The 71,512-nt window shown below is 42.7% G+C and overlaps 1 protein-coding gene across 2 annotated transcripts; it reads left to right on the top strand.

Moving 5' to 3' along the window:
- Positions 1–14,342: 14,342 nt before the first annotated feature.
- VGLL3 (vestigial like family member 3) lies at positions 14,343–40,703 on the top strand. 2 transcript variants are annotated; one of them, XM_050978406.1, is made up of 4 exons: positions 14,343–14,435; positions 23,474–23,729; positions 29,197–29,724; positions 36,098–40,703. In XM_050978406.1, exons 1-4 carry the CDS (start codon positions 14,343–14,345, stop codon positions 36,139–36,141), a joined length of 921 nt encoding a protein of 306 aa, XP_050834363.1. In that variant the 3' UTR covers positions 36,142–40,703. The 2 variants fall into 2 exon arrangements, with proteins under 2 accessions (XP_050834363.1, XP_050834369.1); XM_050978412.1 differs by lacking the exon at positions 14,343–14,435 and adding an exon at positions 14,583–14,658.
- The last annotated feature ends 30,809 nt before the right edge of the window (positions 40,704–71,512 follow it).

The raw sequence follows: 71,512 nt of genomic DNA on the forward strand, positions 1-71,512 counted from the left end.
TCCTAAAGGTATTGAGGACTGACTTGGCTCTCACTTTAAATAATGTAAATTTTGTCTTTTTGTAATAATTTTCTGATAAGCTACAGCCTCATTCAGTTAGTGTGGTAAGCAGTCCTACTTTGTGAACTCTGTATTATTTGAATGTTCAACTTTCATCTAAATTATGCCAAATACATGAAAATAGCATCCTCTCCTTATCAGCATGTAGGGGTTGTTTTTTTTCATAATTTGTGTGAAATAAAAATAGAAGGTAAAAGAAGTGACAGAATTAATGTAGTACATAACTCTGGAAGCCTCACTATCTGGCAGAACATTTCCTAATGAAATCATCATTCAAAGGAAACCTTGCTCCTAGTTACAGAATGAATATGAAAATTATAGATGAATATGCTTAAGATAAAAGTAGATAAATAGACAGAAGGCATGACTGAATAAAATTCAGCTAACTTGGGTAGTTTGCATTTCATTTTGTACTTATAAATCCATGTTATTGATGCCTAGCAGAGACTTGGTGTTTTCTCTGGGCTTTCCGTCACTAAGTCATCACTGTGGATTTCTCTGCTGCACCCCTGATTGATATCATATCACTGACTGTCCTGTGGCAACTACTCCCCAGCAATTTGGCATGCCCTTATCATTCACTTTTAATCAGATAAGATATTTTCCTCAGCACCTACTTTTATCCTCAGTAGGCTTTCTTAATCTTCCATGAATGTTACTGGCAACTGATTAAGGCCCAGTGTGGTTATAGAGGTGTCCCCTTAAAAAAATAAATTATTGCAATGTACAATAAAACTTACTCATAGTTTCAATATTTAAGAGACTTTTTTATGATCACATTGGATGGGATTCATCAGGAATTCAGATCTATTTCAACCAAAGTGACTTTATTTACCTATGTCAAAGAAGGCACAGACTCATTTTTGAATTCTGCCTCCTCCTGCAATTCAGGCTGTCTTATCAATATTGAAATCAGACAATTTTCAGGTGTTTCCTGTAGTTGTTCAGAGAGGAATACTTTAGTAGTTCCGCTTTCTGTGTTCCTTGTAGTTTCTGTGCTCCCAGAAAAATGCAGTTTTGCCTTGGGAGACTGAGGAGTCAGGATCAATTACTCCACAGCTCTGCTGAATTCTAGGGTTTAAGGTCACCATCTGAATTTCTCCTCCCATGATGAGCAGCTTCCTCTGACCAAGCATGGAAAGGCATATTCAGTATGACTCTAGACCAGAACGAGGAGTGGTATTTCTATTTCCCTTGAGGAACAGTGGTCATATAACCCACTTAAAATAGCCCAGGTTTTGGGTTTTCATTCTAGAAACAAAATTATTAATGGCTAGCCTGAGTTATGAAAGATTTACTTCGAAGAACAATACAAAACTGCTGATGGAATTATAAGGAAAATATTGAGGTAAGGCTATAGGATGAAAAAGGAAATAAAAAAGCAATTTAATTTCATGGGTTTTGGAAGTCTTGCCCTTTATCTATTTAAGATGTAATTTTATTAAAATTTTGAAGTCTGGATGTTAATTCATTTTTTAATGCATGTTTGTCTTTCAGAGTATTATTGATTTGAGCAGCAGGTTGCATGACTGTGGTCTAGAAACAGGAATTGGTGTGCATAGTATTTATGTTTCCTCTTCAAGAAACAAAAATGGCCCTTTTATTAAAGCTCCTTGTTTGCTTTTTTTGAAAACCATGCTAAATGCAGGTTGGTTCACTAATGAATTGTTCCATGATCCTCAGGATTATGAAGTTTGTCCCACAAAAACCAGCAAGTGTCCCTACAGGCATGATGTTCTTTTTCCAGCCTGCTGGCTGAGCCAGAGTTGGGCTGAGCAGCTGCTTACCACCTTGCTAGAAAAAAAGACTTCTCTACATTCCCATATATTTACCAAAGAGCCTGAGTGTCTAATGCTAAATATGAACCTCAAACTTTAAGAAAAGAAAATTTGCTTCTAACAGTTTTATTCTTGTTTTAAATCACACAATATTTGCTGGATTTGCACATCTATTCTTTGAGTCACATGATTTATTTTTTTTTTACATTCCTTACTTTTCATTTAAAATGCAAATGAAATATTGTTCTCACAGTTATTGAGGAAGCATCAGAGCAGTGTTTTCCAAATTATCCAACCCAAATAAAGCTCAAAACAGAATGAACCCAAAGGCTCAGAAGCCCTCAGAATTCTAACAAAAATTCAGATAGGCTCAATCTTAAAAATAATAGTTTAAAGTTCTCCATTTGTTTTAGAAGACATCACACCAGAAAAGATTCCTGAGAGACTGAAATGAATCTTTTTACTTTTTACTCAATAAGATTTGCTACCTAGGAGATGCACAACTGGCATATGTAATTGCACAGTGTACCTGAGCTGTATTTAAAAATAGGAGCCCTGTGGAACAGAGAGGTGAAAGCTTGAATTAGCATGATTAACAGACAGCTCTATATCAATTTTATTTATGATGAATAATTCAGGGTATCCCAGGCCCCTCATCAGATTGGCTACCATAATCCATGGAATTAAGCATGGGTCAGAGAACCAGCAAAAAATTATAATACCCTCTTGAAAATGTCACATTGTTTTGAGACCATCTAATCAAAACCATCCAAAAGTGCAGAACTAATCCAAAGTGTTGGACTGCCAGAAATGGGAATCCTGCTGCATTTCACATCCTCCCCTCATGTCAGCATGGAAAGGTTGTACTGTTGATGCCTATATGCTGCAGTCCTCTGTTCTCCCTGGAGCCTCTTCACTGGTGCTGTCTGACTGAACTGATCCATGTTTCTGAATCCCAGCCAGCACAGTGCTCACTCAGTTCAGCTGTTTAACACGAGGGCAGTAACCACAGTGTAACTGGAGTGTGGTGGTGAGTCCTGCTTTGATGGCCTCTGAGCACTGTGTCCTGCTGGGTGTGTTTTCTCCTTCAAGTACCCACATGAGGCTAATTACTTACCCAGTGAGCTGTGCTGTCCCTGGTGCTCTGCAGAATGAGTAGAGCAGCATCCCCAACCATTCACTTCTCTTAAAAATTGATGGACAAGACATTTTCCTCTTGGGATGTTTCATACTCTTGCTAGAGCAAGGAACTTCCTCTGAAATGGGAATCTCTACCCAGAAGTTCATGGTTTCCAACTTGGCAATTCTCTATGAAAAATGCTCACTGCTCTCAACAAATTTTAATTCTAACAATGTTTAAAGAGTGCTTTAAACAGAGAAAGTCAGTAAAACTCTACTCAAGCTGTCATTTGGACATTTCAAAAGCCAAATAAATAGTGAGACAATTGGTAAGTGATGTGTTGGTGTGTGTTGGTGCTTAGCTATGTGCAATGGATTAACTTCTTGATTTAGCTAATTTAAAATTCATTATGTGCACTCAGCTTTCTTAATTTTTTGAGATGAAGCCATGAATGAATGCAACAAATTAATTCCCTTTAGCACATTAAAAATATAAATTACTCCAGTTAGTACTAATATTCAGAGAACTCCATTTCTATTCCTTGTATACAGAAATATAAAAAAGACAATAATGTCTGAGAAATTTTCAGCTGTGCATCGTGATGTTTTTATTCCCTTTAAAGAGGTAAAGGTGGGGAGGGAAAGAGTTGGTTGAATTGCTAATATAGCTATACTTGTCTCTGTGACTGTTTTTGAGAAAATAATTTCTCATACCTGAGGGAATCGTTATTGACATTTGCAAGGACTCTGGTGCAGCCTTTCACCTTTTTATCTGCAGAAAGTTTTGTCTTCTGTAGAGAATTTATGTCCCCTTCACTCTGAAGCTATGGGAGCTCTCCCCTCACTCTGAGGAGGCAGAAACCTCATGCCAGACAGGCTTTGCTTCCAAGCAGTTTTCAGTATGGAGCATTAGCACTTCCATTATCATGGAGTCATCTCCAGGCACTGGCCATGACAACAGGTGGGACATAGAACAAAATGACTCCTGGACCCTAAGAATGATTTTTTCTTCTATTTTTTAGCTCTATAGTTGCTATTCACAACAAGGGGAGTATCTTAGCCAAGGTTAAATATTCTGAGAACAGAGAAATTACTTTTATAAATACTGCAACAAGCCTAAGGGACAATTTTTTTCCTTACACAATATTAATTTTAAAAGTAATCAAATCTCCTAGGAGTGCAATGCCCCATGAAGTGATTTCAAGTGTGTCAGAAGATGAACAGAAAAGTTAGCATTACCATTTCATCTTTGCCATTGTTTCTGTTATGCCCAAACTTCACAGCATACAATAATGCATGTAAGAGATCTGGCTGGCTGACGTCTGTCCATCCTGAGGCACAATGAAAGGAATCAAGAATAGAGCAGCTGCTTGAGTTCTGAACCATCTTGTTTTTATAGGCTCTTACATAAGCCTTTTTTCCTTCTGACTCTGTATTTACCAAGTCAAGGGTCTCTCTCATTGTTCCATTAGCGCAGTACCTGAATTTACAGCAAAGCAAGAAAATATGGCAATAAATCTTATTAGCTGTTGTTGAACATGGAACACAGTCCCAATGGCTCTACTGAGTGAGCTGCATCCCTCTTGAGCAGATACCAAAAAGGACAAGATTATGTGCAACAAAAGAGAACAACAAACTTTTTTTTCAAAATGGTGATTTCTAAATTGTATGGCACGAATACCATTCTTTGGGAAAGCGAGGTTTTTCAAATGATCTGTGTATAGAACCACTGATAGGATATGTGAGAAGAGGGGACAAAGTGCTCCTGCTCTTATTCTTCTCTCTCTCTCTCCGTGTTCCTGGCAGGAGTCTGAGTGGGCCAAGGCTACAGGGGCTGCCCCACTGTTTTCAGACCCCACAGCTGATGAACTTCAAATGGTAGTCTGACTTCAGTGCAACTCATTTAAAGACTCAATATTCTCACAGTTCAGTCTGAAGAGAGAAGCTGCAGTGTTTTAAAAGCATGTTTCTTGCCTTGCTGTAGGTGAGGTACCTGGCTCATTTGTTCCTCATAAGTTGCAGCTCTGAATATTTCTGAGAACACTGAGATTGCCTCTCTGCTGCTTTGCTTTCCTTCATGTACCTGCTGGATCTGTGAAATGTCTTTGAGCCTGTCTACTGGCCACATTTTAACTTATAGTTAGGTTAACATTATTTATTACCCATTCAAGAGACAAGGTGGGCTTTCTGGTGCTTTCTGTCCACCAGGTGGATGTTCATTGGGACTGAAACCTCTTGGGCTTGTTCTGGCTCTCAAGAGGTTCAGCACTGGGCTGGCACAAGCTTCCTCAGCACTGTCAGGAATGAAATGTTTTTTTGGCATGTGCAGGAGCTGAATGCTGGGCACCTGGAGAACTTTAAAATTGAAATAGACACCTATTTAGGTTTAAGAGCCATCTGAGCTGGGCAGCAGCTGAGCAGAAGTTTTTAGTATCACTGTTTGTAATTGCAGCTGACTTCTGCCTGCCTTGGATACCTCAATACCTTTTTGGGATCTGGCCCTAAATGCATTAAATAATAAAGGACAGGCAATTAAGAAGTCTTGCTTAACTGGCTCAGCCTCTTGAAGAGAGCTACAAATCAGCCTTGTTTCCTCCTCCTGAGAATCATTAGATCATTTGTTACAAGGGCACAGGGAGCCTCTGCAGTGTTTCATGGCAGCAAGTGCACAGGGCTGCTCTGTGGAGTGCTCTGTGCTGTTGTTTACAAACCAAGTGTGCCACACTGAGCATCCCAGCTGGATGTTTAGTTTGAAAAGCGATATGTCAGTTGCTATTTAATTAGGACCCTGCAGCCCACCTTTCTCAGATGCAGCAGCTTATTAAAGCATTCCCTGATTGGGAATATGCAGATGCCATTGATGGAAGAAATAGCTGCCTTTAGTTAGAGTGAAAGGACTTTGCCACCTCTAGCCAGGACTTACAGCAGCACACTTGGACCCCAGGGTTTAGGTGTAACGACAGAGGAGACAAACAGGCTGCTATTCTCCTTCCAAGGAAAATGATGTTGGAAGGGGTGTTGCTGTGCTCCCTGTCCTGGGAGAGGAAATTCTCCTCCACTGCTTCCTGTGTAACCTTCTCACATGGCTCTTCTCTGCAAGAATTTCAAGAACAGGTGAGCAACTTCTCTTTACTGCTTGCTTGTTTGGGCTGGGATGGAGGGCAATAGGAAGCAAAAAAAGTTGGTGCTTGGTATCTCTGGGAGAGGTCTGCAAAGAATAAGCTGCTTCCAGTAAAATAGCATGGCAATGTTCAAGGCCAGGCTGGATGGGGCCTTGAACAGCCTGGTCTAGAGGGAGTGTCCCTCCCATGACTGAGGGGTGGGAATAGAAGATCTTCAAGGTCCCCTCCAACCCAAGCCATGCTATGATTCACCAGTGGTGCAGCCTTCTCTCATTTGGAAGGCAATTAGTTCTTCTTTAAACTAAGGGAACTGAGGCTGCAAAGAGAGTCCCCAGTAAGCTCTACCAAAATTGAAAAGATGCCTCTAAAATAAACTATAGCGTGCCATTCAAATGCCTGGGTTTATTCTTAGTGCTGTTAACCACTTCCTATTTCTCTGTTGCTGCAAGCTTAAAAAACAAACCCAAACCCTCAAACTCACCAAAAACTGATGGTATTCATGTGAACTCTGGTACTGATTCATATTTTATTTATGCTGAGCTACAAGGGCTATTCCAGACTTCTAAGCCTGTTTGGTTTTTTTTTGGTTTAAACGTACCTTTCCAGAGGTGATAATTCTGTGTCTCACTTTGAAATATGAAAGATGAGTTAAGAAGAAAGTGTTTAGTATGTTTTTTTTTTCTTCTACTAAAGTTTACACTAACAAAGTAAAACACTGAGTAGTGTTGCATTGGTCCCATCTCCTCCAGAACACCGTTGTCTGTACTTTTAAGATGGGCACAGCATTTCCTCTAGATGTTAATGTGTGTGTGTATAGAGGCAAGGGTTGTTTAACTGCTGAGAAAATTCCAGTATGGTAAAAGAAGATGGAGTTCAATCTTCAGCTCTCTTATCCCTGACTTTGGGAATATTATGTCTGTTTTATAGTGTGCTCTGGCTTTTGTGCAAGCAAAATTCTCCTGTATTTCCCACCTCTTCTGGCTTTCTGGGAAGTGACAAATCATCATTGTGAGCAATACCTTCCTTCTAAGTTCATTTTTCCAGTTTCAGGATGCTGGTTTTGCTCACTTAAAGACCTCCTTTTTTTCTTGTTAAGACAATCACATCCTAAGCACAGAGGTACCCATAGAGTAGGAAATAATCATGACAATGAATCTTGATCCCTACAAGAAGCTAAACAAGTTGCATGACTGAAGCCCATGCCTGAATGACAAAAAATTCTGGCCATGATTTGAGCTAATTAAGCCCATGGCTTCTGTATCTCCAGCTCTAAGAGAAAAAGTGGTGACAACTCACCATGGTCATTGTGAGAATTAGTGCAATCATGTATAAATATTTTACACATTTTAATATGCCACTTCCTATTTCACCTAGGAATGAATTACTTGCTTTCCCACTGTGATGGGAAAGGAACAATGTCACAGGGAAAAGAGAAGAGCTGGCTAAGTGTTACTGATGGCTGTATTTTATTTACCAAGAGATGGGTAATACTCTAGAAGTATTTTTCTAGCCTTTTCCCTCACCAAACACATAAGTTCTTTTGATGAGCAAAGCAAAGCTAATGAAAAGCCTGCGATAACAAAATCACAAGAGCAATATGAAAAGAAACTGGGAAATGCAGACAGTCTCAATTATTATAATAATCTGGAATATAAAGGAAATTATATTATTACTCTAATACACACTCTTGGCAAAAGGAGCAAAAAACCCACACCCCAAAACCCACCAAGCAATTGTTAAATTTTTAAAGGCATTTATGAAACTGCAGAAAAACAACTTTTCACTTCCATTTAACATATATTTATTTAAAGCTGGGAAATGGTATGTGGTATTAAAAACATGGCAGTGTTCCTTGTAGTAAATGCTTTCTGTCCAGTAAGCCAAAGAAAGGGTTCACCCTGCCCTGTTTCTGCAAACCAGAGTGTTCATCAAACATTCCTATAGTCACTACTCACACCCAATAAACCATAAGGAGTGTTATTAGCTGAAATATTATTGAAACCACTTATGTCAAGCAAAGGGGGAAGGAGGAAGTAAAGTGAATGCAGCTCCACTGGACACAGTGCTGCAAATCCCTTGTTTCATGAGAAGTTACTTGGGAAGGATGGACTTTCAGTGTTTGGTGACAAACTTTTGGAGTGTGATATTGGTCTACGAGTAAAGCAGGAATGCAAAATCACTCCTCCTGAAGATTGCCATGTTGGAATGCAAGACAGGGGCAGGGATGTTAGCTGTGCCAGCAGGGATGGTTGTAGGACACTTAAGCATTGTTTGAACAGAGGGGAGCAAGACTTTAAGACTGTGAGTTTTTTTTTTTTTCAAACTAAGAATTAGTCCAAGATCAAAGGGATCATTATTTCACTACATTAGTCTTGGTTTGTACTGGTGTCTCTGTCCTGCTAACCATTTAGACACATATGCATAAAACTGGCAGACATTCTGTATCATATTCTGGCTAATTCATCCAAAAGGTGTCCATGCACATCAATCCCCAGTTACAGGGGCTGTGCCAAACCCTGGAGGATTTGCTGGGATATTCTGTGAGTGGCTACACTGACAACAGGACTGATGCCACAGCCAGGCATCAGTCAGTGCTCATGGACTGGTGACCAGGACTCCAGAGCAGGAAAACCAGTTCTTCCAGTCTTTTCAGCAGCCAGGAGCTGCTGGGCTTCATCCTCAATCACTCCACATTCACCTTTGCTGCAGCCTGAGAGCTTCATCAGGAAAGCAGGGATAGAGTCTATGCTCAATCTGTGGCCAGGTAGGGAGCAAAGAAACCCTTGGGGTGACTGTGTACAGCACTGAAGCTGCCCTGCACTGGGTCAGAGGCTGCTACTGCTCCAGCTAGAACTTTAGGGATCACCCCAATGTGATTTTTTTTTCTTTTCCTATGGGGAGAAGGATGGAGGAGGAGAGCAGCATCATGCAGCATATGAGGGTTTCAATCAGTTTTCTGCTTCTCCTTTAGTTACTTTCCAGCTGCTTTGCACTTCCCTCTCAGATGCAATAGGGCCCCAGATTTCAGCTGCTGAGATGGAAATATGCTTAATAATAGATTATGAAAAAGACATGGTGAAAAATTCCAGTTTAGATGGAGGATTTTAGTGCCAGATTGTGCCCTGGGATTCCAATGCATATCTTCCATTAAAGCCATTAAAAATGTTTGCATTTTAAGGAAGAATTTGGACTTTTGACACAATTCCCTCTTTTTCTTTGGGAGCCAAACATTTTCTGTGGTAACAGAACATATTATAACAAGAATAAATATAATACATCTAGGCATTAAAATGAATAACAGTCCTTGATCTATTTGCTGAAGATTACAGGCATGAAATGTGAAAGCTGTTAGTGGTTTGAAGAAAGATATTTGCTATAATTGGCACTGCAGCTTTGGTTTGGTTACAAAATATGAAGGAGATGACCAGAGAGGTGTCCAGATCCTCACATTCTGTGGAGAGATTACAGTGCATGTCAAGTTCATAACTTTGGCCAGTGGTGTGCTGCTTTTTGAATCAAGAGGTCCTAAAATCTCAGGGTAATGTATTTGCCACACCTGAGCTGCTGCCTTCTATTCCAGTGGGGTCAAAACCTTGGTGGTGGAGGTGCATGGCTACAGGTATGAGGAAAATGTTTCCTGTATGAATTAAAATGGCATTGCATGAATGGAACACTTTGCTTTAAACACTCAACCCTTCAATTTCTGTATCGTTTCAAATTGGAGTAATATAAGGATGTACAGAGGGAAGCTTTGTCCTCCAGAATGGAGATAACTCTCATCCTCAAGTGTTTGAGGCAGGCTGTTTCCCTTCCTTTCCTTCAGAAATGAAATCAAGTGTCTACAACTTGTGCTTCTTCCTTGGCAAATGAGGAAAGACAGAGCTCAACCCAGGAGTTTCTGAGCTCTCTGTTGCCTCCTGCTCTTCTGGGATTTGCAGTGGATCTGCTGTAAGTGTAGATCTCAGTGATGAGGGTACTGCAGTTTTAAAGGAACCTGCTGGGCTACCCAGTACAATGCAGTTTAGTGTAAAATCTTTAGAAATTTGTGTGATGGCAGATTTCACCAGAAATTTTACTTGCTTTACAGACTGCTTTTTTTTCGAGATTGATTGTTCTCCACAAAAAAAAAAAAAAAAAAAAAAAAAAAAAAAAAAAAAAAAAAAAAAAAAAGCTGTTTCATCAAAGTTGACTTCTTAAAAAAAGAAAAATCATTGTCCATCTCATCAGAGAATCCCCAGCTAGTTGTGAACAAACATTGGTTTTGACCTTCCTATTCCTTTATACATAAGGCATAAGTAATGGCTAGTGTGTATTTCCTTGGGATGCCATGTGTATCTTCCAATTTGGTCTCCTGGAAGAAAAACTAGCACGTTATATTTTTGGCTGTTGGGCAGGCCATAACAGCAAAGCCAAGGGGATTTGCCTGTAAACACCAGCCACAGCTAGCTAGGGTGTGGTTTCCAATGATTTAAGTACTTTTAGAATGCTACCAGAGGGTGAAACAAGGAGGAGGTGGGGTAGGATACAGCAGTGGAGGGGTTGTTTTGGTGGCTGTAACCTCTGGGAGACTGCTCACTGTACAGAGCTGTCTCCTCAAAGAAATATTTTGTAATAACTGTATCGTGGTGAGAAGAGGGAGAAAGGCCCTTACTTCTTCCTGATATTGGTCAAAACGTTTGAGATGCTTGCAACTGTTTCCAAAATTGATTTAGACCTCTAGATAACTTTTCTGATCTGTGGAAGGGGTGAGAGCACCTCTAAATGCAACAGTCAAGCTCGTCTGGGAGCAGACAAGTAAATGAATGCTTGAAGAGTCTGTGCAGATTGCTTTGCCACGTTGCTGCGCTCCTCCTCTCTCCTTCAGATCTCCACTGAATCAGACAAGCCATTTATCCTTGATGTTACATGTAGCTGCTGTACCAAGTCTTGTTTGGTGGTGGCATTTACTGAGTGCTTTCTGAGGATTTACTGCTCTTTATTCCTTCTGGTTACTCTTAGCACCACTGAAGTTCAGCTAGTCCAAGAATCAGTTGCACCCTGATGGATTTTAGAAGCTAGAACACTCAGCAAACATGAATGAACTTTATTTAAAAGAGAACCAATCAGTCCTTTTCCTCACTAAAGAAACAGACTGAGGCAGAAAGCTGGGATGTTTCTCTTCTGTAAAGAAGATCTCACACCCGTCATACCTTAGCTGGTTCCCCTCCCCTTCTTTTGTCAGTGTTATGCATCTGCATTAGCAAGCTGTGCTTTTCATTCAAGAGTGATGAAAGGGAACAACAATAAATTACAATGCCTTTTAAGAAGTCTCCAAATCTTATCAGATCTCATATTTCATCCTGGTTGCTTTTTCATGTCATTCTATTACTCTAATTGCCACTCAAAATTTATTTTGCTGCTGTTGAGCACCTAGCACTTGCAGCTACTGTTGAGAGATACTATGAAGGCAGAAAGCAGAGATCCTCTCTCTTCTCTTTTCGTAAATTCCTATTGCTTGTGAAATTCCCAAACTCACAACCTCCCAAGCTTCTGAAAAGAGTGGCCCTGTATGTACTCTGAGGTATTGTTACACTGTTAAAAATGGAAATCTGATGCTGCTTCTTGTGGGGTGGAGGGGAAGGAGCTGAGAAAGGTGGCGGTTTCAGCCCAGCTGTCTCATGATGCTTGAATGCTGGGAGTAGAAAACAATATAACAAATACCTGAAAATGCAGCCACCTACCACTCTTTTATATAAATTTGAGATTACGAGCCAAACTCACTGTTGACGTAAGTAGATGCAAATCTAATGAAGTCACTGCAGTTACTTCTACTTATGCCAGAGGTGAATTTGTCCCTAGTTTTGGAACGTGCTGGTTTTTTGCTACAGCAATGGCACACTGTATCATGTCAAAATCCTTTTGAGCAATGGCAGTGTGCCATTGGCTGAGTAACATGATGCATCGTGTCAAACATCTGCCTGATAATGGTCCTGATCTGCTTTTTGACAGGATGCATCATGCCACTCTACCGTGCCCAAAGGCATCTGATAGGAATTCTGTCAGGATCTGGTAATAAGAAATGTGTGCTAACTGAATATTAGAGCATTTCAGCATTCTGTGGAAACAGTGATCTCTGTGTTAGTGCATTTATAAATCTCTTCCAAATGCCTCATGTACTTGGGTGAAAAATGATCACTAATGTACTCCCACTTCAATGTGTCACATTAACATAATAAACGATAAATCATTTTCTATTTTAGTCTGTTCTGCTTTAAGGACCGATACTGGATTTTCTCCCAAAAATGATCAATTGGTATTGAAAGAATTTGTTTCTATGTGTGATGTTACAGGCTTGTTTTCTTACTGTTATTAAGCATTGGAAGGTTTTGTTCTGGGTTTTTCGGGTGTCGTTTTTATAAACTAACACCAGGCCTTGTTCTCACTGCAAGTGAGAGCGCTTTACCTCAGACAGAACGGTGCTGAACACATCCTCCCTAAACCAGGAAACATGTTTCACAATCCTCTGTGGCGAGCGGCACACGCTTCCCGGGGAGGATCTGCGAGAGTGGATAGCAGCCAGTCGTCCAGAGGCGAGGAGGCCAGGTGCCAGGAGACAGGGCGGCCAGAGGAATGCCTGGAGGCAGCCTGGCCATGTGCTTGCGGTAAAACCCTCCAGGTCAGGAGTCAGGAGCAGGCTGGTGGCCAGGAACAGCGAACCGCAGAAGGTGGTGCTTGGTATTGCCGGCCTGCGGTCCTGCGGGATGATGTTCTGCCTTGGGCTTGCTGCAGAAGGAAATGAGGGGAAAGAGGTCCCACAAATTAATAGAGACCAAGCAGAGATTTGCAGATAGCAATCAGCACCTGGATTTTCTGTTTTGACAAAGAAACCAATCAGGAGCCCTTGCATTTGGTATCTGCAAGTGCATTATACCCTTGCAGAAACTTTGCAGTGACTGCAAATGTGAGTGCTTCAGCTGGGGTCCATTCACATAGATCTACAAAATGCAACAAGAACAGGCTATCAAAGTGCTAGTTAAAAAGCATCTAGCTACTTTAAAATCTGTATGCACAAAACTTAAAAAAAAAAAAAAAGAAAGAAAAAAAAAGAAACTAAACATGTATGCAGGAAATTGGGTCTTTGTTCAAAGTATTGCAGTTTGAATGTTTTTGGTGATACACTTTCTACAAAAAGTGAATCCTACTGGGGTCAGACAGAGCTATTTTAACCTTGTGTATTCATCTAACTGTTCTGGCCGAGGAGATGTATCTGTGTTTGTGCGTATATATATGCAAAGAGAGGGAGAGAGTATACATTTAGAATTTTTGATCAAAGGTTTCAATTTCTGGCCACTATTAAATGTAGGTAAACTTCAAAACAAATTTTGTGAAACAGAAACTTCAAATAATTCACTTTAGGCCTGATGAGAAGAACACAAGAGCAAACAAGTGTAAATCCTTGCCAGGCTCATAAGCTGGGATAATACTAACAAGGCATAGTCTTTTCCATGTGAGGAATGGCATCGAAAGCCTCCAAACACAGCACTGCAGCAGGGCAGCTCGCTGGCAGAAATGTGCACGCAGAGGTAGGCCAGGAAAATATTTGAATACAACTGATGTTATTACAACCAGATTCGAGTTTTCCATCTATTTTTCAAGTTGAGAAGTACACTTTTTTGTTTTTTTTTTTTTTATTTTTTAAACATTGTGGTACAAATATGGGGAGGGAAGAGAGACTACGGGCTAGTTCAGTCTGCATCCAACATACATCCATCCTCCTGCGGAACACGTAGGTTCCTCCTTCCTCCCAGATGAATTTCCAGGATGAATCCCTGGGGAGTCGAAGCGTGGACCATACAGGTGACACCTACTCCAGCGAGCCCTCTCTGCTCCAGAAAAGCTCACCGGAGCGCCTCCCGCTCGCAGCCGGGAGCGAGAGGGCCGCGCTCCGCGATCCCGGAGCTGCGACCCGCGGGGAGCTCGGCGCCGCGGGCGGGGCCGGGCAGGTGCTGCGCGCCCGCGGACCGGGCGGGCGGGGCGCGGTGCCGTCCCCGCCCCGCGGCGCTGCCGCCGCCGCCGCCGCGGCTGCCGGGGCGCCCCGCGCAGCCACGCCGCGCTATAAGTGCGGGCGCGGGGCGCGGCGGCCGCCGAAGATGCGCTGGCAGCCGGGGCTGCGCGGCGCCCGACCGCGGCCGCCCCGCGCCGGGGAGCGGGAGCAGCAGCAGCAGAAGAAGAAGGAGGAAGAAGAGGAAGGGGGAGACGGCGGTGGCGTGGGGCGGCCGCGGCCATGAGCTGCTCGGACGTGGCCATGCAGCAGCCCGCCCCGGCGGCGTGCGGGGCGCCCCGCTATCTGGCCGCGCCCGCGGCGGGCTGCGCGCAGGTGAGCCGCGGGGAGGGCAGGGCCGCGCCAGCGGCCGCGGTGCGGAGGACTGGGAGGTGCGGGGGTTTTTTGGGGAAGCCCTCCCTCAGCGGGTGCATGGCGCATCGCTGGCTGCCCTGGGCGGAGACCTCCGCTCCGGCCAGCCAGCGATGCGCTCCGCAGCCCCCGGCCTGATTTGGAGATGCGGGGAGCTGCCGAGGGTGCCCCGGAGCAGCGGAGCCTGGTAAGACCTTTCCTAACCAGCAAAAAGCATTTCCCCTCAAATTCTTGCATCTGGCGGCTGGATGTTGGCTTGCTCAGCTGGCGTGGGGCAGGAGGGAAAAGTTATTTCCTTACTCCTCTCCCCCTTCTGTCCGCCGTCGTGCCTTCCTTGCTGGGTCTCCCCGCTCGCCCCGTTTGCCGGCGCGGAGCAGCGCCTTAGCCCGGCGCGGTGCGGTGCGGTGCGATCCGCGGGCGCGGACACCGGCGGAACCTCCGGCGGGCGGGGACCCGCGCTGCTCCCCGCGGACAGGCGCACCGCACCGCCCCGCACCGTGCCGCCGCTCACCCCGGCGCTCCTGGAAGATCGTCTGCGGCGAGTTTCCACCAGCTGAATTTGGTGATCAGATGTACTTTTTTTTTTTTTTTTTTTTTTTTTTTAAGTGAATCAGGAAATTCTTATCAGGCTGACAGCATTTTTAGACTATGCAGTGCGTGGGTGAAGTGGGACTAATATTGACTTGGCCCTAATGTAGTCATCTGAGAATACATTTTTTGGTTGTTGCTGCATTCCATAAGGTTTTATCATTATTATCCATGAGGATTGTTTTCTCCGTACATGGGAAGTGACCCCTAGTATCAACTTGCCTGGGAGACACGAGTATGGGCTAAAACATTAAAATTCCGATCGTCTGTTGCTAGTTTTTTTTCTTTTTTTTGGGAGACAGAGCCCTTTTGCAAAAATGATACCCCAGTGAACTTGTCCAGGTTGCTCATGTTCACTCTAAACGCGAGCTCTGGAAAACTTGTGAGTGCTGCCTCTTGCAGAGTGCCTTTGCTATTATTTCTTCTCTAATCTTGGTCAGAGCTTGCAAAGCTTCTGTCCGTGCAGTAATTTTACTTAAGAAGTTTGTAATTGGGCATCTGGAGGTCCAGTTCACAGCCTGTGTGCTTTGGAGGGAAAATGAATAAATAAAAACTATTAGCCTCATTCTCTGACTGAGAGACCTAGAAGTAGAAAACAGCAATTGAAACTATGCTGAACTTCCTGACATTTAACTCTGGAAGTGGTTGTCTGTATTTCTCTTCCAGATCTGTAGAACACTTAGTTTGGGGAATGCTGTTAAATGACAGTGTTACATTCAAGTGCTAGTGTTTTTTATTTTTGAACATAGGTATGAAATGTCTTCCTCCAAAAGTAGGGCCGTGTATAAAATGTTCTAGGGGCAGTTCTAATGAACACTGAAGCTTCTTGAAATTTATTTTTAAACAAACTGAGTTCTTGGGGGTTATGCTGTTTAAGAAGAGGTAGATAAGCAAGGCAAGAAACGTAGATAGCTCTGATAAGCCAAGACAGGTCTTGAGCTGGCCATATATCACATTTCCACCTAAAACCTTTATAAACGTGGCTCTCCTACGTGTTATTGACAGTTTAATTTAATGAATCCTGGTTGCACTGGTTTTCCTGACACACTTGAAGCTGAAGGGTCTTCACAAGCTACTTGGATGCCAGACTGAAAAGCCAAGCTGTTGTTGCTGAAGAAAGTCTTCCCCCTCTACTTCTAAACTTCTAACAGCTGCTGACTTTAGAGTGGTTTGTGTATTTTCTCTGAATCCAATGTTTTCTAAATTAAAAAAAAAAAGTAAATATAGAATGAGCTCCTCAAGCATCAAGATTTATTGTTTGGGTAACGAATGACATTTTGCAAGTCTCTGTTCCTTCAGAATTGTCCTGTCAGAGATGCTTAATCAACTGGTAGAGAATGTAACAAAAAAAGATGAATCTGTTGCCAGGTTTTTGGTTCTTACACATGTGTTCAACATGTAAAACGCTCCTGCACTCTTTGTGAGGATGATGACCGTTGTAAAGAATGTTCCTCTTTGCTGGAATTAAAACTATGGTTTAAAAATAACAGTGAGGGAAGATGAATTAGTGGGATACCTTAAAAATAAGTCTCTGCATTGGAGATGATAAAACGGCGCTCACCCTTAAAATATCTGAGGACTCCAGCAAGGCATTTTTCAGTGGTATTGTACTACACTGGTGTCTTTCAGTTTGTTTTCTGAGAGAGAAGGCTCTTCCATGCTCTGCTGCTGTTGGCTTTCCTTTTCTTCTCATGGCAAGGAGGTGTAGGTGTGTCACCTTAACTAAAGCCTGTGCATCTCCACAGGTATTTGTAGTAAAGCTATCTCAAATGTGTAATTGGTTATGCCTTGGACATCAGTTTTGAGTGCTTTAAAGAGAGCAAAGCAGCTCTTCAGCTGTGGAGCTCAAGTGTCTGGGCTCTGGGATCTCTGGAGAGCCAAATCCATCATGTTTCTGTGGGTCAGTGGCTGTGCCTGCGGCAAGACGAAGGGGCTTCAAATGCTTGTCTCCTTTTTTATTTTTTATTTTTTTATGGAAAGTCTCAGACTGCTTTTAAATGGTGGACTAGTGTGCACCTGGGTTGTAGCTTTGAGGGGTGGTCCATCATGCCTTTTTAAAGTTTCCCCACACTAAAGTTATTCCTGCATTTCTGTGTCTGTATTTTTTCCGCCCTTAAAATCAGCACAGAATTGATTTTTGCCTTGCACAGAAAGGCAGATTTTCTGGAAATGTGGCTTTCACCCATCCTTAGCCAGGAAAGGACTTGCTGGCAAATTAATTTAGATGGGATTTTTTTTTTTTTTCTTTTTTAAAGCTCTTAGTGGACTGAAGCCTGAATTCCTCTTGAATGTTAATGGGAGCAGAGGCTTAGCACCTTAGATCTTTGAGATTGCTCAAGTCCAGGGTGCTTGCTGGAGGGAAGTAAGCGAAACACGGATATATATGTGCTCATATGGTGCCAGAATGAACTGATGAAAATGGGGTGTGGCCCTGATTTTACAGATAAATCAGGATTTCCGTACTCCTTTGCCAAAAGACAGAGCGAGCGTGTGCCGGTGTTAGGATACGGACGTGTTTCTGTGTCTGGTGGGGAGCTGTGCAGGCGTCAGGGTAAAACCCTGCAGAGTGGCAAAATGAAGATGCTCTTTGCTGCTCCCTTTGCTGAGGGGCTGTGCAGCTGGAATAGTGAGCTTTGGCTTTCCTATGGGTTGGGTGAGGAATGGGTGTAACGGAATTCGGAGAGGCTCCGGGAACACTTAATTGGAGCAGAATCCCATTGCGTTCCCAGCACATGGAGATGACTTGTGTCACAACAGGCTGGGCACAGCAGGCTGCAGGGCTGAGGCTCAGGTAGGACTCACCCAGGCTCACTAACACACCAGCTAAACACCTTTGGAAGGGGAAGTTACAGTAAATGGTAGTTTTGGAATTTCTCCGTGATACGTAGAGGCAAGCCAACATCTAAGCCAAAGCTGCTGAATCAAGTCTTGCATAAGGAGTTGTGATATGCTCAAGTCAGACTTTCTGCTGGCAGTGCTATAGACAGACTTTGTCCAGATAAGGCCTTGTCTTCATTAGCAATTTAGGTCACTAACGCAGCTCTTCCTTCCAAACTGACAGAGTTGCAGACAAGGACAGGTCACATTTGACGCTGTGTCAGCTGGCTGTGGCTAAACCCCAATTCACATACTGTAACTTGTTTTTGCAGTGAAATTCTTACTGTAACTTGTTTTTGCCGTGCAATTCTTTGCACCATGTGTCCCCAGCTTTTGAGGATGAGCTTGTTAAACTGCTTATGCTGCTGCTTATGTCTGCAGTGTCTAACAGCAGGTAACAGCAGAGCATGGCTTCACATTCAATTTTTGCAGTTCAGATTCTTTCTCAGGCCTATTTCTTTGCTTTTGCTCTACTAACTTCTCTGGAAGCTGTATAACCTATAAAGCTCATCTACTTTCACATTCACAGGGTGTCAAACCTGAGTTAGGTCCTGCCCTATGTGTGAGGTTTTGTTGGTTGGTTTTGTTTGGCTCAATCCCACGAGACATCACTGATTTAAAAAGTTTGGCTTGCTTTACTCTGTCATTCTGACTGGGACCAAATTTTACTTGATTTTCTTCTAGCTACATAAAATTTAACCTTTAAACTTTAGGGTACATCTCTATTTACATGTACAGCAAAAAGTGTATAAATGCATTCTTTTTTCCCTGCTTCCTTCCATCAGCAGAGCATAGCAACACCTCTGGGCTCTACTTCTACAAATCCAGTGGCTCAGCTGAAAACAAGCTCTCACCTTGTGTGGGTGGAAGTTACTGTTTCATATTTTTAGGGCAGTGCCATAAACACATCTTTCAGGCCCAGTGTTCAGTGCCCTGATTGCTTGGAATTGTCTTCTTCCTTGAATACTTTCTGTGTTATCAATAGGAGCTTGCTTGGCAGACAGCTCCACAAATGGAGGGCTGTCTGAGGATTTGCCTCGAGTTTGTTGCTGGAATTCCTTCTCAGAAGCTTATGTCAAATGACAGCCTTTTTCTCAGGGTAGGGTCATATAGTGTTTCCTCAGTGTAGTTATTCTTTATTTTTGGTTCCTGTTCTTTTTCTCATAATGGAAAATCTGTAACAGGTGGCCACAGGCACACCAGACTTTCATGCTTGGGAGCATAAAGGACCATATGCTGTATGGTGGCATGTATGGAGATAATAAATTGTAGGAAAAGGCAACCAGTTTATGTGAAAAGTAAGAGCTGGCCTGAATTTTTGATTCAAACTTGGCTGAAGTAAAACATTCTCTGTTCTCAAAGTATGGTTGTTTTGTTTCGTTGTTGTTGTTTTGCTGGCTACTAACTGGTTTCTGCTGGAAGTGAATTTTTTTGGATTTGCAAAGAGGAATGTTCTGACATTTTTACCAGACACTCTGGGTGAGACCCGGGACCCTTGAAGTCAGTTGGACCTTTGCCACAGGCTTTAATGTGGCCAACATTTCGCTGCATGAGAACAGTTTTGGTTCTGGGTAGGGTATGTCAGAAAATAACAGGACTGGTCAAGGCGAGGATTTTGTGTGAGATTTTTGGACTAAATGTTTTCTTGGTGTGAAAGTGCTCAGGAAGACAGGATAATGATTATTTAGAATAAACTTCCTTTTTAATATTCCCGTATTAGCAGTGATACGGTGTTGGCCTTCAGTGTCCTCTTGTTGTGCAATTTGAAGTGAAAGGTTTTAATTTGCTTTGGAATTGCTTGTTTGTGAATATATGATATAAAAATAATATAATGTTGGTTGAAGCTGAATTCAGCCTGGGCTGTGAAGCTCAATTTACCCAGAGATTGTGCTGTTTCAGCCATGAACTAGGGTCTGTTTTCTAAGGGATATAGACACTGAATTTCCCTGTTTTCCACTTAAATTCTGTATTCTGAATTTAAATTCTGTATTCAGTGTCTTGGCCAAGAGAAGATTTTGGGTGTTTGTTTCGTTTTGTTTTTCAGAGACTGCTTAATATCAGTCTCTAGTGTAAGGAAGGGAGAGGTGTATTTCATGAATATATTAACGTACTGAACATTGACAAGAGATAACACCATGTTTAGTCAGAAAATACTCTTTGTAAAGATCTTACCGATGCAGTTGGCTGCTTAAATATATGCTAGAAGTGTCCAAATGAAAAAGTACAAGTTAAACTGGACTAGCTGAGGTTAGTGACCATAAACCTACCCTGGTGTTTGTGGGTTTTTTTTGTTTTTGTTCCCTCACACCCCATGATTGTGGGACAAATTCATTTAGCAGCTGATGGTCTTGCATAGTTTTCCACTCACACAACTGCAGTCAAAAATACTGTGAGAAGGTTACTGTTAAGGTCAGAACAAAATTTAGGGAATTTGTGTGCAAACAGGGTATTTTGGTTGAGTTGGGGGGAAAAACCCCTCACATTGTCAAAGGATGTATACAGTAGGAAGGATGTATATACATTGCATGCAATGAAAACTTGTTGAATAACTCTCTCACTGCAGTGTCTTACTTAAAGAATTTTGGAATTACAGGCTGATAATTTCTTCCTGAAATGCAAATTAATTAGATCTGTGTCTGATCACGGGCTTGCTGTTTTGAAAAATCTTTTAATTTAGAACTCTCATCCTTTGCAAATAACTCGCTGCAAACCACACCTTTGCACTGTACATAATCAATCCACACACAAGGCCTTGTTCTTCTCCATTGGTCCTACAATCTTTTTTTTTTTTTTTTTGCATTAGAATTTTTTTTTTTTTACATAAAAAAAGGTCAGATTTGGTATTTTTGAGAGGAGCAAGTGCTCAGAGCATCTTGTAATGACTGTCTATGGACTGGAGGGGAGGGAAGAGTTGAAATGGAAAACGAATTAGATTCTTAAGCTGGGGAAGGGGGAACATTCCTGTGCAGAGAAGCGACTCTGGAGATAAGTTTTAATTTCCTGAGCTCCAGTCCCTGTATAGGAACATTGGAAGACTTCCTTCCTGATCACCAAGTCAAGCCAGGGGCTGTGTTAGCGGTGTGTGTCTGTCTGTAACTGCGTGCGTGTGTCTGCATTTGCATCGCTGCAGCATCAGTGCAAGCACCTGTAGGGATGGGAGTCAGCTCTGAACGTCTGCTGCCTCTCTTTGAGGTCTGGCATGTTTAGATTCCTCTAGAGCATCTCTTTCATACTTTGTCTCTACTTAAAAAAAAAAAAGCCCAAGCAAAACCAAAAATGAGAAAAGCACCCTCCCAGCCACCTGTCCTGGGTTTTTAAGAGGATCTGAGTTGTGGTGCAGCTTCAGGAATGGCCAAGTCGCTGAGGCGGATGCATTGCAGAGTTCCAGTGCACGTGTCTCCTGTGTGTGCAGTGCTGCTAGAACTGTTTCTGTCTTACTGAGGTCTCAGGAGTCTGTGACTACTCAGGCAAAACCACGAAGCTCACTTTGAGTGATATCCTAGTAAGCATTTGGGTAACAAATAATAGGAAAACTTTCCTGGGATGTTTGTTTGTTTACAGAAGGCAGGAAGTGCTTCCAGAAAAAATGTAGGTTACCCCAAATTCTGCATTTGCAAAAATATGTTTATAGCCTCAGATTGTTTCATTTTAGCAGTTCTAGTTTTACTATATTTTGCTGGTTTTGGTTTTTTTTTATTTTATTTACTTTTATAAGTGAATCCCAGCGGTTCTCCCAATAGTCTAAGTAATATTGTGCTAAACTGAGCTGCAGTATAACTTGCTTTGTGAAGCACAGATTTACTGGAAATCCAGGCCATTGCCTGGATATCCCTAACTGAAATAAAATAGCCTGGGTCCCTCGCTGCAGTTTGTGCAACAGCATCTGAATTAATGGTATCACTGAGCTGCTTCACATTTATCAGTTAACCCGCTGGAATGTCAGATACATTGCTTAAGTTGCCGTGAGCTTTAAGTATAATAGGTTTTAATTCCACTTGTCAATAGCTCTTTCTTACAGTTGTTTTTTAAAATAACCGTTCATAATTAAGACTTTGCCCCAGAGCATTTATTTTGTATTGCAGTGAGAGAGTTTGTATCAGATGATGTAATTTTAGAAAGCACCAAATTTAAATGTATTGATGGTACACAAGGTCAGAAAATGACTTTCGATTATTTCTAAATTGTACAAGCTTATTTATTGAAAAAATGAAACTTTATAGACTGTGTAGTTGTTTAACTTTTTCTATACAACTATTTTGGAAAAAGGGTAAAAAAGCCATAAACTTAAAGAGATTCTGATGGTGCTAGAATGTTGCCAAGCGAGCCATTAAAGATAAGTCAAACTGTAATTCTATAGGAATGCTATGAAATACTTCTGCATATGGACTGTAGTTGTTTTTGGGTTCCTAAAAGTGCTTGTGTGTAAAGTCAGCTGTGGAAATGGCTGGCTAGCTAAAAGCTATGATTCCTGCAGCTTGACTGTTGAGGGGAGAGGTTTTTTCCCTGTGAAAACAGTTGTAAAGTGGAACATCTGAAAAATATGTTCCATGCAAAATGGATCTTCACACACATTTATTTTGACATTTAGGTTTGATTTGAGTGAGAGAGAGGGAATATTCTGAAATAGCCATTCACAGATGGCTTGTGAGGGTTTTAGTTTTTTATATGCTTCTCTGTGTTTTTGGTTTGGGGTGGATTTTTCTGCATGTGTTTGCGGACTTGTCAATCCCCCTCTTCCCCCAGATCACATGTTTAATTTTTTATGACTTGAATTTTTTTCCCTTTTCCCAAAAGCTGGTGTTAAAAAAATAAAAAAGAAAAAAGGAAAAGAAACCCCTTCCACCCCAACCTCAAAACAACAACAAACCACCCCAAACCAACCAAGAAACCCAGCTCTCAAACCCCTGACCAGCTCCCAATCACCACCCCTAGATATAACTTCCTGTGATAAAAATTCTGTCGTCAGTGAGTGAAAATTTATGCATTTTGTGGATTTTGATAATACAGTAGAAAATTTTTCAGGAAGCAGGAAACTCTCCCACCTTTACAGCTTCAGCCAGAGGGCCCTGTACTTTGAGCTGGAGTGTGCCCAGAGAAACCTGGTGCTTGCCCAGCTGGATGTGTGAAAGGCACATGCTGTCTATCTGGCCACTCTTCCACGGTGCTGGGCTTGACCTCTGTAGCCTTTATTGATGGAATATCCTCCCCAGGTGGGAGTCAGGAGGGAATTGTTCAAGCCTGTCTGCTTTCTTTTGAAAGTATTGAGTGAAAGCCAGTGCTGATAAGTTGTGGTTGTGAAACATGCCTGAGAAGCAGGTCCATCTGTGTGAGAGGAATAGAGACTCTTAAGTGGGCACTGGTATTCTCTTCTTTGTGAAATGCCAGTGTGAAGTGTCCAGGTAATCCAAATTTAATTACAAAATGAATAATCAGTTATTCAGTGTATTCAGTTATTTTTTGTTAAGGAAACTATATGTTGAGCTTCTGCTGAATGCCATCACTGATATATCTCTTGTTTGTTTTGTTTCTAATCCCAGAAGAAGTTAGCTGTGTACAACAAGATGCAGGAGTCTCTGGAAGTGAGCCTTCCCAGCAAGCAAGAGGAGGATGAGAAAGACCAGCCTGCCGAGATGGAGTACCTGAACTCTCGCTGTGTCCTGTTCACTTACTTCCAGGGAGACATTGGTTCAGTGGTGGATGAACACTTCTCGAGAGCTTTGAGCCAAGCCAGTAGCTTCAATTCAGAGACTGCCCTTTCCAAAAGCAAGGCAGGGCTGAATCCTCTGTGGAGAGGTAAGAGGGGCAGGAACTCGCTCTCTGTGGCGTGGCTTACTCAGGCTGCATTGCAGTAACACACATTGCATTGCACGTGAAATTCTGCTTCTCTGTGGAAGTAAGTGGAAAAATCCCCCTCAAATCTCCAAGAGCTGAGGAGCTTCTTGGGTTGAGTGATTTGAGGTGTTAAAGGGGGAGAGAGCAGCCAAAGGCATGAAAGGAGCAGGCATCTCCAGCTCCTGCCATATCCTGTCTCTGCCAGGGGCTGGGAGGGAGGGGGCTTCACAAATGTCTGCTGCGAGGTTGGAGGGTTTTTTTTTTTTAGCTTCAAGTGTGAAATTTGGCCTGTGAGGCAAGAGCAAAGCTGTTTGGGGTGCTGGCCTTGGATGTGAAGGAAATCTCTGCAGCCTTCTCAAGTGGCTTTGCCAGGTGATCAGGATTTGTCCACGGCTGCTTTCCAGGGGGGAGGAGCCAGCGCAGGATGGAATGGGCTGGGGGGCAAGCCCTGGCTCCTGTGGCTGCAGCCACGTGGTGTTTCTCATTGCAGCTTTCTTGTGGGAGAAGTACAGATGATATTATGGCTTGCTGGGTGTAAAATGGGCATGACATTACTCTGCCTCCAAGCAGGGAGCAGAAATGTGGTGGGTTCTGCGAGGCATTTACTCGCTATCCTAACACAGTGAGTAACAATGCTGTCTTCTTGTTATGCACATAAATCCTTATATAGTTTATATGTATTGGTGTGACAACAAGCAGATCTTGCCTGAGACACTTGGTAGCCCTTACAGACAAGACTTCCACATTGGAAAAAGCCTGGCAATAAGATGCTGTTTGCATTTCGTTGGATGTGGCAGTCTGGGTGTTTTATAAGAGCCTCACAGCTGCATTGTTTCTGATCACATCCTGACATGGATTGGCAGAGGGGTGCAAACTAAGCAAATGAGTAATGGTGAGCATTGGCCTTACACTGAGTTGATGAGAGAGGTACTGGTGGGATCTGAGCAGGAGCAGTGGTGTTCCTAATCAGTGATGTGGAGGTGAGACTGCACTGATGATAGCCACAGATACTAAAGAGAGATGGGATATTTGGAAACAGCTGTGAAGAGAGAAATAGCACAGAAGAACTTGCTTTCCAGAAGGATGATGACAAATCCGAGGAAGTTTAAGCAAAGGTCAGCACGAGTGGCTGGGGAGCTGGAGGAATTTATGGCTTGAGCTGGGACCATTAACGTTAATGGGAAATTTTCCGTTGACTCGACTGAGAGCAGGATTCAACCTATGCTTACTAAAAAGGAGACTGGAGCATTTATAAATGGCCCAGACAGGCTATAAATGTTTTAGCAACAGGATCAAGGCAGTCCCCAGGGACCCCGTGCCCACAGCAAGCCCCCTTCAGTGAGCTTGGGGATGTTCCGTGGGTGCGGTCGCGTGTCTTCCCTTTGGCCTCAGGCATGCCCTGTTGTTTTTCCCTGTCCCCCCTCTGTGGTTTCACAGCTGTCCCCAGAGGGCTCTGCAGGGGACATGAGTGGCCTGGTGTGAGGGTGCTCCAGCCATGCTGCCCCTGACCCTGTGTGCCCCATGTCCTCAGTGGGGAATGGAGGTCGGCGTGTCCTGAACATCTTCTGGGAATAAAGTAAGGAGATACGCCCTGTGCCATCCCTGCACCTGCTGGAGGGGCATGGAGATCCCTGGGGAAGCTGCTGGGAGCTGACAGCATTTGCTGCTCCAGAGAGGAGAAGCTGAGGAGCTTTTATCATGCCCAGATGGGTTTCTGAAATATTCCAGTTGAAAGCCAGGTGGAAGGAGCAATGCTGTCAGCTTGGTCTTCTGGTTTATGCACAATATCAAAGATGCTCAGTTCCAGTACAAGAATGTGAGCTTGTGTCCCATTACCTAAAGAAGTTAAATTATCATTAGCTTGAGGTTCTTCCATAAATAACCTTCATGGGTAGTCAGAATGCTGTCAGTTTCTTACTCAGAGATAAATTAGAAAGAGAAGTACTTTTTGCAGTAGCTGCTTTGGGAGATGCAGGTTTCAGTGGAAAGTGTGTGAGCATGAACTGGCTCCCCAGCTCACTGCATTTTCTCCTTTATCTGAAAGGAGGGATTAGCAATGTTTTGGACTTTTTTTTTTTTTTTTTTTAAGGTGTTCTGATAAAAATGCAAACTCTGATTTTATCATTAAGGTGCTATTGCAAGGGGTTTTTTGCTTGTTTCTAGGAGTGATTTTGCTTACATATAAAAACTAGAATGTGTTCTGAAAAGAGCAAGTTTTTATCATTTGCATGTTGATCAGGTTAGGCTAAAATTATTTTGAGAACTGATTTTTTTATAAAATGTTCTATATGGCAGGCTCAGGTAATGTGAATATTGAATTTTAGGATGTAGCTGCCTGAAGTCTTTTGCTGGTGCTAATGACACCTTGACACTAATGTTACTTTAATGGTATTTTTGTCAACATGTTTTTCCTTGCTGAAAGAGCTGGGTTGTTTTTCTATCTTACTTTTCTTTCCTCTTGCCTTAAGTGAGAGCTGATGTTGTGCTACAGAAAGCTCCATATGTTGTCTCCCTTCCAGTGTGTGCCCTTCTGGTGTGTTGTCAGGGTGTGTTGGGAACATTTGGGTTGGCCACTGTGAATATTTGCATCAGCCACAACTTCATGGTCCCTGGGATGTTGCCTTGTCCCTGCCTCCCTGTACTTAGGGTAGGAAATTGTGGTAACTGTAGTGTCTTTCTTGGCAGTTTTTGTTAAATGCCTGCTGAAAGGCCATGGAAGCACAGAGATTTTTGAATTTTGATTTTTTTTCTTTCTCAAGAGCAGTGTGGACATGGCTGTTTCTCCATGTTCCACAGAGGCAGGTATCCCTGGGCACTCAGGGTGGGTGAAATTTTCCTGCATGTTTGTGACATGGACCGAGCCTTTGTGTCCAGTGACAGGACCGACCTTTCCCAGTGAGAGTGGGCACACTCAGTGATGCCAGTGGGGGCTGGCCCTGACAGTGTCAGGCAGGGATGGCTTTGTGAAACCTGCATGGGTTTGGAAAATGGAGATGACCAAACATGTTTGCTGTGGACTGGACCTCCTGCTTGACTGGTAAAGCCAAGCTGTTATGCAATCTGGGATGAATTCACGTTGGCAGATACAGTGGTTTAAAGTGCTCTCTCCTGTTACTAAAGCTGTCCTGCAGATACTTTGTGGTTTTCTGTGCTTTTTTGAAGTGCAGAGCTTTGGATTTAGGGCTTTTCCATGCAGATAACAACCAGATAGTTTTCAAAAACTCGATTACAGAGGTTAATTTTCCAGAATACTGGCAGAGCATTGTCAGGCTATGCTCTTCTGTTAAGTAGTGTGGAAAACAACAGACTGGATATGAAGTTTGCTTTTTTTTTTGTATCAGCCCTGCTGCCAACAGCACAAGCCATACATACTCTCCATCTCAGAGTAATCCCTTTTTACAAGGAATGGTTTACAAACAAGGAACAATACCAATTTTGGAGGAGTGCTGAGGCTTCTGTAATATGCTTGAAGCTCTCTGTAGTCTTCAAGCATGAATTGCAACAAAAATACATTGGTAAAAGCAGCCCAGCCTTTTGAAGAAACCCATGGAGTGCAGCTTGCCAGATAACTTTGCAGCCTCTGAAGCATTTTGGCACAAAGCATCCACAACGTTTGTCCATGGTATGTTTGCAGAGTTTGCTTCCAATATCGGAAGTTAATCAGACTCGAAAAACTGCCTAAATCAAAGCCAACTGATGTGTGGAAAAATTTCTATGATTTTAATGGATTTTAAAACAGAGACACGAGTGTCCTAGTGATGCAGTCAAAAAACACTTTCAAGTTTTTTGCTTCCAAAATATTTTTGTATAAGCAAAGTTCAGAGGCAGGAGTGTTTGAAGAATCTGTTCAGTCTCAATGGTGTCTTCACCCAAGTCTCATTCCAGCTGCTTATTAAACAAAGCAAAACAAAAGGTAATTTAACAAAAAATGAAAAAAACTTTTGTAAAAGTTATGAGGAACAGAGGATTCCTCGCCTCATCAAATACTAAACTTCCCTGGCTTTATTTCTCCATAGGCTATTTTTATGACTGTTCTTTCATCAGAGGTGAAGTTCTGTATTTTTATGTTTCCATCTTTGACCAAAAAAAAAAAAGTCCTATTGGAGCTGAGAAATATTGCAAGAAGCAGTACTTTCTAGCATGAGCTGGCAAGAGGATTGCGAGAATGGAGAAGCCAAGACTTTGCTACACATCAAAAACACTAACTGCTCCTTCACAAGAGGAATTTTTAGAATGTGATTTCATAATGTAGAGGTATTGGAATCCATTTAAATATAATCTGAGCCCTAGCTGTAAGAAGCAGCAAGTCTTTTAGTTCTGACAAAAATCTTTTTGAGCTACATAGATGGTTCTGCTTGTATGATCCTATTGGGTAGAGGGCATCATGATATATTCTATGAAGGAATAACATAAGCTGTGTTAGATATGACCTTTATCCCATCAAAGCATGCAATTAGTTTGAGAAAATCAGGTATTATTTTAGCCAAATGTTTCCTGTTCTGCAGTGTGAGCTGGTTCTCTTTCTCTGAAGCATTTGCAGCCACAACAGCTGCCTTTCTAAATGATGTGCTCTAGTCTGGGCAGGAGTTAGCATCTGCTCACAATTTCTGTACCTGAGAGGGCTCTGATTCTATAGCCTGAAGAAGAAAAATCTTCTGGGGGGGGGGGGGGGGGAGGTATCTTAATGTATGTGAAAACCTGATGGGAGGGAATGAAGATGGGGGAGCCAGGCTCCTTTCAGCAATGCTTGCTGACAGAACAGGAGGCAATAGGCCGAGATTAGAAAACAGGAAATTCCATCTGAATACAAGAAAACTTTTTGTTTTGTTGGATTTTTTAGGTTGGTTGTTGCTTTTGGGGATTTTTTTTTTTTTTAAAGGCTGCAGAGTCTGGAGCTCACTCAAAATCTGGCTGGACTTGGTCCTGGACAGCTGCTCCAGGTGACCCCACTTGAACAGGGGAATGGGACTAGACAATCTTTGTCACTGTAGGACATGAAACAACAGGAGCGCACACACCACTGCTCTCAAGGTGAAAAAAGGGAAGTTTATTTTCTGACTCCAACATTTATAGTTTTCCAAAAGTGACAGTGGATTGGAGGGTGAAAGTGCCACCTCTCCAATGACACTGGACAAACCAACAGTCCATCAAATTTCTCTTCCTCCATAAAAGAGTGCAAAACAATAAGTTATTTACAGAAAGTGTGTGAGAAAGTTTGTTACAAGAATGTAAACATCAGAAGGCTTAGAAAATCTTAAAAAATCAGAGCGACAAATCTTCCTACCTCAATGTCCAGTGACTGTGTATTTACTGGGGAAGCTTGAGTTCAGCCTTAAAAAACTTCAGAGAGCAGCAATCATTGCGGGGTTTTTGTCCTGGGATGCATTGTTCAGCTTCAGTCACACTTCCCTTCTTTCCTCCCCACCAGAAAGCTCCACAATTTCAAGCCAAAGGAGCGGATTCCCCACCTCGTTCTGGACCAGCTCTTACCAGCCTCCTCCTCCACCCTGCTTAAGCGGCGTGCACCCCGATTTCCCCGTGACTGCACCAGGCACCTTCCCAGCAGCAGACCCCAGCAGCTGGCCGGCACACGGCCTTCACCAGACCGCCCCAGCTCCTCCCCCGGCCGCCTCCGAGTCCTGGCACTACCCCTTAGCGTCTCAGGTGAGCCCCTCGTACGCACACATGCACGACGTCTACGTGCACCGCCACCACCCTCACCCCCACGTGCACCACCACCACCACCACCCCGCGCATCCCCACGCCGGCGCGCACCGCGATCCCCGCTACGGCTCGCTGCTGGTGCCCTCGGTGCGCGCCGCCAGGATCCCCCCTGCCCAGGGCGACGGGCCAAAGGCAGAGCCCGCTGCTGCCGCCGTCACCGGCGCTACCTCAGCCTGGGCCGGAGCCTTCCACGGAACGGTGGACATCGTGCCCAGCTTTGGGTTTGATGCAGGTAAGATGGCTTGGTTTTTTTTAATTTTTTTAAATTTTTTTTTGTAATTTTTTTGTCGTCATTGTCGTCTGTGACTTGTTTTAGCGGAGAGGTGAGCTCTCCGCAGCTGAAGCAGGGCTGGCTCTCAGAGCCGTGTCAAAATGATGCTCAAAAATGTGGGAATCCCTCTTGTAATTGCTGTCAGGGCAGCTCTCCCTGCCTTCTGCTGAGAGACCTTGGTCCCATTCAAGCCAGATGAGTTGTGGCACAATCCGCAATTTTTGTTTGTTCCTTTTTTTTAAAATACCGTCGTAAAATATTAATTACGCTTCCATGAGGAAGTTCCCAGCTTGTTCAGCTAGTTCAAATGTGCCTTCTGCTGAGAGATCTTTATCTGCCTTGGTCCCATTCAAGCCAGATGAGTTGTGGCACAATCCGCAATTTTTGTTTGTTCCTTTTTATTTAAATATCATCATAAAATGTGAATTATGCTTCCATGAGGAAGTTCTCTGTTTGTTCAGCTAGTTTATATGTGCATCCACCAATATTTAGCTCCGATGAACTAATAACTTGCAGTCCATGAGGACTGCATCTTGAGGTGGAACATCTCAGTGTTTCCTCCCAGTTGTCACATGGAGAATACAGGTGCTGATTGAGCTGAGCTTACCATCAATCTAAACATCTTTCTATAGGGTGTAGGCAGAGGTGTGTGAATTAAATCTGTTTTACTGCAGGGTCTGTAGTCTGGAGTGCAGACCATGAACTCCATCTGTGTCTGTGAGCTTTGAGTGGCAGTCTCTGGAGCAGTCTGGCAGCAGTCTGGCAGCCCTCAGGGTTTGAAGTTTTTTGCAGTCAGGTGACTGACAGTTCCCAGTGCATCCATCCTGGAGCTCATGGGCCCCACTGAGGGCTCCTTTTTTGCTTTGATATTTATCTCACCAGCAGCAATCCTTGCAGATTAGTACTTCTTAAAGACAATATGTTATTTGATTAAGGAAACACTAGGTTTGTATCTTTGTTCCCTTTTGAGTACCTATTTGTCTCCATTTTTGATAGCTCTCTGACTGGTTCAATGTGTGAGAAGCACTTCTTTGCCTTGACTAGTGGGCAGGGGATCAAAGAATGGATGAGGCAAAAAAGGCTGTTTCTTAAAAATTAAATACTATGAACCTAATTCAAATCTGTCTCTTCCCTTTGAAGCAATTGAGAACCAGTAATCTCCTCTAAATACTATGCCACTTGCTGTCTTGATGTCAGTAAAACTAAGAAAAAGCTAATCAGGATTCTTAGCAGTGGACAGTTTATATATAAATAACATTTCTAGCTAAACCAGCGAAACAAGAATAATTATATTTTATGCTTTTGGGTTTGGAATGATGAGCTAACGTTACAGACTGGGATCGTTATTTTTCCTTTGTGACAAACCCCCTAAGGGGAGTGAGCTGCTTTCTCTGAGGCATGAGCAGACTGCCACTGCCACTGTGTAAGGGACAAGCCCTCCTGGACCTGCAGAGCCCTGGTATTTGGCTTAACCTTTTGGGGGTGGAACAGAGAACTGTGTAAGGAATTGTTAGTCAGGAGAAGCCTCTGCCTGGCTTAGGTACAGCCTAGACTGTGAGCTGTTTTTCTCTTTAAGAGCAAGTACCTCAAAAAGGACTGGGTTCTAGCACTGCCTTAGAGAACAAACACAGCTTTGGCTTGGTGCTGCCTGCTCCTTGTGAAAATCCCTGTGGAAGGGTACAGTTGGGTGCTAATTTTGTTAGGATCTTGATTTGGCAGTGCCTGTCATTTGGTTTCTCAGCGTGGGAGACAGTGGAAAAGATCTGAACTGTTCACTTCTGACCCATGCTTGGTTGTGTGGGTTTTAGTCTCTGAGTTCCTGTGGGGAAAAGCAAAGAGGGGAAACGTGTGACTGGTTTGAAGAAGCAGAGAATCTCAGCAGACCAATGCCTCCCTAGTCTGGGGCTGTTCAGAAGGGTCACACACTGAAACACAACAGCAACACCCTGTTAGGCAGCCCCAGTTTTGGAAACGAGGGTGCAAGCATTAGAACACAGCAGGTAGTGGAAACCTGTGGCATTACAATTATTTGCTCTCTTACCCTGCACACTCATCTCTCCCGTGGTTTCCAAGCAGAGCCTTGCTGGGAAGGACAAGAAGGCTGAGCTCCCCTTTCAGCCTTGCCTTTAGCTTGTGCAGTTGAGACAAGTGCTCTGGTTACAGCACTCGAGGCATGGAGAGAAGAGGGAGCTTAATTGCCTCAGGGTTTTGTGTGCACATCCAGCAGAGTCATCCCAGGGAAAGTGTGGGGAGAGGAGGAGTTGCTCGAGTAGCACATGGAGTCACATCCAGCACTTGCTTGATGTGCACTTCAGGGAAAGCAGATTATGCTGGATAAATCTCTACATCACACAGCATTTCATTACATTTAACTCGAATGTCAAAGAGCTATCTCAAGAGAGAGGCTACACACTCAAGAGCCTGGAAGAGTGAACTGGCTTTTAGTGACATAAAGTGCTTTCTCCAGAGTAGGGTAAGGACATAGTGGCAAAAATACGTCACTTCTGAAAGTGTTTGCTCATATATCCCTGGAGAAAATAACCTGTGGAGCTGTCAGTATATCAGATTCCATGAGCTTCAGGTGATTTTTGTTAAAAAGGTTTATTTGGTCTCTACCTGGACATTGCCTTTTGGAGTCCTTCACTTAAAAACTGATTCTCCCTCCTCTTACCGTGGGCCACATTTCTTGTGCTTCTGTCACAGGGATTGCAGGAACATCTGCAAAATTCCTCATGCTGATTTATGTGGAATGATAGTATTGGGATCAGGGCAGGCTGGCTGTAATCCTACCCTCTTCCAGCTACATTGTTGCATCTCTGCCATGCCAAGCCAAATAATCCATCTCAGGAATGGATGATGCCAAATCACTTCAGAGGTTAAGAGGAGGTTCCCACTGCATGCACGGTGTAGTTTGGGAATTTATGGTTCAGAACACATTGTGTGGGACATCAGCACAGAGCTGACGAACTATTGATCTGTCTGGCACATCTGTTTGAACTTACATGGTCCTGTTTTAGGGGATGAAGGAGGATTTAGCTACCTGATTGCCGTTAAATGGCGCATAATCCTCACGTTGTAGGCTGCAAATTAACCCTTTTACAAGCTTCTGTATCAGTCCAAGTGCAATTAAACAGAGTGCTGTTCTGTATCAAGAACTGTTAAAACCTGCTAGGTTTGTGTCTGCTGCTGTGTAGTGTTTTCCCAAAGTGCACAAGCTACAGTGCTCAATAGAAGAGTACATTTCATGTCAAGTGTTGATATGAAGATATTGGAATAAGCAGAGATTTTTTTATTTTGGCCTCAGTTGCTTGCCCTGCACGACAAAGCAAATTTAGGCTGTCTCCAGCTCTGCCTGTGGCTCAGGGCTGCAGCTGTAATCCAGTGCCACCACTAAAGCTTCCTGCTTGTGCTTAAGCCACATCCAGTGCTTAAGATCAGGGGCTGGGAAGGGGAATTCCTGTCTGTCAGTGTTGCTGGTGGGTGTAGCCATCAGTGCTTCCCTGGGGAGCAGGGTGGGAGGTGTCCTGCACCCCAGGACCTTCAGGTGAGCAGTGGGGTTTGGCTGTGCTGCAGGCAGCCCATGAGGAGGACAGCAGGGCATCTTGCCTTGCCACTGCAGAGCCTAGGAGGATATCCTGTCCTGCTGTGGGACAGATGTGCTCCCTGCAGCCCCAGCACACTAAAAGCAAAGCAGGACTTTGGCATGAGTGATGGCTGTAAATCTATTTAAAATTGAGGTGTGCGTTCTTCATCCTATAAAGTTATGCACACTGTGGTGAATAATTTCAAATTTAGGTGAATTAATCAGCATCCTTTAGTCCTGGTTTACTGTGGAAAATCCCCTTTTGGAAATGCCTGTCAGTGGAATACATTGAATTTGGAGTTTGAGGGGCCAATCCAATCCTTCTGTAATTTGTCTCTGGTCACACACATCCCACAGGTTTGTCACAATTCATTAAATTTGCTTAGATGTTCCCACAGAACCTGCATAATGTTTGTGAGCAATTAGCTCTAATGTGGGTGGTCCAGGGAAGGGGGATTGGCTGGAGTGGCAGTGCTGGGTCATGCAGTGCAAGGGAGGATTTCCTTGCTAAAAGGAAAGCCCTGCAGGTGGAAGCTCTGAGTAGCCAGCCTTGGATTCTGTGTTAGGACTGCAGATGGCCTTGCCTTGAAGGAGATAGGAATCTAATGAGGAGAAGGCATGGAAAATGTTCCACATTCAGTTCTGTAAATAGGACAACTTTGGTTTTTTAAATTGTTTTCCCTTGCTTTTTAGAGTCTGTAGCTATACCTTAAATCTCCTTGTTACAGTTATTTGTGCCTTGCAAAGACACCTGCCTGGGAAGGTGCCTGTTCAGCTAGTTACTCCCTTTCTACCACTTGCTGCTGTCAGGTGGAAGATCTCTTAAACATGTGTGTGTCATTTTTTTAAGCTTCTGGGAGCCATGTAACCTGTTTCTCTTCTTACAGGCTTCCATGGCCTCTGGTATCCTTTAGTGGTCCACTGGTGAACTTAAATGACTTCTTTATGCTCTGAAAGTTTTTTTGGGTTTTTTGTGGTTTTTTTTGGTTTTTTTATTTTTGGGGTTTTTTTTTTTTTGGGGTTATCTTTGTTTAAAAAAACTGTAAGCAGCAAGGGAAAAATAGCCCCAAATTGTCATCACTAGCTTTGAGGGAGCTTTGAAGGGAACAGCAGTTCATTATGACTGTGTATGATGCTGCCAGGGAAAGAAATAGCTCTTAAGCAACAAGGAGACATCTTCATTGAATAAAGAGCCTCTGCACATGTTTTTATAGGCATGCTCTAGCTGAGGGATATCCCAGTTTTCCCAGTCTGCAGAAACAGGTACAAGTGCACATGAAATGGAGCAGAAAGCACTAAACAAGGTTTGGGCACCACAACTGTGGGCTCTGCTTTCCCTTTTTCTTCACTGCTGAACACAGAAGTGTTTGTACCCATCCTTGTGAATCCTCACAAGGATAGAGCCATATGCTCTCATCTTTTATGTGAGTGCTAATTGCTTTGCAGCTCAGCTCTGAAATGTTGATCATCATTAAATATTTAATTGCTTATAATCGTAAAGCAGGGAGGTAATTGTCAGATCTGAACCCTCCATGCCTGCCTGTAAGTTTTCTGAAAACTTATGGGTCTTCCTTCATATTCACAGTGTGATTGGATTTGGAAATGAGATCCATGCCTAGCACATGGTTAAACATCACATGAGCACAGAGCTCTGGTGGTTACAACATCACAGAGGTCTGGAGTGTCACCTATTTACATTAGGGGTGAAATTAACTCTCAATTCTTAGCAAGTCAGGTGCCTTGGTACATTGCATAGCAGGAATGGTGACTTGTAGTGGGAAATGTACCTTCCTTTCATGAAATGTAATTTACTTGCCTCAAAACATTAAAGGAAAAGTTTTAAAGCATTGAGACTTGAGTACCTTGCAACCTCTGAAAATATGTGCCTGCATCTCTGTCCTTTACTTTCCTTATAAATGAGCAAGAATGTATCTTCTTGGAGACATTTGATCTGCACCTGCCCTTCTATTGCCTGCATTTGAGGTTTATGCCCTCTTAGGTGTGAACAGAGAGATTGGATCCTTTTGGAGCAGAGAAATCCCAGATTATAATGCAGGTTCCAAGTCTATAAGGCTAGAGCCACAACATAGCACCACATTTATTAGGTAGTCCTCACTTTTTTACAAAGGAAAATGTTAGAGGAACTCATAACAAATGCAAGCTGAAAACCATTAATTTTTCCCATGTGGAAGCACTAGCCATTCTTGGCTGGAAATGTTGCACTCTGTAGGTGAAATTATTTGGGATTTTTTGCCTGCTGCAGGAATATTTTCCCTCTCTCCTCTGTGAGGTGAAATGCCACAGAAACTGTGAAATCCTGAAGTGTCCCAGGCATTTTCTAGAGGAGATGGTGTCTGTGGCTGGAAAGATTGCTCTGCTGCCTACTGGATAATTGGTGCAGACCTTTATGGAGGGTTTTTTCACTCCATGCTATGTTCCACAGGAGCTCAAGCCAAGGAAGTGCATGCAGGAATTTTATCACCATTTCTGAAGTGCTTGAGCCAGAATCAAACTTCAATATGGTTTAATTTTACCCCTCGTAAACTAAAAGGTTTGGAGCAGTAACACTGTTGCTAACAAGTCCTTTCAACTGTTAAATTGTCATTTGCTGGGGGATTTTTTCTTTTTTAATTTTTTTTTTAATTCAAAACTTGTTTTTCTTTACTTCAGTTGTTTGGGGAGGGGGAAGAAAAAACCATCTGAATTATTAATCTAATATTAATTATTTTCCTTTTCTTTTCTGAAACATAGGTCTACAGCATCAGGACAAGAGCAAGGAAGCTGCTTGGTTCTGAGGTGCAGAGAAATTAAGACCAGCTAGAGCTGAAGTCAGCAGAGCTGGGTGGGTGATACAGCAGTGGTTGACTCCTTCTGCGTGGAGCAAAGGACACACATGAAGATGAAGAGCCAACTATTCTGGTTTTGCTATTGAGCCTTTTATTTGTAAGGCCGTTTATGGGTCCCACAGTGTTGGAAAAAAACCAGAAACCTAACTTTTCTTTCTTTCCTCATCTGAGCCTGCTGCAGCTGGGCAACCTAACTCCTTTCTGCTCCTTTAACAGTGTTTCGTTTTGTTCAGCTTGATATTTTTATGAACAGTCTCAATAGTCAGGAAAAAGACTCTCTCCCTCGACTACAGTGCGCCTTCTTTCAGGAATACAGTATTTTGTAGCTCTTTGTGCATCTATTTTTGTAGAAATACAGAAAGTTTGGGTAAGGATTGATGGGCTATTTTAGGATGACATATTTTTTTAAAAAAAATTGTAAAATTGTTAAGTTCTGTTTAAAGAACTTGCTCTCAGAGAAGCACTGGCAAAAATGTATAAAATGCTATTTTTAGATGTCTGTGATGTGTTTGTGCATTTTGGGTTTTTTTGTTTGTTACCTCAAATGTCTATCTTTCTTTTCTTTTTAAAGAGCTAAACTCCTTTGTTTCCACATTACTAGATTCTGATGTTTTTGTCCTTTTGTTCTAGCTTAAGCAAGTATAATTCGCACCTGAAGTTTCAGCCGAATATTTTTTTCCTGGTGTTAGATTGTAGTAAAAGTGGTTTTGTTTTTCTTGCATCTAAAGGTGGCTTTGTGCTGTGCTGACTGTCAGAAGCTTGCCAACACCTTTAGCATAGAGCAAAGTTTGAGGTTACAGCAACTGCATTTCCCACCCATCCATTCTTTCAAAATGGACCAAATACTCTTCAATCAGACACGAATATGGGCCTCATCTATGATCCATTGAAGCTGTTGAACACAGTTCTCTATGGGTTATGGTGCTCATAAATATCAGTAAAATCTTACAGGCAGGACTTTCAGCTAAGCCATTTCAAGGTGGTTACTTAGAACACCAATATTCAGGGAAAATGAACAAAAAAAAAGAAATAAATCCAGGTTTATAAAGACGTGTGGCTTGTGGAAACAAAAGGTTTTCAGCTGGCCTGAGCAGCTCAAGGAGAGCCCAAGGAGAGCTGCTGTTGCCTTCAGGTGTGTTTGCCTGGGCTGGGCTGTGCTGTGAGCTCATGGGGACCCCGCTGCAGCGCTGCATTTTGTAACCAGGCACGCCTGCATGCACTGGGGCCACGTGGAGCCACAGCCCTCCTGCTTGGGAACCCCCCTGGCCTTGGCCTTGGCTCTGACTTGGTAATAAAGGCTTTGGTTGGAGCCAGGGTGGGCACTGTGAATCCTGAGTGAGGGTGGCGAGGCCGCCGTGGGCCCCAGCGGGGTCGGTCTCCATGCCCAGCCCTGGGGGACTCCAGGTGTGCTCAGGGGGCACTGAGGGGAGCCCAGGGTCAGCACCTGGGTTTCTGGGTCCTGGCTATGGCTTGGAGGTGTTGCCTTTCTGCTCTGTGCACCCAGGGTCCCTCTGCAGTATTTCCCAAGGCTCTTAGAAAGCATTATATTTATGTCACTGCTGGTCTCAGACAGCCCTGTTAGAGAGACACTGACTTGGCCAGTGGAAAAACCAAGATACAACATGTGGCTGAGATAAGAGAGAGGTTAATTTTAAGGCCTTGAGCATTGTAAATGTAGTTTTGTCAGGTGGAAACCACATGGATGTGTGTGTGAAAGGGGAGGGGGAGTGTTGGGAAGTGCCTGCCACTCCGAGGTTCCTTGCACTGCTGCTTCCCTCCAGGCTGTTTGAACTTGATCCTGTGAGGTGTTGAGCATTCTCCCTTGTCAAGGGAGAGGGCTTGAAATGCTGGCACTGGAGGCATTAGGATTATATCACAATTTGGCAAGACCCTTAAGTCTCTACCTTACTGATTTGAAGTTTGAGACAGTGTATAAATGCTGAATGGACTATGCTTAAATATTGCTTTAAAGTAATAAGGTTGTAGTCTCTGTGTTGGGATGATGAATTAAATGTGGTGGGGTTTTTTTCCTCATCTTTGTAGTCCATCAGTATTTCTTTCTCTCAATAAATTTCACTCTCATGACAGTTCTCTATATTATTGTTGCTCTGGTGGAGCTAGCTCCTCAATTTTTCAATAAATTCATAATGCAGTGGGAAGACTGTATGGGAGGGAATGGAGTTCCAGCTGCCACAGTTCACTTCCTTGACAGGACAGTACAGTTCAGGAAATATCTCAAGAGAAAGAGTTCTGACTTAGGAATGTTGACAGTATTAGAAATACTGGGAGGAAAAAAAGATGTTAAGCTTTTTTTTTTTTTTTTTTCCCCTTGGACTTGGCAAAAGTGGAAATTAAAGAGATGGTGTGTCCTCTTTGAACTTTAGGGATGGAGAGTTTGGGTGGCAGGGGAAGCAAAAGAAAAGGTAGCATTTATTTTTGAGGTGTGTTTGACTTCCTGAAATAGTTTAAAACCTAGCAAGAGCAGTCTGCTCCCTGCCTTCCCCTTCACAAGCTCCTCTGGTTCCCTGTAGATGTCAAAGCCAAACAGGACAGGAACAAAACAGGCCCACAATTTGCACTGGAATTTCTTTGTGGATTGTATCTGAGTTGCTGGTTAGTGGGGATGAAGAAGGGGGAAGCTGTTGCCTTTTCCCCTCCAGGACTACTGTTCTGCACAGAGTTTCTGCTGCTGAACCTGGGACTGAGCTGGTGGAATTTCTGCAAACTCTGGAGGACAAGTGCCAATAAAAACCTGCTGTTGTCTGTAGCCATTCTTACACCAGTCTGTCGACTCCAAAAGTGAAAGAAATTCTTCTTTTCCCCTCAGTCCCTAATTGTCCCCTGTGCTAACAAGTGAGAAAGGAGAAGCCCAAGTGCCTAGCAGTAGCCCTGCTTCTACAATTCGAGGGATGGAAAAGGGGGAAAAAAACCAAACCCACCCTTCCCTGTGACAAACTTCTGAGTTCAGTTCAGCAGGTTCCCCTCTCCCCCACGCACGCACGCTCACACACACGCACAGAAGTGCTTATGAGAAGCAGATGCTGCCATGGTTTTGCTCTTGCAAGAGGAGAGGAGCCCTCGCCTGCGGTGGAGGGGAATCGATGGCAGCCAGCAGGAGCAGAAAGGTTCAGCTCCTTCAGTGTTTCTGCAGATAGGAAAAAAAAAAAAAGGCCCTGGAAATTAGGTCACAGATAAGTTGTGTGTCTTAATGCATTACTGAAGGAGTTGTTTCATTCTTTTTATGTGTGGTGTGTTCTGATGCTGTCCCAAGAAAGTGGATGATTCATTTTGAGAGGGCTTATAAAACATGTACTCTGTCACTGTTTCTGGGAGAACATAGGGAAATTATTGTTTTATTTCAAGAAACTCAAAATACTGACCTCTTTAGAGTTGTCCAGGATTTTATTTTATTCCCGTTAATGTTGAGAAATCTGACGTCAACTTTTATGTCTTCATTTGAAGATTGGAAGGGTTCAAGTTGTCCACCAGTTTTTCAGAGGCAGATGCCAGTTCTTTCCAATGGCCCATTTCCATCCCAACAAGAAGATGGAATAGTGCAGCCACTGACTGCCCAGGAGACTGGATTTCTGGAATTTCTGGGAGAGCTGAATAAGCTGCACTTGGCAATAGCAAAATGGACACAGTTCTGATTCACTCACTAGAAACACAAGTTCAGGTGTCCTCAGTGAATGACACTTTTGTCTCAATCATCCACACCACACCTGCATCAAAACACTTTGGAGAACAGATCTCATCACAGCATTCACAGAGGGAAGGGAATGTCACATTTCCTCCAGCCTGCCCTTAGGATTACCTTGCCTCACCCAGCCTTTCTGCTCCCGGGCTGCTACATATGTCTTGCTGTCCCTCTCCCACTATTCTTCATGTGTATGGATATATTTCTCTACAAGTATATTTATACACATTGACACGTAGCTATACCTGGTTCCCTTTGTTCCCCTCTCGTGCCTCAAGTGCATGTCCTTTGGAAATGAAGTGAATGACTTCATCCAGTTTCATCTGAGATGGAAAATGTAGGCATTTTATCCCATTCTCTGTTAACTCAGGAATGAATTTTTTTCCCTACTTGTTAAAAAAAACTGAACACAACAAAAACACATTAAAAAAGCCCTTTCCAATCACCTGATTTGTGTCTACAAAGATGATCATGAAATCAGCAGTTATGTAGAGAGGTGCAATATGTTGAGTTTCAGCAGACAAGCCTATGTCTGAATATGATTATTTTAATTAATTTCAGGTACAAGCTTTTGCTCCATATCAATGGACCAGCAACATATATATATTTCCTTATAAACAATTTAGAAATACATATATTTTTCAAGTGGAATTCTTGGTTTTAGTATGTCAGCCTTTGAGCTTCTAAAGGGTATTTGGATAACAAAAATTGTTTGTGTGTGAGTTTTAAAAAAAAGCTGATGCATGTTGTTTGGAACTAAAATCTCATGTAAAGTGGAAAAGTATTTAAAAATAAATACTGCTTTTACATATTAGCCCTATGGGCACAATCTGAGAGTTGTGGTGCAGGAAGATGCCCCTTTAAAAAGTGAGGTTCTTGTGCCTGAGCAAGTTCAAAATCCAGGAGAGGTGGGAGTGCTTTTGGAAAGGTTGAGCTGGTGGAGCTGAGAGCAGAGATCATCCTCTCCAGAACTGTATGTACATGGTTGGGCAGTCACTGCTCAATACACTAAATTTAGGCTGTGTTAGCAGGTTTCTACTTATGGGGTGAAAAGGGGAGCTGTAGATGTCCCTGGAAAGCCATGTTTTAGCCCTTGTAGCCCCTTTAGCCATGTTTTAGCTGCCCTTGGTCTGCTCAGTGCCTGTGACCCTCTCCCAGTTCTTGCTCTGCTTTCTGCATGCCACCCTGGTGGGACCTCTGAAATCTGGACTGGAATTCCCTAGGAAATGCACCTTTTTCTTTTTTCTTTTTTCTTTTTCAGCTCCCAATAAAGAAAATTTAGGGATGGGGGGTGGTCATTAAAACACTCCAATTATTTCATGCACCTGCTCAAAGGCTCAAGCCTGCAATATAAATCAGCTGTGCACCGTGGCTGTTTGCCTACAGAAGCCTGGATGTTGTTTCCTCCTCTCAGTGTCCTTGGAACCCTCCAGTGGCATTGAGATGGTTGGGACCAGCCTTGAATGCCTGAACTGCAGTCCAGTGGTGGCCTGGGGGCTGGTCCAGCCTCGATTCTGGTGAGCTGGGGCTCAGGTATTTGGTACCTATAGACAAGCAGTGTTTATAGGAGTTTGAGGTTTGCAGTAATGAGTGAAGTATCTGCAGAACTGTGCTGCACTTTCCCTGCTGGCTCTTTGTAGCTGTTTAAAACCATCAGTCAAATCAGGGTTCCTCTCTTCCCCCCACCTGTTTTCCCACCTTGCTTCCCTCAAAAGTCCATTGAAATTTTTGCCCCTCTCATCAAAACTGATTTGGGTGGGGGGGGTTGGGGGGTTTTGTATAAAGAAAAGTGTCACTGTTTATTACTGAATAAATAATTTAATGTGAATTTTATTGTTATATTTTTTATGTAGCATTTTCAGTTTGGTCTGTATTTCTCAACAATTAGCTAATTCTTTCTTTTTATTCCTATGCAACTGAAGAACTCATAAATCTCTTTGTACGTTTCTGCATCCTGAGATTCTATTATTTGCATGAGATTAATTTTTAGAGCCAAGGATTTGTCTTCTGTTGAAAATGTTGTAAAACAAGTGTTCTAAACTGGTTCTGTACTAAAATTAATCAGAGTGAAAGCCTTGCATTGAAGGGATTTCAAGCAGAGATCTCATGAAGGCACAGGCTTGCCTTCCCAGACCCTGTCAAGTAGCTTATGCTACAATGTCCTCTTTAATTCTGAACATCTTTTTTTAAATTACATTAATGTCATTTTACAATCAGACCTAGTGGAATCACAACCTGAGACTTCTTAGTGTAAGACCCTTTTTTAATTTTATCTTTTCCTGGCAGTTTTGACAGTCATCAGGCAGAGATTTTCCATGCAATTTATTTACCTCAGATTGATTTTTTTTTGGCAAAGTTCAGTAATTCCCACTAAGGAGGTAACTGCCCTTGCTAAAATTATTTTACAACTGTTTAATTAAGAAATGTTTGCATGTTTTTCTGGCTCAAGGGCTGAAGGTTTGGTGTTTTGGTCCCAGATCCATCATTTACTGCTCCAGCAGTGGGGGGAAAAAAAGCCTCCAAGCTTTGGCCGAGCACTCAGCTTTTGAAAAATTGCCACTTGCACGCAATCAGCAGGGAGCTGTTAAGAATTTAGTTGCAAAACCCTCTGAAGATCCTGACCATATGGGATGTACTCTGTTTCAGAGCACAGGGAGATGAACAGGGTTTTTCCCATACATCCTGCTCCGGGCCCTGTTTCCTGGACCAGACAGGGAGCAGGGCACTTTGTGCAGAGTCACTGTGTTCTTCTTTCTCAGGCTGTGAGGAAGAGATGGAGAGGGATGGCAGCCAAAAACTCCAGGAGAAGGAGACCAGGAAAGGGAGAGAGAAGGTTCAAAAATCTTTGTGTAGGAGAGAATGGGATTGAGAGCTCAATCTCAATAGTGGAGATGAAGATGGGATGTGGACTGCTAAAAAATAAGCAAATTATGCCTCATGATGAATGATCTAGAGGGGAATGTGGCAGCTATCAAAAAATACCAGAATAATGTGGGGACTTAGAAATTTGGAAGGAAAACATAGGATAAACATTGCAGAAAATGTCTTTGAAGTAAGGTGTGGTTTAGTCAGTGAGAAGAGGCATGGGATCCCTTCTCTTTAAGACAACCACCCAGAGAGAAATGTACTTTAGGAAGCAGGAGGGTGTTAAGCTGGGAAATGAGATACCTGAAGTGCTTTTTCTTCTCCCTGTAACTTCTGCTCTTGCCAGGGCTGGTCTCCAGCTGCATTGCCCCACACTGGCTTGCCAGGTGCCTACAGGGGTTATTTCTATGCTCTCATTGCATCAAGAAATGAAAGCAGGGGAAGCGATACATTATTTTGTGACTGATTTTACTCATGACAATCCATGTCCTCTATTAATGTGAATCACTGGCACTCTGTTGGTTTTAGTGAATTTAACACCCATGGAGAATATTATCAGTTGAATCCAGATAAATCATGTTTTGGGTGTTATCAGCTGGAAACTGGGTCCCAGGTGGGTTCATGGGACTCTCCCTTGGAGCCAGGGTCTAACTGGGTGACCCCAGGGATGCTCAGCCCACCTGGAGCAGGGCAAGGTCACAAAAAAGAAGAAGAGTGGGACTGGACTCTGTGCTGGAGGAGCCGAGAAGCGTGGCCTGGGGCTGTGGCTGGGTGTCCCTGGTGGGACAGGGGTGTCACCAGCCTGTCCTGGACAGTGCAGGCGTGGTGGGGCTGGCCATCCCAGCAGGAGCTCAGGCTCGGAGGGGTTCTGCTGCCTGCGTGACGTGGGAGGCCGGGTGGGGACCGAGACATCTGGTGAGAATTCCTCACGGCTGAGCTGTGCCTTGGGCTGGGATGCCGAGTAATTTAGCTGATTTCTTTTTTGGGGTTGCTGGGAGGAGGAGGAGGAGGGGGGCTGGATGCCACAGCCTTCCAGTAACTGTCTCTCCTTCAAAATATCACTTTTGCTTTCTTTGAAGACAAGAACGAAATTATATTTAAAAAAAAAAAAAAAAACCAACAAAACAACAAACCGACCCCAGGAACTGCCCCGATGTGTTTGCCTTGACAATAACTGTACATCTGCAACAGTTTATCACTATGGGAAAATGAGTGGGTAATAAAGTTTTGATGTCGGCTCATGCATGTACAGAGGTATCACAGGCTTTGAAAATGATTTGTTATGTGAATGCCCATAGTAGCACCGAGGTTCAAAGGGAGGTGGTTTGTTTTTTGTGCCCATTTAGTTATGAATAACACCAGCTCTAATTTCCTCCTCCCACCAGCGAGCAGAGAGTCCTGCATTGGAAGCCAAATATAGCAACAGAGATTTCTATCTCTGGCCAAAACCAAAAAAATCTGTTCCCTTTTAAGAATAGCACTCTATTCTTTTCTGATGGAGATGGATAAAGAGAAAAATCAACTTTAGGGAAGCCAGTTTCTCAGTGGGAAACTCCCTGGTCTCTCTCAAATGGCCAATGTAAAAGGTATGCACTTATTTTTTGGCAGCTGTGTAGAAGCCAATGAGGAGGCTTCTGCAGAATGCCACAAATGGCACAGCTACCCCTGCTCGCTCTGCACTCTTTTCTTTCTGGTTTGCTCTTGTGGAGAAGTTAATCCCTTGGCTCCACCTGACAAGGCACCTTGAGGAGGTAACGTGGAGCAGCAGTCAGCCCATGATCCATCCTGCCCTCTTGGTTTTCTCACTGGGGGAGGATGTGGGAAGTCATCCCTGTGCTCTTTCCCATCACTTCCCAGCTGCCTTGTGCCCTCAGAAGTGACTGTGGGCAGCCAGGCTGCCCAGGCCTGTGGCTGGCTGGGCTGGGAGAGAAAGGAAGCTGTAAAAAGGAAAAGCAGAGATGTTTGTGGCAAAGCTCTTCCTCAGGTGGTGATCTGACCTTTTGTGGATGGGAGCTAATACTCCCTGAAGATGAGTGTGCACCTGGGTGTCCCTGCCTGTTTTTAAGCTAGGATTTGCTTTTAGGAGGAGGCACACACCTACACCCACACCCCCTTTCTGATCTTGAACTCAGATTTTTTTAACTTCTCTATACCATCTGAGGAGGGCTATTCAACCTTTCCTTCGAAGGACTTATTCCCATTCCAGCCTACCCCCACCACCCACCCATAAACTACTGGCATGTGTGACATGTGAGCAGAAAAAGCCCTTTCTCTAATGCAGCAGCTGTCCTTGCTTTAGAAGTGTTGCTTCATTCATTTGCAGACTGTTTGGCTGAAGGCCTTTGCTGTAAGGTGAATGCTGAAGGATTACAGAGTTAGCTCTTCCTCATTTGGAATGCTGTGACTTCTTTATTTTTTGGGTTTTTTTTTTTTTGAGCCTTGGACCCCTAATACATTTTAAAAACAATGCAGGGAAGTGTCATCCAGTAAATATATTTGCACTGGATCTGTTTTACCAGACATGTTTCTGATGGAGTTTTAAATAAACACGAGGATGTTTGGAAATATCTTGTGTATGTAAATATGTAAAATATGCAAAACAAAGCTGACAGCTGTGGGGTGTACTCATTGCTCACGTGAGAAGGCTTTGTGTAATGTTTTTTTCCATCATCCTGTCTTCTCTTTAAGCATCTGTGTCTGTTCCAAGATAATCTGTGATTCCCACTGGACAGAAAGGGAGGAGGCTGGATGGGCCGGAACGATTTCCCTGAAGTCTGCCTGGAATCCTGTGAAGAACCTCCTGGTGAAGGGTGGAACTGCTTTCCATGGAGCACCTGAGAGCAGCACACAGGAATCCCTTCTCCCTGGAGGTGGGACAGTGCTGGGTCTGGCTGAGCCCTTGAGGAGGGGCAGTGGGAGAGCAGAGCTGTGTAAGGAGTGTGACAGCAGCGTTAGTCACCGGCACACCAAGCTCAGCTTGCTGAGCTGAGTCTGTTGCTTAGGAGAGGATGACTTAGGAGTTTTGTAGCCTCAATTTAGCCTTTATTTAGCCAGGGAGAGCTGAAGCCTACATCCCCATGTCAGGCACAGGGAGCACTGCAGTGAGAAGGAAAAAATAAAATCACTAAAACTCTTAACATTTTTTTTTAATTGAGCATTATGCTGCTTTTTAGACACCCTTTCCAGAGGGTAATTCATCCTCTATGCGTAGTAACTGTACCACTTCCAAGTCCTGCAGGATATTTGGTGTGACTTTGCCACCTGTTGTTTTTACTGAGTTTTTCCCCACCTCTTTCCTTACTCTTGTTTTCCAGTCCCACTGCTTTAAGGGCAGTGTTCCAAGCTCCTGGCATTGTGCCAGTGTGGATGTCCAGGCTCATGGGGCAGCAGCTCCATGTCACATTTCTGTGTGCACACTGAGTTTGTCCTCTCCATCAGCTGGGGCACTTGGGTGTGCAGATGTCCAAAGGTGTAGAACAAGTGCAAACTCCTGTTTGCTTGGTGGTTTCAGTCATGGCAAATGAAGTGCTTGGCAGGAACAGCAGCCTGGGTGAAGGACAAAGTGGAAGTACAGCAGCTCAGGAGACTTCTGCCTCCCTCAGGAAAAGTCTCATTTATTCTGTCCAGGGAAATAGCTAAAGTGCATCAGGTTTGCTGCTGCTTGTTCTCCTTGCTCCCAGGCAGTCTTTGCCTTGCTGTCACTGACATTTCTCTGTGAACATCCTTCAGGAGACCTGTATGAGATCTAGCACTGAGCCTCATCATCACCTGACCTGTGCTGTAGTGTCCCCTTACCTGTGTCCCCATCACCGTGGAGATGGACCCTCTGGCAATCTGTAGCAATTTGTAATTCCTTAATGCCACATTCTCCTAGTTTACAGAGTTTTCAAGTGAACTCATTTCCTCGGCTCTTACCCCACATAAAATCTTCCAGTGACTGCATATATTCCACCTCCAGTTTCACCTGGAAATGATCAGAAATTGCTACCAGTCTGGATGATGCAGTAGAGTGTTTGAAATCACTGTTAAAGCCCATAGCTCACCAAAATGTTACTGCTTTGTGGCTTATGTGTGGCCAGGTTCTCATCTGTAATGGAGAAGTAGCTGCTTGCTGTATGAAAGTAGACACAAGAAGACCAGAATACCCTACTTGTGCCAGATTTGGGTGAGCCAAACAGAGAGGAGGCAGAGGCAGAAACACCCAGGAATGGGACACTGAACTTCTTTCCTCTTCCATCCAATGTCTGCATGTTGTGGTGAGACCAGCACATCAAGACGTGGCATTTCATCCTTCCCCCCCCCAGATCCCTGGACAGGAAGGAATTTCTTTTAGCTCCTTTGTGTCTATGATAATTGGCAGTGTGTGCTGGTCCTGTCAAACAGGCACTGGAACCAGCTGGACAGTGCCTGACCAGCAAAACCTTGATGTTCTTCATGGACAAACTCATCATTCACAGGGGCACTTGAAAAACAGTGTTTGTGGTGCAGGGAATTGATAACAAACTGGGAATCATATCACTTTTTTAATTTGGATTTGAAACATGGAGAAACTTGACATTGAAACTGAATGGCTTCCCCAAGCTTCAGATCTGTGCCTTCAGAAATTCCCTTCTAATATTTTGGTCTGTATTTCTCTGGTTCTTAACAAAGGTTCTCCCTAGTGAAGGAGAAGATGCAGCTGCCACCCATGACAGACATTGCTGATTATTTTTCATGTTGCTGTTTGCTAGTTTGCAGAGGTCTGAGAGGAAATATAGAGAACCCAGATCAACTGATAAAACCTCCAGTTCTCCTGTACAGAGCTTAATTCACCATTACAAAGACCCTTATTCAAATCTTAGACCTGAGATTCCGTGTTTTCTTTATATGAAATCAGTAATCACTGTAATTTCATTTCAGCTGGAATATTATTTTTCGTTTTTTTTTTTTTTCTTTGCTGTTTGATGGGTCAGATTTAAACCATCTGCAGACAGATGGAAAGGAAAAGTGGAATTATTGTTTTCACCAAAAAATTTTGCAGCTGTCAGGGTGTGTTTGACACAAGCCTGATGGCTGAAAACAAAGACAGGACACGTTGTCCCGGCTGGATATCAGAGAGCACAAGAACTCTTCATGGCCAACTCTTACTTGGAGAACTTGGGGCTAAATGAGGTAAACAAGGTCATTATTTAGCCATACTCAAGGGCTTTTCAGAGAGAATTATTCACTGAATTATGTACTGCTTCTGCTGGGCCTCAGTGAGGCTCTGTTGGTTTTGGCAGGAGGGGGTGGCTCTCCAGCTGACAGTGACAATATGTCACACTGACAGTGCTTTGTGACTGTCACACCACGTGGCAGGGGCTGCAGCCATCCTCCCAGTACCTGTCAGGATGCATTTTGCTTTTATAATCTGGGTTAATTTATGGCTCCATCATTAATAACCCCAGCTGATGAAAAAGGGCTGGAAGCAGAGCGCTTTAGGAGGGACACCAGGAGCTGTGACTCAACCCCTCCCAGCAGGAATGAGATTGTTGCTTCATGTCCAACTAGTGGCTCCTCGGGGATACCAACACTACTACTGCTTTTTAAAGCAGTCCTTCCCACAAGGATTCAGCCTGTGAGAGCTGGATCCACCTCTGGGAGCTCCTGCATCTTGCTGCTGGTGTCTCTGTTGTTAGCCTTTGTAAGAGTGGCATTCCTTCTGCTTGCATCAAGCTGGGAATCTTCAGGAACCATAAATGAGTTTCCAAAGTGGTCTAAAATCTTCTTACACCAATGCTTTTGCATGAAGAGTGCAATTCTTTGTTGTCAATGTGAAGTTTATGACTGCCAGGCCTTCCTGATATCTGTTTTTTCCCCTCATTTAATGGGAGATTTCTGCTGGGGTGGTGTTTGTTGATTTGTGGTTTGGGGTCTTTCAGTATTAACATCAGCAACATGGGCAAAGACAGTTAACAATAAAGCTTTTGTCCTTCTCATCATGAGTTTTGAGAGTGCTGATGCTATGTAGTCATTGGGAGGTGAATTTTTCTGCTCTGAAGTGACAGCCCTGTTTCATTTCCATCTCCTGTGGCTGACACTGTCATGTTGGTGTTTATCCACATTGTATTTTTTTTTCCCCCCCAAATAATTTGACTGTGTATATCTGTAGACAGAATGTTCTTGAGCTAAGCTAAACCTAAGAGAACAAGACATTTGTGAACTATGAGCTATTATCCTTCATTAAGCCATCTCAACCCTTGCAGTGCACAAGAATTGAGTTGCACTCTTGTTATTCTGTGGTTACTGGACATGTTGTACAACAGCACAAATTGGAAACAATTTTAGAAATGGTTCATGGATATTTGTCCTTCAAAAGAGCTCAGAAGACCCAGCTTTACATCCATCTTTGGATCAGGGTAAAATGGAGCTGTGCTGCTGCAGTTGTCACAGTTTGGCTACTGTGGGAGAAAGGGAAAGGCCTGGAGGTGTTTAAGTTGTTTTGGGTTTTTTCCCCCCACGCATTTTGGGGGCCAGGATCCTAACTTCACTAGGAAACCCCAGGAGTCAGAGCTGTATTGGCAGTATTACCACAGGGAGCCTGGAAAGGGCAGAACATAAAGAACAGGGGCCAAAAACAACTCATGTCACTGCCATTGATCTGGGAAGTGCACTCCTGTTGGAAAGAGTCAAAAAGATTTAGGTTGAAATGCATCAAAACTCACTGTCACCGAGGGATTATTTCCTAGTGTGCTATTCCCAGCCTTAGCAGGATTGTGTGAGGGGTGTGCTGTGCTCCCTGCTCTGCACTTTGCACAGTTCTTTGCACCTGCACCAAGTGGGTGTGAAGTGTCCCCACTCAACACTGCTTATGCTCATTCACACTCACTTAACGCTGACTTTAAGGAGCCTGAAAGTGGCCAAAAGGCAGAAAATCATCCCCAGCATCCTGCTGCCTCCTCGGGACAGATGTGCCATTGTGGATCACATCCCTGACACCTCCCACACCGAGCAGTGTGAGTGAGGTGAGGGAGCTGCATCCAGCCAGCCCAGCAGGACGTCTGCTTTCTGCACTGCTTTCTTTCCAAGTCTGAAAAAAGGGGGGGAAAAAAAGGCAAATATTCGCTTTTACTTTTATTCCTTTGGTGCCCAGCACTATCTTTGTAAATTATAAATTAAAAAAGATGCTCTCAGCGAGGTGAGGCTGCCCTGGTCTCTCAGAGCCATGCGTTTTCATGTGTTTTTCTGCTGTCTGTAGGCTTAAGGGATTCATTCCCAGATGAGAAGCTGCAAGTGCCTTACTGTGATCTCTGAGCAGGTGCATCTATAGCATTGCCTGCCCTCCCTGAGCAGGCTCGAGGGAGGAGGGAACTTGAAATAAATCTCAGGGAAAAAAAAGTGGCCTAAGAGAGAGCAACTTACTGAGCTCTGAAATTATTTGTGGGACATCTTCAGGAGAGAAAAAGGTGAGGCCATAGAAAGGCAAACGGTAGAGAAACTGTTGTGGGATCCAAATGCAATTTGTGTCTGCTACAATCAGTGCTCAGCCTCTGAAAAAGACAGAGCTTCACACAACCCCTGCAAAGAGCCAGGAGCTGTACAGGAGTGCAGCTCTCTGTCAGTGCTGCTCCTCAGCCATATGTCCTTGTCTCCCTGTTCTTCCCCCACACCATATTCCTACCCTGGTCATGGCTCCTAAAACTTCAAATGGGTTGAAGAAAGCAGTTTTTAGATTATGTTTTTCCCCTCAGCCTATAAACTGACTCACTAAGGGGAAGCTGTTGACAAAAACTTCCCAGAAGTTCAGCAAAACAATTCCTCCACTTTGTTCTTTCTGTCCTATTATGGAAGTGCTTTAATACCCAAAATTTATTTTAAAAAATTAAAAAAAAAATCCAAAAACCAGTAGCACCCTTGATTCTGGCTGTTTTGTGCACATCAGAGCCCTGTAACAGGTGTTGCCTTTTTCAGTACACAGCTGAATGTGTTCAGACTCCTTAGCACCTTGATTTTATGCCTGGAGGGAAGAAACCTTGGTTGGGAGACAGAGTGGTGGGCGCTGCTCCGGTTTTATAGGTGTTGGCTCACTGAATGAGCATTGTTCAAGGAGAGATCAGTTCCAGGATAGAAATAAACGTTATACTTTGTGATCTGTTATAATATAAGGAAAAGCTTAGCTTTTTAATGGAAGTTCAGGGTAATTACACAGAAACATACAGCTGAGCTGGCTGCTGACCAAGTTGAAGAAAGAGATAAGTGATTTTCTGATATTTCACCTGACTGTTCCTGAAAAATGCTCACAACTCAGGTAAGTTTTCATCTATTTTTCATATTATTCTATTCATATTCTATTTTTCATCATTATTTTTCAGTAAAATGACTTTCTTTCTTTTCTGTAAGGTCTTGTCAGGAGCACTGAAACCAGCTAAAGCTGACAAGTGGGTCTCATATTTTCTGTGATTCTGTTGCTGAAGTTGATGATGTTATTGGCTTTGCAATGACTCTCAGTGAAACTTTTGAAAGTTGCCTGAGATTGTTAAGTAGGGGGAAGCTTGGAGGCATAGCACGATGTGCTTCATGTGTTTTGTTGTACTTATGTGTTTAGTTTCTTTACTGAGGGAATCATGCAGTCTTGTGGATTAAAGGTTCTCCCCACCCCACTATATATTTTTTTCCCCCCTCTGGGCAATCTTTAGAGAAGATGGCATTTGAATTGAACTCTTTAAGGGTTACAGTCTTTTATTTTGGTGGATGCACAATAATAGGTGTGCTTCTCGGAATGAGATAGCACAAAATCTCCTGCTGCTAGAGTCCTTGAGTAAAATTACAGCTCAGCTGAAGGTAAACATCATTTTGATATCAATTTTGATCTGCTTTCTCAGACTACTCCTATCTAATGGTGAGATGCATACACATTCTGTCACCCCTTCAGAAAACACTACACAAAACTTAAGGCTTTAAGCTTGTTATGAAGATCAGTATATTTTGGGTTTTTTTCCTGTGGTCGGCATGTACCAGTTGTTTGATTCTATATTTAGCCTATTAATAGAGACTGCCCAGGCAAAAGGAAGTTTAAATGTGCCAGTGGACAACATTATTATTAGTTCTCAGAGTGCAGCGATACATTTAGGCTGTGGTAAGGCTGTCTCGCTCTGTGCTAGCTGCTGCCTGCAGGAGCAGGGAGAGCTGCCCGAGAGTGCAGCTGGGAGGGCAGGGAGGTCCCCCTGCTGTCAGGTGAGCGCAGGAGGGACGGTGCGCTGGGCTGCGCATCGCTGTGCCCCGCCAAACCAAGGTCCTGCTGCCAGGCAAGGATGGATAACGTCAATTACCCATGTGAGCCAAACGGGCAGGTTGAAATCGTGAGAAGGGATTATTTAGAATGTACCTCTGTCAATTGTTGTGCGGATGGTTGTAATTGTAACCACCAGGCACAGCCTGTGCAACAGCTTGGCTGTTACCATTTACAAGCAATTATTAATAACACTGTTAAATTACAAGCTAATTTCCTCTAAGGCAGCTTATGCTTGAAGCTTCTGTGATTTAAATGTGAAACGACCCCATTATTCCTTTCCTTGATTGATACTAACTGAGAGTAATTAACATACAAAAGTTAACTCTGATTTAATTAGAAAACCCTTGCTGCCACCTCTCTAATTATTATTGAAGGCAATAGCATTTTTGCTGAACTTAACATAAAAAATACCTGTATAACCACAGTGAAAGGAAATGGCTTTGGACTGAATATACCTATAGAGGTTTGGTCTTTGTTTTTTTAAGGTTTAGTGATTTTAAAGTATAAATCTACCAATAAAAACTATGTACAGGCTCTCATATCTACCAGCTATTTCAAGGACACCTGTATAAGTATTCAGCTTCTGTGGTGCACTGTTACATCAGGCTACTTTTCTGTCCTCAGCAGAGGAATTGAGATTGAGCAAATTGTCCTGAGTGACACAAACAAAGCTTCCTTCACAGCAGGGTAAATCTCTCCAGCTGTTTATGAACTGGACAAGAACAGCTGATCTCGTCTAAAGAGTTCAAGCTGCGAAACAAGGCAGGGAAAAGCTGTTGAGCAGGAGGTGAAAGGGACAGTGGTGTACCTCACTATGAAACTGGTCACTCAGGAAAGCTCTGTGCTTTACCTGCATCTGCTTTTACAGCTCTCTTTGGTTTGCTCTGAGATTTTGTTCTTCCAACACTGCAGAATCAATCTGTGCTATTATCACCAGCTTGTTATGCCAGTAGAGGTGCCCAGCGTGGTCTCAGAGGTGCCCTTAAAAATGAAATTTTTACGTTGTGTGTGCAGGAAGGGGAATGCCACAGGGGAAAGGATGAAAGTTGTATGGTTTCTGAAGTGAGAGGAAAGCTGGCTGTGTGGGGTAGCTTCCCTGAGCTGGACCTGCAGGACCAGGAAAGGTGGTGCCTGGGAGCAGCCTGTGCTCAGCTCTGCTGCTGGGGAAGGCTGAAGGAAGGGGCAGCTCAGCCATCAGTGCCAATCGTGGGGTGTGGATCACCATGTCCCCTTGTAAGTGCCCTTTGAAATATCAGCTTTTTCTTGCAAATTTTTTGCAGAGTGTGTTCAAACCCTCCTCATGCTGTCATTTCTATCAGTGTTGTTGATTATTGGCTTTTGGGTTTTTTTTTTTCTTGTTCTGGAAAGATCCTATTTGAGCCTCTTTAGATTGGCTGCAGCACTATTAGAGAAGGCCAGCAGAACAGATTCCCTCTCTGACATGCTTTCTGTGGTGCTGTTTGGTTTTTTAAATTTTTTCTTGTGGGTCCATCTATGTGAAACAAGTAGAAACCATGATTTAACTAGTGGCATGGAAATCTCTGATGTATCAGTCCATCTCCAGGAGGTTTAATGGAAATACACAGTCCTGCATGTTTGAAAAGAGGAGAAAATGCCCTTTGTCTGTCTCTCTTTGAGCCTTGCACTGTGCTCATGTTCAGCAACCTCTTACACCAGGGCTGGGTTTGGAGCTCAGGAAAGGCTGTGAGCCCCTGGGATGCTGCATTGCTCTGGGTTAATGCTTGTCAGGAGACAGGCACAGCTAAGCTGATGTGCCTGGCAGGGTGGGTGTGACAGGCTGAGCACACTGCACATCCCTGGGGGCAACCAGGCAGGCACAAGTGGCCACTGGTTCAGCTGCAGGGCCTGAGTGGAAATAGGGCTTCCCAAGGGGCTTTATGCAAGTTTGCTTTGTAGTTGTTAAGAGTTTATCTCTTTCTGTTTACACTTAAAATTACATGTAGTGTGTGAATATCAGCTTCAGAAGCAGCTTCCTTTGCAATCAAGGCCTTAACAAGACCAACTTATCTTTTGATAAAGGGAAGGGTTTTACTCCTGTGCCCCACAAATCTTTTTTTGTCAATCCCTGTCACAGCGCTGCTTGGGAATAGGAAAGAAGCTGCAGAGTGTGGGAGGATGCAATGTTAGTTTTTGACAGTAATTTCAGTCTGTTCAGGGGGACAGTTAATGGGAAAAACTACATTAACTAATTGACTGCTTTCACAAGCTGGACTTCCAAACCCACACAGACTTTCACCTCACAGCAGAAACTGGAAAGAATGTTACAGTGCAGGAACGCATCCTGATAAGATCTGAGATTCTTGCAGGGCTTTCTGAGTGCCTGTTGCAATGCTTGAAATAATAGGAAATACATATTAGAGCATGTCAAGGAGGTATTCTCCATATGCCTATTGTGTGCGATGGTAAGAAAATAGTGAGTCATTAAAAATTAAAACTCTTTTACATTTCTGTGACTTCTCTCAGGAAATGTCTTCCATGGCTATAATTGCAGATATAAATACAAAAATTTTGGTGGCCAAAGGTATGCCATGGTGAGAAATGGAGCAATTGAACATTTGTTCCATGCTGAATAACTGAGGGGCCAATGAGACAATCTAAGTGATGGGACTTTTATAGCATATTCTAAATTGTAGCAGGTATTCAAGATGATGTTCTCATGTCTTTATACATTCTCTCTTTTAATGCAAATATTGAAAGCACTGAAAACAGCCCTGTGCACCTTCAAGAAGCTATTACTTTTGATTTTCATTGCAAGGCATTCAAAGATGTGTGGACTTCATCATATCTAGACAAAATGGAGAGGGAAGTTCAGTGGAAAATGGGAGCCTTAAAGAACTGAAGGAAATGTTAGTAGAAAAATCTTATTGAGAGGCCAATTTGATTATTCCCTCTACATTTTTTTCACGTGTATTTGAGTATAAACTGTATTTTTCTTCTACAAATTCACAGCTTTTCAGCCCATCTTTTAAACTTGGGACAACTTCACAGCTTATTTGAGTGATTGTATTTAGTCATGAGTCCTTGGCTGAATCAAGGTCTTTGCCCTTAAGTAAAGTTGGATTAAGCCACTGAGCACCCCATCAACCCCCAGCCAAAAAAGAGGAGCCTCTCCCATCAAGAGCTGGGTTTCTAAATGCTAAATTAAAAGGAGTCTTTTGGCTATGAGGCCAAAATTACTTGTATGCCCTGTGTGTTTGTAGGTAAGTGGTTCTTGCTAGAACCATCTCACATTGAAATGACAGACAATACCAGCAAAACCCTTCCTCCAGCTGAGGCTCTCATTGTCCAGCTGTCATTGAGCAGAGCTCCTGGGTACAAATAACCTCAATGCAGGGGTTTAAAAATAAAAAATGCCTGTTCAATCTTGGCTTTCTTTGAACTTCCTAGGCAAGTCTTGTCTGGGAAAAACATTCTGTGCAATTTCAAGACAGAAAATTGAATTGCCAAGTGTTGTGGAATAGACTCAGACAAGCACCAAAACCAAGATCTGAAAACACTTGAAAAGCTTTATTTACCTTCACTTAAATGAGTTTTGAATTCACATACTATTATGCTTGTACATTGGAAATGTAATTTTATTTTAAAATGTCAACAACAGAGTGGTGGAAAAGACAAGATAGGGAAGCCACAGAGCAGCAGTAAAAGAAATACAGCAGAGGCAAAAATCCCTTTTCATTATAGAGAAAGTACTTTAGGCCAAATCCAGCTGCACTGGAGTGAGGGAAAAGATACCATTAACCTCTGTGCAGCTGGATTAAACCTCACATGGGATAACTGACTTCCTTAGTGGACCAGATTCTACATTTCATTCTGTGTGTTAAGCTTTTTCATGCTGCCTTCAGTAACATTGGTAGTGCTCAGCATTGCTGTATATGTCATGTAGTGTGTGTGTATGTATATATATATATATATAATATATAGGTTTTTTTTTTTTCCTTAAGCATGAGAGGTGTCACTGAGCCTGAGAGAAAAGAAATCTTCACTGTTGGTTAGAGGTTAGATAAGTGCTTTGTAAACCAGTTCTCTGAATGCTGTGGGACATGGATAATTTTGTTCAAATTTACACAGAACCACTGACTAAAGCCCTTCAGACTGATCAGGAATTTCTGGAAATCAGAATATTCTTCATTCATCATTAGGAACTCACTTTTAGGTTCATGACAGGTTTTGTGTGTTTATAGAAACCAGGGGATATAATTGAAAAAACAGAAGAGAAGTGTTGACTGACAAAAAGATCTTTAATTTTGTTTATATATCATGAACATGACCTAAATAAAGTTGCTGTAGCTAAAGGAGGCTAGGTTTATTGTAGGGGGGAAAAAGAACTTTTATAACAAAAATAGGCCTATTTCCCATTGCTGAGCAGTCATTAGTTTTTATAAGTTCCTTCCTTTTTCCAGGTTCTAATTGGTGGCCTGTTGGGAGCCCTGAGTGCAGAGCTGTCAAAGCAACCCCCTTTTTTACTTTTTTTTTTTTTTTGTCACATTCCACTATAATTAGAGAGATGACTACAGTAACAAACACAGTACCAGCTGTTTGAAGCTTAATGCTATTTAAGTATTACCATGCCTTTAAAATAAAGGTACCAAAACATATGGAAATCATAAAGCATTTCTCTCTCTTTTCTCTGTTAAACTAAAGTTTTGTATTCAGATGCTAAGCCTGTGTTTGAAGAAAGGGTGGGGGGGAGGAGGGAGAATATTTCTGAAATACCCTGCAATAACTCCAACTCATTGTACCATTCTTGCAACTCCAATTCCCCTTTTTATTCCATCTCTGTCCTGACATTATTTCTCTGGACACAGAAGAGTGAAAATAATATGGGTTGGTGCAGCTCTGACAGCTTCAGAATCAATTAATGACAATAAAAATAGCAATAAAACGAATAAAAATATTTTGAATGCTCCTTTCTTTGAAAAACTCCTTGAGGCAGCAGATGTATCTTTTCTAGATGGGGCTACTGGAACTAATTTCACTCCCAGGATTAAAATTTTCTATAGTAGATGTTGTTTTCAGACAGATACAGGAGAAGTGAGAAGAAAAAATAAAAAGTATATTTTAGAAGAAAGCTCATATAAAGAAAAGGAAAGGCCATACACCAGTAAGTAATTTAAAGATACATAAAAGAAAAATTACAGCCACACTTGCCCTGTGCAATATTACTCAGAAATCTGCAGAGCTATTCCTGGGATTAAAGTAACCACAGAGCTTGCATTCTTAGTTACAGAGAGCTAGCTTTCTGCCAAAGTACTTTAAGACTTTGGCATCTTTTGCTTTCATGTAGAGGGGTATCAGGTCCTACAGCTTTATCCCCTGCACTCAGAGCCCTGCTCGGAGAAATCCCCAGGCTTTGCTCGCCGTGCTCGTGGCGGGAGGGAGGAATGCATGCTCCAGGGATGAGCCAAGCCAGGCTGAGAGCTGGCTTTGGAATGGCCTTCCCTGGGACACCGAGGTGTCTCTGTGGTGGAGCAGAGGGATGTGCTCAGGAGCGAGTCCCGCTGTTCCCATCTTCCACAGCAATTCGTTTTCTGCTGCGTGCGAAGACCGTGGGTGATTTACTCTCCTTCAACACAATCTCTGCTCACACAGGAGCCAGGAAAATGTCACTGCACTTGGAATCCAGTGCCTGGGCTTGTCAGCAGGGGTTTTGTGGTGCAGGTTTGGCTGCACCTTTAGGAAAGCTGCCTTCCCCCAGGCTTGGGTGACAGCTCAGGCTGCCTGGCTGGGAATGAGCAGCAGGAGCAGCCGCTCCTGGTCCCCCCAAAACGGTTCTGGTTTTGCTTGAACTGGATTCAAATCCCGTTGGATGATCTCTGTTTTCATTTCTATCAGAGTACTGGGAAGCTAAGTCTGGTTTCTTTTTAAATATAAACTGAAAATAAGTGTAAAAGCTGCTGCTGCTCCAGTCAAATGCAGAGCTTAGCTCCTGCTGGCTCTCAGAGGTACCTGAATGCAGATGGGATGATGAGCATTGCTCCTGTAAATTGGCATTAAGCCTGATTGTACCAACAACTGCTTTATGAACACTAGCTAGGAAGATGAAAGAGAAATTAAAGATAGCAGGAAAATATTTTGCTTTATTTTGGGGGAAAAGAAGTTTATCCCATGTCTGTGTTTTCAGCAGAGCATTATAAATGGATATTGGCTGTGAAAAATTAAGTGTTTTTTTCTTTTTTCTCTTTCCCCACCTCCTTATTACTTTGGGTTTTTAAAATTAATCCTTTCCAAGAAGCTGATGTTTTTGGTTTTTTTTAATGTAGAGTCAGTAGACAACTGAGCTATTTCACACTTGGGGAGCCAAATTTTGTCTCCTATTGCACATGTTCCAGCATAAATTTGGGCCTCAGATGTTTCAACAAGAGTACTGCAGGCACAGGGTGTAGAAAATTACACAGGAGCTTGTGTAGGTACTCTAGGGAGATAATACTTTCCAGAGGGGGAAATCATTTCACCTTCATTGACTTTTTTGGAGAAATAAATCTGTTTAAAACATACAACAGATTTAGAGAACAGAAGATGTGGTTTAATTGCTTAATGGAAGGCTGAGTGTAACTTTAAAGCCATCCTCTTCAAAGGCAAGCCAAGCCTCTGGCATAAATCAGAGGAGCTTAAAAAGTGCCAGAGTTGTTGTTGTTGAGGGTCACCAGTGTCCCAGTAACACTCCTTTGCCATGGCCTGGCCCTCCCTTGCCCCCAGGATGTGTCCACAGCACCATTCCAGGGTGAGAAATCCAACTCTTGCTCCACAGAGACAGATAGGAGGGGAGGCAGGGAGCTGAGTGTGGCAGGAGATTTTGAGAGATTGTATATTTATGGATAATAAGTTCATAAATATATTTATTTTTATATATGTATTCTTGGATTTAATTGTGAGCTAAATGCCTTTAACTTGTAGTTTGGCCCAAAGCAGCCTCTTTCATGGTGGCAGAGACACCTTTCAGACAAATCCATCTGTCCCTTTGTGCTGAGCAGTTCTCATGCACAGCCCAAAGCAAGCACAGAAATGCTCTGGAGATGCTGGGGAGGACCCTGAGTTGACCCTTGTTTTCTCTGCATAAACTGCCTCCCACAAGACAGCATTCAGCAATGGATGGATAGATGGACCCCAGTGTAAAACTTTATCTGGGTGACAGTGCCTTTGCCAGCTTGGAGTTTTTTCTCATTTTTAAATTATTTTTTCCCTTTTATTTTTTTTCCCCCTGAAGCTTTTCTGCTAGGAATAAGATGGTCTCCTACTGGGATTATTAAAACCAGTTGGCTGCCTCTGAAGTGGGCATACCATATAGTGGAGCACAAGACATGAGATGCTCTGAGAAAGCCTTTGCTCATCTAGCTGCACCAGTTAAAAAGCAAACAAACAAAAAAGAACTGCATCTCCTCCTTCCCAGCCATGTTTACCTAGAGAAAGCCATGCTGAATATTGAAACTCTTGGGTTTTTTTAGACATCAGGCTTAAATCTGAGCTGTGGGCATTTTGGTTTGGCTTCTTTTAATTGTGCTAAAAGATTTTTGTTGCTGTTATTAAGACTTAAAAATCTAAAGCAAAACACAGATTTCTGAGAGAGGATGGATGGAAGTGGACTAGAATGGTGATTGTACCAGAGATGTACAAGATTTGATATTTACTTATTTAATTTAGAAAAATTCCTTGTTTTGGGGATCTGCAAATGCAGTACTACATCAATCCATGCAGGACTGTACTTGGAGTAATATCTGCCTATTAAAAATGAGCAGAGTGTATATTCTCTCCTTCTGGAGCTGTATTCTGGCACCTTCTACTATGGAATGGAGAGAAAATCACAGCCAGCTATTCAACACTAGGAATGCAGGGAGGTGAGGTGCCAAAACAGAAGTTAAGGCCATGTGAGTGGTGCAAATACATTAAATAAAGTTGTCCAACGACTCCTTGTGAGGAACCTTTCAAAATGTGACCTGTCTGCATGAGAGGGATCAGCCAAGTGGCTTGTGGCACACCTGACTCTCAGGGACAACAAATTATTTCCAGCTTGGTGCACAATACAGAAATTATTGCTGCTTGCTTGAGCACCAAGCTGCCTTTGATGCTTTAGATTATCTTATGGAAGATACCTGGAAACTTAATATTATCCAGGCCATTTTCATAGCAGAAATTGCTGATACCAGTCTGAATTGCTCATCTTTCTCTTACTGAAAGCGAGAGGCTTTCATGTCTGGGTGATGAACCAGAGACACCAACTTTAGATCCTAAATATGAGACTAAAGGGATAAAAAACCCCTCTTGGGGGTGGATCACAATGTAGTCAGGGCACTGGAAGCCCCACAGACTGGCTTTAGTGGGGTCAGGTCCAAGTACCAGTGAGTTTTGGCCTGCACTGAACTCTGTGATATTCAAATACCTGTACCTGAGAGAATCTGGTTGTGCTCTGAGCCAGCACAACCTGCAGCTGCACCTGTTTATTGCTTGGTTTGAGAGGAGAACTTGACCTTTTAAATTTGCTTGGAATGGACTCTGGTCAGAATTCAGAGATGTTTTCTCCTCTCCCTGTCTCTGAATGCTGTTAAAATGCATAATGTTGTGCATAATATGATGTTATGAGCACGATGATAAAATGTAGCATGAGGCTGTTTGTCAGACATCTGAAGAGACACAGCAGTGTAGCTCTTCCATTTCAAAGGTATTTGGAATTTTCTGTGGATTAGCTTTGGTCCCCAAACTCTCTGTTTAAAAGACCAGTATGGTTTCTTCTCTGTGCTTCATAGCATGACACTGGCTCATAACACAATATATTTTAACCACCAGAGGAAAGAAAAAGACCACTTTTGCTAAGCCACAAGCATTTTGTACAGAGATATGTTTTGATTCAGCTTCCTTCATCCACCCCAGACTATAATTTGCTCTGCTGCAAGCTCTGTAGGGCTATGCACAACATGTGTATATTTTTGGGCAGTTATTTCAAAACAGTCTTTAAAGCTTATAGGAGGCAACTTTGAATTTTAGTGGGGGAGAGAAAAGGAGACAGTAATTTGGAAATAATCACAGTACATGCCCCGTTAATGCTTTTGTTCAGAATATTAGAGATGGCTGTCAAGTCCCACATGGACTTGGGCTAAGTCACTTTTTCACAGAATGCTTGACATTTGAGAGGACCCCTGAATGCCACCTTGTTCAGCTTTCCTGCTCAAACAGCATCACCTGGACTTGACTGCTCAGGACTCTGTCCAGACAAGTTTTGAACACCTCCAAGGTGAAAACCACCACAACCTCTCTGCTTCTCAGATCAGAAGGAAACAGGCCAAGGTCTTTTTTATTTTTCCAACGTTTGTTTTTTTTTTTTTTTTTTCTGTTAGACACTCAAGCAGTTCCTTACTCTTAAGGAATGTGTCAGAGGTGCCCATTGTGAGGCACACAGGCCATATCCAGAAGCAGCATCAGCAGTTCAAGTTCTATGTGAAATATTTTGGCTGCTTGCCATTTTTAATTTTTTTTTCTCATGTATTTAATAGCTTTTTTTTTTTTTTTTTTTTTTTTTAATGTCCTGACTTTCTGGATTAGCAGAGAGACCTTGCAAATGGGGGCTGAAGGGCTCTGTGTGCATGCTCATGGGTGATAGGCACAAATTAGGAGGAGTGTGGGAAAGAAGGGCCCTGACCAACAGCTGCTGTGCCATGTGCATGACTGGGTTGGGAAGGGGGAAGGCAGGTGGTTTTCTGATCAATAAATGTTCTTCTGGCCAGAGCCATCTTGTGGATGCAGTTATGGATTGTGTCCCTTTCACAGAGTATGAATTTATGCCTCTATCCCCACAGGAGGCTCGGGCTGCAGTGAATTATGCTTGCATAGCTACAGTATGGTTCAAATTATCTGAGTAGACAAGACTTATTTCCAGTTTTTAATGAAACAATAGGGACAGATCCAAACCCTTTCAAAATTAATGACAGGAATCCTGTGGGCTCCTTTCCATTTATTCAAGAGCCACCTAAGAGGGCACTTTACCCTCTAGAAAGAATTTTAAATATAATTTTCTATGACTTGTGGGCTTATTTTCCCTCCCAGGCCAGTGGAGAGGACCTCTGTTATTACTTCTGGGAGGTGGTTCAGATGCTAGCATTGGATGTGGATTCTTTGAGAATCTAATTAGGAAATACATCACTTCAGCATTTTTTTATTGTGAACATACATCACTGTAATACGGCTCTGTTATGAGATAAATACCCCATATTCTGGAAACATGGAACAATCCCATTTGTTTTAAGAACAGAAGGCAGGCAACTTTTCCTCAGGATCACAAAAATATGCTGAAAGCATGCTTTGCATTAAATTCCAGAGCCAGTGGGTCCGTGCCCAGGGATGTGGAGCTGTTGGATGTGCAGCCTGTGGAGATGGCAGCAATTCTGGCAGGCTGATAAATAAAAACAGAGAAGTAAAGACATCCTCTTCCCTCACAGTCTGGTAGACTTTATTTTTCTAAAAGACATCTGTCCAACTTGCCTGTGTGCAGTGATTTGCACTACCTGTGTGGGCCTTTAGAAATACCTGTCCTTGTTGTGTCCCAGAGTACCTGATAATGCTGCTGGTGCATTATTTGCTCTCCATAATCTGGTTTGCTCTTTCAACCTCTTCCAGTGCAAAAGAAATCCCTGCCCAGGTCAGAAATCAATGGCTTTTTTTCATAAAGGCTTAATTATCTGACACCCTGAGTCCTTCTGTGACCTAAATGTTTAAACTATTATTTGCCTGACACAAGACACAGACTACTTGAATCAGTGTTTGTAGCAGATTTACTTGACCTAGTGTTTCCTCTTTTGCTATTTTTCACCTCTGATTTTCTGCTTTTTGCTTATTTCAGTGCTGGGTTCCAATGTAGCAATTATTTCTGGGCAGTGGGTCCTGTGAATACAGTTCTGCACAGCTGGTGGCTGACCCTCTCCTAGAAAATGGTCATTTGTCAAAATAAAACCATTTAGCAGAGATAGGTTTCAGACCTTGTTGGGGGTGGGTGGGTAGTATAGCATTTTTTGACTAAAATGCTCTATTTGCCCAAAGTACATATCCACAATTTCTTCTTTCCTTCTTCCCTTCTTCCCTTTGTTAACCTGTTTCTAATTGGAAAAGTGGTCACAATTCAGCATAAGTGGGCCTTGTTTGAGCCAAATGAATATTTAATTTGGGGCCAGACTATTTTCAGGATTTTCTTTCTATGAAAAATTGGATTTCTTTCAGCCTGAACCCACACTAATGGCCAATGCCAAAATGGTTGAGCTGAAATGCATGCCAGCTTCTCTAGGTGCTTTTCCCTGAAAGCCATTTGTCTGGTGCCATGGTGATTTAGTGAGGCAACAGCCAGGCAGGGAACCTGCAGAACACAACAAATGGTGTCCTCCACGTGCAGGGGCTGCCATGACAATGGATGGCTGCAGAAACTTTGGGAAAGAACACTCAGAAAAGGTGCTCCTGTCCAAAAACCAGAGCTATCTTGGGTTGTGGCCTCAGCTCCTGCATGATGTCTGAGCGCCAGCATTTCTGGTTTGACCCTGGGTCTGCCTCCAGGCTGTTTTGCCTGCCCAGTTCTCCTTGAGGAGTAGGATAAGGCTCAAAAATGAGCAAAGAAAGTGAATTTATTGCTGATTTAATGTAACTCCACACACAGTCTGCTGGGAGGGGCACACATGGTGGCAGTGGCCTTTGGCCAGGAAAAGGGTTTAAATGTAAACACAGCCTTTCCCATGCATGTTAAAATCCCATTTGAAGTGAGGGTCCTAAGAGTGTTAGGAACTCACAGCCCCTTGTGCCACCTCCTCCTCCTGCCTCCTTGCTGTACAAACATGGGAGGATTGCAGGGAACTGAAGGACCAACTAAATGTCCAAATTATTTCTTCCTCTGAGGGGTCACGTGTTGAGAAAAGGGGCCACAACTGAGATTTCCAGAAAGCAATATGGAGAAAAACACACAAAAAATGCCCCTCTGAAGTGACAGATCAGAACTGAGCTGTATGTAAAGCGACTGCACAGGCACCTTAAAATGGTGTTTGGTTATAGCAGGAGTGGCTTAATTTTACATCAGTCAGTCCCTCACTTGTTCTATCTATGTGCCTTCTCATTAGCTTGACTTTTATGGGAAAAAGAATCAACTGTGCACTAGTTGCTTGTGGTTTTCTAATTAATTTTGGATATTATTTTGATATCGATTTCGTCAGTTTACAGTTAAGGTCCTTTAAGTGCAGGCTTGGAGTCCCTGCTTTTTGTTATTATTTTCTTAGCAGCCAAAATTTTTAAAGCAGTCCCTTGGGAATCGGATGTTCATCTTCCAAGTTTACAAACAAAAACTCTTGGGATCCCAAGGAAGTTCTTTACTGGAATATGTGGTTGATGTGCATTCTTTTCTTCCCAAGGCCTGTGCTTTAGGGTGGGTGAAAAACCTGTGCAAAGACTACACATTATTTTATTATTTCACACATGTTGTGCAGTCATGCATGCACCTTTACTGCACATAGCACTGACAGCTTTGTCAGGCAAGTCTGACTTTTGTTAGTGGTTCCTCTGTGCTCTTAAACCTCAGAAAGTGAGTTTGCAACAAATTAGACACTGGAGTCCTGGGTTCCTGCTGCCACCTGCTATGGACTTGAAATTCCTCAGAGCAACTACTTGGTGTTTAACAAAAAAATGTAATTCAGCCTGACAGCCAAGCACCTGTAGTTAAAAATCCTGATCTGTGCAATGTCTTGTCTTTGCCATGGGAGCGTCTGAGTGCTCTCCCCTGCTGGAGATGAACCAGATGACCTCTGATGGTCAATTTAAAGTCAACACAGTTGATAAAGTTCTGTTGTCATCTCTTTCCTTAGAAAAGTTGCTGAGGTGTTTACTTAGCTGATTGCTTTCTTTTTAAGATCTGGCTGTGTCTGTACAGACCCACCAAAGGGTCAGTGCCTTAAGGCTGCTGTCAGCATGGATTCAGCTGCCACTGAATTCCCTGGAATTTTGTCCTGAGCCTGGCAAAGATGAAGCACCTCTCTTCAAGTGCTGTCAGTGCCAAATAGAGCTTCTGATAGCAAATGGGAATACAATGAAAAACTTGAGGGCATAGGTGGACCCAGGCCTAACCTTGAAGGCTGTCACAAAAGGGAAGACTTAAACTTCAGGATTCCTGGAGAAGAAACAGGAGACAATCTCAGGTTTTCCAGTTTGTTTTGAGGTTACTGATTTCTCGTTCTGTTAAATTCCACATCTGTAATCTTGCATGGGAAGACAAGAACTGGTGTAGTTGGAGTCAGATCATTGCTGGTGGGGAGCTGATGGGCTCTCTGACCTTCCATGGTCTCCTACAGGAAGTGCAGTCTGTCAGGAATGCAGGTCCTGTACTTGTGGTCTGTCCTTCAGGATCTCTTGGTGCACGCCCTCAACCACTGGATACAGCTCTACAGCAACTGCTTCCCAGAAAGGATATTTTCTTTCTCTTGAAAACATGACACAGTTTCTTTCTTTCTCCTTGGGTTTGGTTCTGGCCAATTATTTCTGTTCAGTGTGATGATCTCAACCTGGCACCTGTGGGTAATGGGAATTAAACTCTGAGCCAAGTCAGTGCAGAATTCCAGTAACATCCTTGAATCACTGTTCTTCTCCCAGTTCCCCTGAAACAGAGCAGTAAAGCCATTGAGGAAACCAAGAAGGGCTCTGAGATCTCATTCCGTGACTCTTGTGATCCTGTTCAGAGTAAACTGAACGTGCAACCATCTGCTCCTCCTCCTGCTGAGGGAGCAACCTGGTCTGTGCAATGCTCAGCCATCCTCTGTGGTGCAGGGATGTCAGAGCAGCCCTGAATTACTCTCTTGGCTGCCCAAATCCTAGTATAAATTTGCATTTCAACCCAGCTGCTGCAGGGATTAACCCAGCCCTAGGAGCCAGTCTTTCCACCTTTGCTCATGTTGGCTCATATTTTGTAATATATGGGAACTACCCAGGATGAGGAAATTCAATAGAAACAGGTCTAGCTATCTAGTCACAGTAATTTATGGAGGAGATTTGGCTTTAGGCATTCCCTGTGTCCTGGAAATGTGAAGAAAATACTTGCTTTCCTTTAAATGAAAAGCATGTTTATCAATTACCACAGTTTAAAGTGAGTCTTTAACTTTCCCTGGGATCACAGAGGACCAGCTGCTTGTTTTAGACTGATGGGAATTCTGAAAATTGTAGCTGCAGAGCAGGAAGCAAAAGGTAGGAGGTGGTTCTGCCTTTACTGGGTTAGCTCCTGGTTGCTGGTTTTATGTTGCTATCCTTGAGTGACATTGCTTGTTATGTATGGATGTGTGAAATATTAATAAAGTAAAATATTCATATTTCAATGATAATGTTTCCCTTGTAAGTGGTGAGATTTCTGGGCTGAAGCACCTGGTACAACTCACAAAACTTGTTTAATGGAGCCTTTTTTTTCTTCTTTTTTTCTTTTTTACTAGCAGCCAGTCCTTGGTAGGTCCATCAAATAATTCCCTTTTTTTCCTTGATTCACTGTCACCACACAGGCAGAAAGATGGTTCAGGGGACTGACAGTGCTATCTTACAAATTAGCAATCTTTCCTTAGTCTGTAAGTAGAGACCACACTGGTATTAGTGACAAAAAACTGCTTTGTCTAGACCTAAACTTTGATGATTTTTGGCAAAGCAGCCATCTGTCTGAAAGAGCTGCAGAATTTTTCTGTGTATCAGCTCCACTGCATAAGTGGAAACTATTTTGCAATAATTTGTTTTTCCCCAATGAGCTAGGATAACTAAGTTAAATACTTTTGGGGGAATATTTATTAATATTGGAGAGAGTGTCTGGAAGTTCTCAGGATATAGGATCTGCTTGCATTTTGGTAACAGATTCTTCCTTAGCTGCATTGAAACAGTATTCACTAAAAAGGGTGAGTCTGAGTTTGAGGCTAGTAAAGTTTGTTACACCAATTCAAGAGAAGAACGGGTTTTTCTGGAAACCATTCATATTATTCCAGGCCACAAATCTAACAAATTAATATAGAATTTACAAGGTCACATGAAATTTAGGGTTTTCAGGGAAGAAAGACTGACTTTATGGCATTATAAAGTAAAAAATTTACTGTCAGTTTAATATTCTGTAAAAGTAACCTCAAGATTTACAGCAGAATGAAAGTTAAATCTTGCCTTTGTTTATAAAAGACATATAAATATGTATATACAAAGGAAATGGAGAAATTGATGTTTGGAGTTTCTTAATTAATGCATGTGTGTTTAAAGATCAGTGTGGGATGGGTATACATTGTGTGCACATGTATTTTGATACGTATTTTAAAATGATATTATCCCCAAAAGCATTTTTGAATCACATTCCTATACTGCCTACTGATTTTCTGATTTTAGGATTAGTTTTGTTTGCTGAGAGTTACAGAAGCCAGAATTTGTGGACAGCTAAAAATAATATGAGGAATTCATAGCTCTATAATGCCTCCAAATTATAAATACAGGAAGCTGAGTGTGAGATCAATAGTGCAATATGTTGTATTACTGTATACAAAGACCTTACATTAATCTGATGTGCCATAATTTGACATATTGTTTCTTAACAAATGGGAACCCTGTAGTTTTTATTCACCCAAACTTTACACACACATTTCTTTAATTGTCTTTCAACAAATTTCACCTCTGGAATATTTTAAGTCAAACTAAAACAGCATATATCTGAATTTTTCTCAGTTCAGATGAATTGATAATTATATATTCAGTCAATGTAAGCACTTTGGGAAATTTGGGTTAGGTACCCTCATAGGGTTTGAGAATTTTTACTTTTTTCTTCAAACTGTAAGTCAACAGCATGCAGTGATGGTCTTGGATGACTTTTTTTGGTAGACAAGAGTTCCCTTGAGTGTAGCAACTCCTTTGGAGCAGCTCTTATTTTCTTGCCAGACCTGGACAGCAGCAGTGACAGTGACAGCATTCCCCAGAAGTGCCCTGCAGTGAATGGGTGCTGTGAATTTGAATTGTTCTAGGAATAAGGATTATTGATTTTTTTTTTTTTTTTTTTTGGTTTTGCCCTTATGATGGAAGCATTTTGCAGACCCCCAGCAATTATTCCCTCACCCGTAATCTACAGGGATTTACTCTTCCTTTGTCCTTTATGTTTATTTCCTCTTCAATCACTTACTTAAACAAGTGCTGTAGGTTCAATGACCCTTCTTGGTTAAAATTATCCAAACCAGAAGACAAATAGGAAAATAAGAATGTGGAGTGGCTTCTTTTGTGCTTATGAGGACTTGGGACTCACATACATGGACGCTTGACCGACTCAGAATAGGTCATTTCATGTTACCAGATGTGTTAAAATAACAATCTCCAAGATGTTTATTTAACAATCAAAGTTAGTTCATTATTTTGGGTTTGCTTTGGTAAGTCTTTAAGTAGTCTTTACTTTTAGTAGGTCTTTAAGCAAGCCAGGCTGCTTATTTTGACTAAAGTATCCAACTTTCACCTCTCCTTGTGAGAGAATGGAGGGCAATCATGCTGCAGCAATGCCAAGCAAGGTCACAGTATGCTTTCAGAAGGACTTGGTTATTTAGAATCTTTGGGAATAGGGTCTGAGCCAATGTTTAGTTTTGCTTTTAAAGTGCCTGTCCTCAAACACCAGATACTTACACAAATGATTATAAATACAGGAAAAATATAAATAATGGCAAGGCCTTTCAGATTACACCAGATTCCCAAACATAAGTAACTGGCAAGAAGACAAATCTCTTCTAGCAGTTTTATGATTTACCTTGTTTCCTCCCAGTTTTCCTCTTACCAAGAGTTTTAGCAGGTAAAGTTGCTTGGCAGGGTTCCTTGAAAGTGAATGGATTTTGGTGGGGACCTGAGATGGTTGAGGAGGGGATGAGTGACCCTGGATGGAAACATCACCCCTGCCATTGTCCTCTCTGCAGCAGGGACCCCAATAACATTGGCAGTCACACCTGTTTGGACTGTAGCAGTAACTCCAAGATAATTTCACAGGCTGTCAAGCTTCAGACCACAGCAAAACTGTCAAATCACATCTTCAGTGTCAAATCACAGCTTCAGAGTGAAGCACCAACACCAGCATGAGCTACCTGATTCAATTAATGTGAAATATATCCTTCAGCCCTGACTTTTCCTCCTGGTTTCCATGGAGATAGATTATATGTCTTCTTATTTTTAACTGCAACTTTTCTGGAGAGGGGGAACATGAACAAAAATGCACAATAACCGCTATATTTTTTTACTTAATTAAAGAGATATGCCCTGTTCTTGAGACAAACTGAAGAGATCACACAGATGATAAGCAAATTCTGTCAATGGTTGTTTTCTTAATTCTGCATGTGCAGGGAAGGGCTAACTTTGTGTGTCTTTCATTTAATGAACTAGTCACAAATTGTGTTTGGCTCCACTGAAGTCAATGGCACTGACCACAATGGAGTGGGCAAACTCCACTGATGTCACAGCAGCTGCGTTTTGCCCCAACTGCAGCTCAAGGGATTTCTCACAGTGAACCTGAGGATGAAAATAAACATCTCCCTAGTGTGTCTTACACTGCAAGCAAACCTCTTTGAGGTGGATCAGCTGTGACTGGGCTGTGTAAGCCATCTCAGCTGTAGAAGCACTGAAATGAAAAAAAAATAAATCACTGTGACTTCCTCAGCAGTGGACTTGCCATGTATTAGTGCACGTGTTGTCACTATTCAGTAATAAGGCACAGCAAAAATACACTTTGGCTGTCAGATAAATGAAGTTGTGCTTTAAAGCCTTTTATTTCTGGGTTTCTTGTCCTTTCTGAACCAGGAAAGTCATGAAGGTTTTTTTATAATTTTGGACATCAATGGGTGCATAGTACAGATTTTCTCATGCAATTACCACTAAGTAATAGCATCTTGCAGTCTTAGTATTTCATGTGACTTGTGGCAATAAAAATGTGTTTATAAACGTGAGAGGTTTTAGAATGTAGGTCATTGAGTTGTTTGTCTCACTAAGTTGAGAAGCTGTGTTAAAACTGGACATTTTCTGATGAGTGTCCCTGGTCATGGAATATGAGAATTAGACATGGAGAACATGGATTGACATGCTGAATTCAGGTAGGGATCCTATGAAAAAGAAATATTTTAAATTTCATTTTTTATTTATTATCTAAAATACTAATGCAAACTTGGAATAAAATGTGCATTTGGGTTTTACCAATGTTTCTCCAAATGACAAATTAGGCAGCTTAACTTGTGAAATCTGCATAAAGACAAGGCTGTGCAAACTTTTTACCTGCTACTTCTGCCTCACCAAACCATCACCTACAGCTATGTGGCATGTTTATGCCTGCAAAGTTGGTAGGGAGGTTGTCTATATTTACAGTTCTGAAATATTGACTTAAAGATAAGGATCTTCACTGATTTTTTTAGGGTTTTTTTGGAAGTTGTTCATTCTGTGCATGAATGTGTATGACTGTTTCTTGTGCTGGAGGTCAAAATGAGAAAGGCAAAGGTGTTTTTAACTGCAGCAGGGAGATTATTTGTAGGAGGAGGGGGAGCCCCTCATTTTCCTGGGACAGGGATAGAAAGCTTTGCTTGGCCAGCCAGTGAGGCTGTTTTTCTTTTGTGACCCAGTACGTCCTTGGAGTCAAGCACCTTGCCCTGTTTTCATGAGGTCCAAGTAAAAAAAGGAAAACTAATTGCATAGTTAAATTTCACTACACCTGACATGCTATTCCTGTGTTATGTGAAATGAAAATTCTTTGACTGGGACAAGGCAGGAGTTCAGCATTCAGCAGTAGGTACCTGCCAAATCTGAAACCTTAGGAAAAGAGAGAGTGGAGAGAAGGGAGGATGATTTATATATTTTCTTTATTCTCAATAAAGAATTTAACCATATATAACAGCTGGACTACCTATGCTTTCTTACACGTGGATGTGTTCAGACGTGGCCAGAAATAACAAAGCACTTTGGCCATTCACTGAATATGATAAATTTTTGCCCAAAACAGTAAAGAGGGAGGGGAAGCTACAAGTTTTTTTAAGTGAGGTTTTGCATGAAAATACTGTCCTAAATAGCTACTGCATGGCAGCAGTGGTAAACTAATGCTGGGGCACAGCCATTATGAGCATCACAATAACCTCTGACAGGTGCCAAATGAAATCCCTAAATCAGCCTCTGCTTTCAGAGGCTGTGTATTCCCTAAAGGAACATTCACTCTTCTACCCTTATCTCCTGCTCCATCTTCTTCTACCTGCCAACAGCTGTGAAGGCTGGGGAGCTGTCTAGAAGGCTCTTTGCAGTCTAAATTAAAGAGGCATGTTGAATTGGAAAGACTTCTTCAAAATACTGGGAGGTGGCGGAAATGCCATAATTCTGTCTCATTCATGTTCTTCTTGTGAAGAGATCCTCTTTCAAAACTTATATATGCTGGGGCACAGCTGGTGGGCCAAGGTTGATATATTTTTTTTTCTCCTGTTTCCCAGGTTAATTCCCTGTTTTCTGACCAGATACTGACAATCTGGCACTCAGGATTGTAC

This window comes from Serinus canaria, chromosome 1, assembly GCF_022539315.1.
Source record: "Serinus canaria isolate serCan28SL12 chromosome 1, serCan2020, whole genome shotgun sequence".
NCBI classification, from domain to species: Eukaryota; Metazoa; Chordata; class Aves; order Passeriformes; family Fringillidae; genus Serinus; species Serinus canaria.

What these genes read in the sequence shown, in the direction of transcription:
- VGLL3 (XM_050978406.1), top strand. Translation starts at nt 14,343, where the DNA reads ATGAGCTGCTCGGACGTGGCCATGCAGCAGCCCGCCCCGGCGGCGTGC. An exon ending in GCTGAATCCTCTGTGGAGAG is followed by an intron (nt 23,730 to 29,196) that starts GTAAGAGGGGCA and finishes CCTCCCCACCAG; the next exon opens with AAAGCTCCACAATTTCAAGC. An exon ending in CAGCTTTGGGTTTGATGCAG is followed by an intron (nt 29,725 to 36,097) that starts GTAAGATGGCTT and finishes TCTGAAACATAG; the next exon opens with GTCTACAGCATCAGGACAAG.